Raw genomic sequence first — 65,298 nt, 5'->3', positions numbered from 1 at the left:
CTTCCCGGCGTTGGCCATGGTCTCGCTGAACTCCACGATGTCAGGGAACTGGAGAGCGGGCGGAGGAGAGAGTGAGCTTCCACCTGGAGCAGCACGGCCGCCCTCCACTCCGGGACAGGTCAGGACACAGGCCCTCGCACACCAGGGTCTCTGGACACTAGGAGGGTCCTCGGTCGCCCACTCTCGACACTGATGCCCAGAAGGAGCAGGTTCTTCTACCCCGGAGGCTTTGTCCTGTTCACATGCCACGCCCACCCGGAGAACCCTGGGCCCCTGCAGGGCTTCCTGAGTCATCAGAGGTAAGGACAGAGTCGCCCAGGTTATCTGCTGCATTTCAAACGTCCACTGGTAACTAGTTGCTGGTATTTATTGCCATTAGTATTTTAGGTGATGTTTTGGGTTGAATCGTGTCCCCGCCCGCCCCCCCAAATTCATACGTTAAAATCCTAACCCCCACCACCTCAGAACGTGACCTTATCTGGAGACAGGGTCCCTGCAGAGGTCCTCCAGCTAAACTGAGGTCAGCAGGGTGGGCCCCGATCAATGACTGGGGTCCCTATGAGAAGGGGTATGTGGACAGAGACACCACACGCACAGAGGTACCAAGGTGTGAAGACAGGCAGGGAGGAGACAGCCGTCCACAGGCCAAGGGGAGAGGCCTGGAACAAAAACCCCTCCCCGCCTCAGACCAAGCCAGCCCCGCCCACGTGACCAGGCTCCCAGAACTGTCAGAAAATAGATTTCAGTTGTCCAGGCGTCCCAGGCTGAGGCGCTCCTTATGGCAGCTGGAGCACTAATTAATACAGGTGATGTTTACAACGGGACCCCAAAGTACTTAGTAACTGTGGAGCTTCCTTGGTAAACAGAAAACTGCAGTATGGGGTCCAGGTAGCAGAGGAAGACTGTGATGAGTTTGCCCACTGGGGCTCCTGGGCCCCTCTGCACCCCCGGGGACCTGCAGCGAGCCACTTCCGGAACAGGGTCTGATGGGGGCGAGAAGCCAAAGGCGAGACCAGGGGGCCTGGAGGTGGGTCTGCACCCCCGTCATCGTGTTCCCGAGAGCTGGCCGGCTCAGGTGGCAGCCGAACGACCTCTGGCTCCGCTTCCTGGCAGCCACGCTGGCATTGAGGGCACACAGGCCACCAAGGACAGGAATGAAGGAGGTGGCAGTAAAACATTCAACGGCGAATGGTGAAAGGCTAAAGGGAAGGCCAGACAGCACCCAACGGCAGATGAACAGGGAAGAAATATTTCTAGCACATGACCGAGCGGCACTGGGTATGGCACGTCCACTAGATAAAGGACAAACCAAGAGAGAAATGGGGGCAAGCCCTTAACAGGTCACTGACCACGGAGAAACGAATGCAAGTGGCTAAGAAGCGTGGAGAAGGATGTCAGCCACAGTAGGAATCAGAGAGAAACGCAGTCCGAACAGGATGCGTGTAGACCAGCATCCATTAAAAAAACAAAACAGCGCCTGGCCGGCGTGGCTCAGCGGTTGAGCGTCGACCTAGGATCCAGGAGATCTTGGTTCGATTCCCGGTCAGGGCACAGGCCCGGGTTGCGGGCTCGATCCCCACTGGGAGGCGTGCAGGAGGCAGCCCATCAGTTACTCTCTCATCATTGATGTTTCTTTCTCTCTCTCTTTCTCTCTCTGAAATCAATAGATATATTTAAAAAAATAAAAAAGCAAATTGTTATATACAGATGAGTGGCAGATATAAAAACGGAGCTAACCAGAAATCCCCAAATTGGAAAATGGCCCTCAAAACCCCCCACGCTGGTACGCCGTGCCTGGAGCACAGAAACCAAGCCGCAAGCGCTCACGATTAGAAGGTGCCCGGAACACGGAACAGGAGAAATTAAAACAAAACATCTGGGACACGCTGTTCTGAGAGCAGAGGGCTGATCCGCTCAGACAGTAAGCTACAGGGTGACAGTGACCACCTCATCCCTACAGCAGGGCCGATGCATTTCCCAAGAAACAAGGAAAACGGTCAGCCTACCATTTGCCGCCCAGCTTAACCCAGAGAACAAAATAAAGATGAGAAAGGGGAACAGCCGGGGGGCCTCCCAGGAAGACCGAGGCCAGGACAAGCCAACTTACAAACTGCCCCTCGTCGATGCCTATGACGGTCACGGCCATGGCCTCCTGGACCACGTCCTGCAGCAGGCAGGCAGGCAGCGCCTCCATGGTGTTCCTGGGGGAGAAGGCCAGAGCATGAGCAGGCCGGGGGCACCCAGGAGCCCGGAGCCGGAAGGCAGGGGCCGGGGCCAGCGCTGGCGACCACCTCTGCTGGCAGGACAGGCTGCCATGTCTGCCTGGAGGGGGGCGACCTCAGCACCCAGGCCAGGCATCTGGGGAGATGAAGGGCCCTCGTGTGGGAAACTGGTTCTTCTACACAAACTATTTCACCGCAGCTCAGGACTAGAAATGGGCGATGCCGCTGACGTATGGCCCTCCTCCGCTTCTGCTCAGGGCCCAGGGCAGGCAAGGGGACCTCCTTAGGCAGTGTCCAGGCCCATGGTAATTTTAGGGGCCAACAAAAATGTTTTTTCATTTCATTTAAAAATCAGAAGAATATGCCCTGGCTGGTTTGGCTCAGTGGTTAGAGAGTCAGCCAGCAAACTGAAGAAGGGTCCCGGGTTCAATTCTGGCCAAAGGCATGCACCTTGGTTGCAGGCTGGATACCTGGTTGGAGGCGCATGCGGGAGGCAACCAATCGATGTCTCTCTCACATTCGATGTCTCTCTCTCTCTCTCCTCTCTCTCTCCCACTCTCTCTGAAAAGCAATGGAAAAAATATATTTCTTAAATAAGTAAAAATCAGGAGAATAAATAGAACTCAGCTTTGTATTACATTTGTCTTCATATCAGTGCAGTCGTAAAATATTTTGTATTTTTTTTCCTTTGGTTGAAGGGACTCACGAGGCAAACACCCAAGGCCCAGGAAGGCTGTGAGGCGGCCGCGGGCAGACCACTGGCCCTGGCTCTGGGCGAATCCTACATGCCCGGGCAGAGCTAAGCCCGGATTCCAACAGCAATGAGCTCGGTGACCTAGGGGATTTTCCTCCCCTTGGCGGCTCAGGCCAATGAAGGGATTTCTCCTCGATCACAGTGATTCACTGGCAGAGCCAGGACTCAACCTGCTGTCTCTCGGGTCCCGGGGGCAGTCCTACCCAGCAGTTTGAAAAGGCCAAGGGGTGGGAATGACACCCTGGCCCCCACAGCCAGAGAGCCTTTGGAAGAGGAATGCTGTTCTTTGGCCTCTCCCCTTTTAAACAGTTTCTTTGTGTTTCTACAATGTTGATTCCTTCTGTTTCCACTTTTGCCTGCTCCTGAGCTGGCCCTCAGGGGAGCTGGCAGTCTCCCCAAGGCTCAGCAGCTTGCAGCTGCATTTATAAAAACATAAAGCGCTTCACAGCTTAGTTATTACCTTACTATCTTGCCATCTTCCTACTATTTTGCGCATTTTAAATCACCCCTCCCACCAGGAGATAGAGAAAAGCAGAGGGCGAAAAGCAGAGGGCGGGCAGGGAGCAATCCTGTTCCAGCGGCAGGCAGGAACTGGGAGCTTCTGGGAGCTCCGTCACGCCTGCCAAGCACTCAGTCACCGCCCCTGCAGGACTGTGACACTCAGCCAGAGCTCAATTTAACCCTGATCTGACTGACTCCAGAACGGAACCTCTAATCACTGCAGGGTTGCCTGCTCTGCTTTTACGGTCCTCCCTGGATGCACCCGGTCCTGTGCGGGGGACACGTTTTAGGAACCGGGAAGCAAACTGGGAGGCATGAGTGGACCCGCGTCAGACAGCACAGCTCGGAACGTCACTCTAACTCCAGACACTTAACTCCAAGTCCCTGGCACTCTCTGCCCCACTACCCATCTGGCCTCAGAAACCCCAGGCTCCCACGGCATGGCTTGGCTGCCTGCCGGGGGCTCAGGTGGACAAGTCTGGGGGACCGAGAAGCTCAGAAACACCAGGCCCCAGTCTGCTGCCAAGGAGGGGGCAGGAGGGAACGAAATTGAACCCGGGCCTCAGGTTGCAGACCGATAAACATAAAACAGGGACGCGTGAAGGCCACAAGACCACAGGAGTCGGGGAGGACCAGCCAACCGAACAGTTAAATAAAAACCAACGTGAAGGCCAAACAAAACCAGCCTGCAACGTCTGCATAAGCATCAGCTCCAGAGCAGGGCTCTCAACCCCGGCAGGCGCCACTGACCACCGTGCGGGTCACCGTGTCGTGGGGCCGCCCTGCCCATTGCAGGATGCCCAGCAGCATCCCTAGCCCCTCCACCAGTTGTGAAAACTGAAAACATCTCCAGATGTTGCCAAATGGACTCTGGGGGACAGAATCGCCCCTGGTTAAGAACCACTGGGCTAGAGCCCTGTGAAAGGCAAAATCCCCAGCTACCACTGGGCCAAGCAGCCTGCAAAGTTTGCCGACTGGGACATTCAGTGCCAGGCACTTGTGTTCTTCCCCAGCCCACTAAAGCGCTCTGACAGCAGGTCTGTGCTCTGTGAATTTTCACCGGCCGCTCAGATGGGGTGTCAGGACAGGAGGGAAGGGGCAGGGACTGACCGGTCATGCGTGGAGAACTTGCTGCTGTACCGCGTGTCTTTGGCGTATTTGATCACCAAGCACTTGTACTGGGCAATCTGGAAGCGCTGGACCCGTCTCATCAGCTCAGTGCTGCAGAGGCAGAGCGGCAGGTGAGGCCCAGGGCAGGAGGACAGGCGAGGAGGACCATCAGCCCAGGCCAGGCTCCCCACCACCTTCTAGGGGCTTACAGACACGCGCTGACGGACAGAAAGACCGCAGGGCGGAGCATGGGAGAGGCCAGTGAGGAGGGGAGTCTAGACCAGAGAGGGATGTTAGCAAGTGTGCCTGGGGGCCTGGGGTGGGGGGAGGAATGGAGGGGTAAGTTTCTCAGGACTCTGGGAACAGGGCACAGGTAATCTCCTCCCAGAGCTCTTCACAGTCCGAGCTGACTTCACAAAAGCTTTCTGCTGGGTCCAAGAGCCCACCCTGAGCCTCACCCTTGTGGGCCAGGGATTGGGGCTGGAGTGTTCCCCAGGGTCACATACAAAAGGGCCAGGGAGTTTCCGAGGGGCTCCCTAGCCCCAGCTCCTCCGGTTCTATCCCATGGGAGGAGCGTCTGGGAAGCAAAGACGCGCGGCTGAGCTCAGCGTGGACAGGACGTTGGGGGGCCACCTAAGGAGGGTCTCCTCTTAAGGAGGCGCAGATCCTGCGGGAGGCACAGGGCCTGCCCCCAGCGGCCCGATTCTCAGAAGACTCGGACCCGGGCGGGCAGAGATGCCTCCTCCGGGACCAGGCAGCGGGAAGGCGCGGCGCCCCGGGGGCGCGCGGAGGGTGTCCCGGCGGGAAGGCGGCCGGGCGGGGACGCAGGGCCTGGCAGTGGGGGCTACACTAGAGGAGGGGGCTCTGACCAGGACCCCGGGTGGGTGGTCCCGGACCCTCCCCCCCGCCCCGCGAGGCCTTTACCTTTTTCCTGAGAACATAGGTCCGAGGATCACCTAGGAGAGAAGGAGAGGTCAGTTCGGGACCCCCGCTGCGCACAGATGCGGGGGGAGGGGGGGACCGGCGACGACCCCGACCCGGACCCCGAGCCCGCGCACCTGGATCTGCCCCCGGGCCTTGCTGGGGGAGCCGGGCAGCACGGCGGGCAGGTTCACGCAGCTCATGGCGCTCGGGGGGCGGGGGGGTTCCCGCGCGTCCGCCTTTATCCGCCGCGAGCGCGCCAATCGCTGCGCGCGCGGGCCAATCGCTGCGCTCCCGCGGCGCTGGCGGGAGAATTATTACGATCTTTTAACTATATCATTATTGGTTTCAGAGAGAGGAAGGGAGAGGGAGAGAGAGAGAGAGAGAAACACCAATGACACGGGAGTCATGAGTCGGCTGCAGCCCGCAGCCCGGGCACGTGCCCCGGCCGGGAACCGAGCCCTGACCGCCCGGATCCCAGGTCCGCGCGCAACCGCCGAGCCGCGCTGGCGGGAAATTCAAACGCAGCCAGTCGGGGCCTTCGTGGGCGGACCCCGGAAAAGCTCAGGTCACCGGGCGGGGCTGGGGGCGGGGCTCGGGGGCGGGGCTCGGGGCTCGGGGCGGGGCCTGGCCTGAGCATCTCCTCTTGGGTCTGTCCAGGACAAGCAGTGCTCATGGCGCAAGCTGATCTGCATGGATGCGCCCCGAAGGGCCGCGGGGGCGAGGCTCCCGGGAAGCTGATGTCTAAAGAGGTAGGTGGTTTGCAGGGGGAGGCCGGGGCTGAGGCGTGTAGCTCAGAGCTGATTCGGTGCAAGTTCTAAATAGGAAGCTCAGAAGCCCTGCGAGACCACGCCTGCGCCTAAGAAGCCCCACTGTCTGTCTCTCTCATAGTCGCAGGCACACCCTCCCCCCCACACACCCCTACAATATCAGAGGGCCATCAGAAATCCATTGCAATATCACTGTCATAAATAATAGCCATGAAGATGAATAGGTCAATTCGGGGCACCAGCTGGAATCCCAAGCCCGAGCCCGCAGGCCGGGACCCTGTCCTGGTGTGCGCACCTGGATCTGCCCCCCAGGCCTTGCTTGGGGGTGCCAGGCACAGCTTCCAACTCCCTGTAGGCAATCACATCTACAGGCATAGACGGTCCAAAGACCCCAGGCCAGGAGACCTGTTCAACAGGAAGAGCAGCTAACCCACATCTGAGCGGTTGGCGTTACTTGGTTTACAAGCCTTACGTCTTCTAACCTTGTGAGGCTGCTGTTATTAAGTCTCTTATATGGACGGGAGAACTGAGACCCCGAGACTGTAAGTGGTCCAGGGTAAAACAACCTATAAGCGACGGAACCCACCTGACTCCAGAGCCCAAGACCTTTCCATGAGGCCGCCCCGTTACCGACGTCCCAGTCCAGCCATTACCCATCCTCCTTTGTGCCCTTGCTCCAATTCCCGGAACTTTGTTATTTTCTTTATTAAGTCTGGACATCTTCGCCTGGCATCCAAGACCTGCTGTCCTCCGGCCCCAGCTCCCCAGCCTCACCTCTGTATTTTAGCAATCTGGCCGGCCAGCATTTCCAAACTGACCTTCAATTCCTGCCTTATCACCTCTGCACTTTCGACTGCGCTGTGTCCTCTTGCAGCCAGAATCGAACCCTCTCGGGGAAGATGGGCTCCACCTCACTTTCTCTGCAGCGGCCACCCCAGCTCCATGGCCACTCCTGGTCTGAGCTGCTGGCGTTCATCGGGACACATTTATGGGAACCCATCTTCCCTTTAAGGCTGTTTGCTGGTTACAGGCATGATTGTCTCTCTAGACCACGGATCTGAGGGCGTCTGTGATGTTGTATCTGAAGCACCTAGTTAATTGGTGGGAGAGAGTGGGGAGGGGTTGCCAGGTTGCAGAATGGAAGGGCTTGGCGGAAGCTGAGGGCACCTGTGAGAGCCTGAGATGTTGGGGAGGGGGCTTCTCAAGGCAGAGGAGCATCCAGGCCTGTGGAGGGTGGGCCACCCTGGGTGGAGAACCAAGGTCTCACGGAGCCCGTGTCTGTGTCCCGCAGGAGCTGGAGAAGCAGTACAGCCCCAGCAGATGGGTCGTCCGACGGGGAGCGGAGGAAGCCATGAGGACCTACTCACAGATAGGAAAAGAGGGTAGCGGGGACCTCTCCGTGGCCACTTTGGTTGGACTTTAGCAGTTGGCTGTGGTTTGGAATGCACAGGGTGGGGGGAGGAGCCGAGGCACAGCCCAGGCTTCAGGGCGGTTCCCAAAGCCCAGGCACTGCGGGAGCCGCCTCACAGGCTCAGGTCCGGCGCCAGGGAGCCCTGGCTCCCCCATTGCCCTCCCACTCAACCAACCGTGCCCAGGCCTTAAGGCCACATGACACAGTGGCACTGGGAGGGGAAGTGAAAAAAGAAAGGCCTCCTTTTTTCTCCAAAGAAATCAGGGCTTTGGGGACCTGCAAGCTGGCGAAGTGTCCAGGTTCATTCCCATCCCTGTCCCGTGTTTGCAGAGCTCTGCCCCATCGTTTTAACGCTGGTGGAGCACTGGGCTGGGCTGGGAAGCAGGCTTCAGGGGGAGATGTGAGCAAGGAAGCAGCCAGCCTCTCGCTTGGTCGGTTGGGAAAATCAGATGTTGGCAAATCTGCTTCGTTTGAGCGGACCGATCGGAGTTCCCGGGGCTGGTGGCTTCTCCAACGTGAGATAACCCAGCGGGAGGCACAGGCTTTGGGGGCCTGTTTTAGCACCTGCCCTGTCCCCTCTTGGGCTCTTCAGAGCTCCCTGCCATGCCCAGCTCTGTGCCAAATGCACCTCTGTTTGCTCAGTAAATATTTGAGTGGGCAGAGGCACCTGCATGAGTTTGGAGAAAATCTGTTTGTCTCTCTCCCTCGTCTTGGGGAAGAGCTAACCCTGTTGAGAAAGGGAGTCGTAAGCAGCAAGAGCCGAGACCAGGGTGCTGCCGTCACCCGCAGAGACTCTCTCTAAGGAGCCGCTCTCCATAGCCCTGTAGTCAGCTTTCAGTTCTTCCTCCCGCCTCCCTTTCCCGATGCCCCGGCTGGCCCCGAGGTGCCGCGGGTGCAGCAGACCCGTCTCATCCACGAGCAGCATCTTCGTTAGGGCCAGGCGAGTGAGCAGAGCCAGGCCTGGGAGGGTGGAGCCTGTCTCTACTTCAAATGCTGACATTTTGTCCATCGGGGACTTTTTGTGGCATTAATTTTGATTTTAAAAATATAGCTCTAGCCCGGCCGGGCGTGGCTCAGTAGTTAAGCATCGACCTCGGATCCAGGCGATCAGGGTTTGATTCCCGGTCGGGGCACATGCCCGGGTTGTGGGCTCCATCAATGACTCTCTCAGCATTGATGTTTCTATCTCTCTCCCTCTCCTTTCCTCTCTGAAATCAATAAAGATATATTTAAAAATAAGAATAATAAAAAAATAAGAATAAAAATTAAAATATAGCTCTAGCCCAGCTGGCGTGGCTCAGCATCAACCTATGAACCAGGAGGTCACGCTTCAATTCCCAGTCAGGGCACAGGCCCCAGCTGCGGGGTTGGATCCCCAGCAGAGGGCATGCAGGAGGCAGCCGATCAGTGACTCATCATTGATGCTTCTATCTCTCTTTCCAACTCCATTCCTCTCTCTGAAATCTATTAAAAAATTTTTTAAAAAAGGAAAAAAAAGACGTGTAGGGTCCTCCTGATCCTGGAGGACTGTTAGAAGAGACACCAGCGAGCCTGCCTCCCCAGGGAGGGAGAGGGCTCAGAGCTCGAGCAGTGAATGTCTGTGGCCCAAGCCCCCCGCTCTATGGTATTTGTTACAGCGGCAGGAGCCGACTAAGGCTGGAGCCCCGGGTGGATTTGAGCTGAGCACCTACAGGACGTGGTGACTGTCACACATGTGGCCGGCGGGCATGCTGGTGGAAGCCGGAGGACAGTGAGGGGCTGTTGCTGCCGTCCAGGGGAGAAGCCAGGGCGTCCAGGGTGGTCTCGGTGGGGTCAGGAGGAGACTCGGGATTTAGGATCAGCTTGGGGATGGGGGTGGGGGCAAGAGAATTCCTTGAGGATCGATCAGTTTGTGGTCTGTTTGTCCTAAGCAAGTGGTGTGACTGGTTTAAATAAATTAATATGCAGCCTGTCCTAAGCAAGTGGCCTGACTGGTTTAAATAAATTAATATGCAGCCATGGGATGAAATACTAATGAACTGTTTTTAAAAAAGGAAAGGCTGAAGAAGCTGTCTGTGTACTGACTGGGAGAGCTCTCCAAAAAGCCTTTTTTGGTTAATCCTCACTGGAGGATATTTTTTTTTTAGAGCTGTTATGTCCGAGAATCAGATCCCCTATGCGGCGGAAAGACAATCACTCCAGAGCTGATAATGTAACAGCAAAAGGGACTTTTATTCCAGCTAGCTGGGGTTCGGTTGTATCCAACGCAGTGGAATTCTGAGTCGAACCCCGATCTAAATTTCCCACAAGCTTATATAGGGCTACAGTGAGCAAGCGATCATTGTCAGTTACAAAATTACATGGGTTATAAATTCTTTAGGAAGGGTGGGCTCAGGACGTTTCTCAACTACAGGTGCCTGAAGCTGGAGTGCACCTGGTATTCGTCAAACCCACCAATTTAATTCCTGGAACTGCCTCCACCCTCTGCAGTTTACTGAGTCACTCATGTATGCCTTTTGTCCGGCCCCGGGGCCTGGGGGCCTGCCTCTGTCTTGGTGGGTCCTCACAGAGCAAAAGGGAGAGGGAGAGACAGAAACATCTACGTCCCGCCGATGGGGGCCAGGGATCGCACCTGCGCAACTGAGGTACCTGCCCTTGGCTGGAATCAAACCCCAGACCCTTCGGCCGGAGGGCCGACGCTCTAACCGCTGAGCCAAACCGACCAGGGCTTGCACACGGTTTTTTAAAGTCTCTACCATGTATCGGGTCCTGGGTGTACAGGGAAGGAAGCCAAGCCCTTGTCTTCACAGAGCTTATGTTCCAGGGAGGGCGACAGGCAGGCCACGAGCCAGAGGAAACGTGTATCGAGCATGAAAAGTGAGGGGACGAATAGAGCAGGGGTAGGAGACATACCCCAATGTAGTAACCAGTATAACCCGCCCTCCCCCAGCTTCGCTGTGGTGTTGTACCCAGACCTACAATTCCCTTAGTTCCCTTCAAACCCTTCCTCTTTCTCCAGTGCCAGCTGACTTTCACAGCCCTCTGACCTCTCCCATCTGGATGCCCAATTACACACACACACACATACACACACACACACACACACACACACACACATCTATACATTGTTTCATTCTCTGTTTATTTCAAGTGAGTTTGTATCACGTTTCCCTAGAAGACTGCTTTTCTAAATACTTGGAAAAGTTTCTACTTCCCAGAGCGTGTAACAAAGTGTAACACACAGAATAAGCATGTTCTAAAGTTGTGATCAAACTGGTGCCTCTGACCCTGGCCAGTTTGCTCAGTGGTTAGAGCCTTGACCCCCAGGCTGAAGGGTCTCAGGTTCAATCCCAGCCAAGGGCATGCACCTTGGTGGGGGGCTCAATCCCCGGCCCTGTTGGGGCTCGTGGGGGAGGCAGCCAGTCGATGTGTCGCTCTCACATCGCTGTATCTCTCTCTCTCACACTCCCCTTTCCATTCTCTGAAAAAGCAATTCAGAAGCTCACTCACAGGCAGACGTCCACAGATAGTGTCGGTCCCATGGGCCAGTCTGGTCCCTTTGTGACCACACACACACGTGGTGCTCAGAGCCCACAGGCCCATGAGGACCCAGGGAAGCATTGGCAGCTGGTCAACCCAAAGGGGCTTTTAGCAGAAAGCTTTCTACCTGAAATAAAATAGGAATTGTGTTCCCCAAGCTCACGCTGACAGTTACTTGTCCGTTTCCCGAGACAGCCACCAACAGGGCCTGGGCCACCCGGAGGAGCCTGCTGGATGTCCCCTATGGAGACGGTGAAGGGGAGAAACTGGACATCTACTTCCCCGAAGCAGCGTGTGAAGGTGAGCAGAGGGGCTAGGGTGCCTCGCAGAGCTCGGCTGGGTGCCAGGCCTCAGCCCACACCCCGTGTTTTGTCTTACAGCCTTGCCTTTCTTTATGTTCATCCACGGAGGATACTGGCAGACTGGAAGGTGCGTCAGCAGGTTTGGATGAGTAGAGACAAAGAGAGACTCATCTTTACCTGGCCCATCAGTTTCCTGGGGCTGCTGCAGCAAAGACCACAAACTGGAGGAGCTTGCGACAACGGGAATGTATCCTCTCACAGTTCTGGGGCCAGAGCCCTGAGATGGAGGCATCAGCAGGGCCACGCTTCCTCCCAAGGCCCTAGGGGAGGACCTGTCCTTGCCTCTCCCTGCTTCTGGTGGCTCCAGGCATTCCTTGGCTTGTGGCAACCCGTTGGTTGCCAGGTGACATTCTCTACATGTCTGATCTCCTTCAGTTCTCAAAACCAGCACCTGAGAGGAAGAGCCTAATTACACAGATGAGGAAACCAGGCTTAGGGGTTAAATGAAGACCCCCTGGTCCTGTAGCTCTCACGTCATGTGGCTAGGACAGAGCCTACCTTCTTAAGCACACTACACGGGGTCACAGAGGGGTGGTGCTCCAGGTGGACAAGGCACAGGAGCAGTGTGGTGGCTGAGTTGCCACCGGTTGTTGCATTTTTGTCTTTCTGCAGTAAAGATGAATCGGCCTACATGGTCGACTCGCTGACAGCACAGGGAGTGGCCGTGGTGATAGTGGGTTATGACATTGCCCCCAAAGGTAAGGAGAGTGGTCTTGCAGGTTCGGGGGCTGGTAGGCTTTGGAGGGGAGCGGGCCCCTGACGGAACCGGACCTGGTGCATGCCCTCTGCAGGTACTCTGGACCGGATGGTGGACCAGGTGACCTGGAGCACCATGTTTGTGCAGAAGCGGTATCCATGCAATGAGTGGGTATCGCTGCAGGGTTTCCTTCCATCGGGAGATGCTGGGGGCAGGGGGAGGACACTGGGTTCAGCCCCTTCAATGCAACCCAGCTGCCCTTCTGGCCTGTGGAGCAGGGGACAAACTGGGACTCCTTGATGCTGGCCCGATGTTTGGGGAAGCTGAATGCAAACCCAGCTCCCTTCTCTGACCCACACCAGGGGGATCTACCTGTGCGGACACTCAGCCGGGGCCCACCTAGCCAGCTGGATGCTCCTGGTTAACTGGACTGAGCGAGGAGTCACGCCCAACTTCAAAGGTTTCCGTGGGGACTGCAGCCTGGCTGGGCAGACTGCACCTCCCCCACTGGGCCTGGGGTCTGCACCAGCTGCTTGAGATCCCAACAGCGAGCTCGGCTTGACCTGGGGCCTTCGAGGCTGTGAGCAGGGCCTGTTTGCTGCTTCTCTGCCCCTATTCTGGTCTCGCCCCCCTGGCCCTGGAGCCTGGGCTGGCCCTGTCTTGCCCATTTGGTGCCTGCAGGAGACCTAGTCTGGGCAGAGTGATGGCCCCACTTGTCTCAGGGTCTCTGACTGTTTCTCCTTCCCAGGTTTTTTCCTGGTGAGTGGGGTCTATGACCTGGAGCCCGTTGTGTACACCTCTGTGAACGACCCTCTCCACATGACCCCGTGAGTCCCTCCGTCCCCCCACTGGCCGGAACCTGGAAGGGGTGCAAGGGTGAGGCCCAGTCTCCTCGCCTTCTGACCCGCCCCGCCCCCTGCACCAGGGAGGATGCTCAGAGGAACAGCCCACAGCGGTACCTGGAGACAACGGTCACGCGGCCCGCGGATCCAGCCTGCCCCGTGCTGGTGATCGTGGGCCAACACGACAGCCCCGAGTTCCACCGACAGTCCAGGGAGTTTTATCAGGTACCCAGGGCACCCAGCTTTGGGCTGGAGGTTGAGGGGCATGCGGTCTCAGGATCCTTCCCTTTGCTTCCCCTGAATGGCCCAGCCCATCAGCCACCCGTTGGGCAGATGCTCAGGGTGAGCGCCCTCCCTGCTCTCCTGTGGCCTCAGGCTCCCCCTTCCTCCCGTCTCCCACCCAGACGCTGTGCCGAGGAGGGTGGAGAGCCTCATTCGAAGAACTCCACGACGTGGATCACTTCGAGATTGTCTGGAAACTAACCCAGCGGGACTATGTGCTCACGCAGGTGGGGCATGTCCCCTACTGAAGAGGACACGGGTCCTGCCGTGTCCCCTGCGTGTGAGAGGCAGGGAAGCGGGAGCACAGAGGAGCCCCGGCTGGTTTTGGTCATCCAGGAGGTTGGGGGACCCCATGGTAGGAATCGAGGTGCCATGCTTCCCATCCTATGCTTCACCTCCCCTGAAACAGCCCCAGGCGATGTGCAGAACCTGGTCCCGGGCACACAGGTGGGGTCTGCATGGGGCTGTGGATGGGAGAGAGGCAGGTACCAGATGGTATTAGCCTGTCTGGGGCTCAGCATAAAAACAAAGCCAACTCCACATGAGAAGGGATGGGTAGATTTGTGTATAAATGTTTATTACAATTTTAAAACATATTTAAAAAAATTTTAAATATGTTTTTATTTGATTTCTGAGAGAGAAAGGGAGAGGGCTGGGGATCGAACCACAACCTTTCGGTGCAGGAGCCAACACCCAACCCAGCCACACCGGCCACGGCTGTATTACTCTTTTTAACTGGGAAAAACAAACAACCCTAAAAGACATCTCTGGAAAAAACTCAGAAATAAATATTTTAGGATTTGGAGGCCGTCGGTCTCCTACACAACTATCCAACTCTGCTGTTGTAGCTCAAAGGTGGCCACAAACAATTCATAAATGAGTGAACATGGCTGGGCTCCAGGAAACCTTTATTTACAGACGCTGAAATCTGGATTTTATATTATTTATTTTTAATTTTATTTTTCAATGATAGTTGCATTCAGTATTATTTTATATGAGTTTCAAATATAGAGCATAGTGGTTAGATAATTATATAATTTACAAAGTAACAACACACGCACACACACCCCTGTGAAATTTGAATTTTATATAATTTTGACATATCCCAAAATATTTTTTGGGATTTCTTTTCAACTGTTTAAAAACATAAAGCCTTGCCCGGCCGGTGTGGCTCAGTGGTTGAGCATCCACCTATGAACCAGGAGGTTGCCTGTTTGATTCCTGATCAGGGCATGTGCCCAGGTTGGGGGCTTGATCCCCAGTAGGGGGTGTGTAGGAGGCAGCCAACCAATGATTCTCTCTCATCATTGATGTTTCTATCTCTCTCTCGCCCTTCCTCTCTCTGAAATAAATTTTTAAAAAACATATTAAAAAGCAAATAAATAAAAAACATAAAGCCTTTCTTGCCTCTTGGGTCCTACACGGACCAGGAGGTAAGTCTGCATAAGGTTGGGAACTGCATTAGAACATTCCTGAGGGGAGGGGGAACAGACTCATAAGTTGCATTTCTATGATCACAAATGCAGCCTGTTTCTTTAATCAAACTCCTCCTGGGAGAGCCTCCCCAATTCTGGGGCTTGTGTCTTTTCTTCCTGCTGCAGATTATTTTGAAAACAATCTTCCAGGAGTTCTGATGGCCCCTGAACCCCAGCCGGCGTGCACTCAACTTGCAAGGCTTCTGCAAAGGGCCTGGCCTATCCACCCTCCCAGAGGCCTCCGCTTCCCGTTTGCCCACCCGCCCTGGCCAGAGCCTGTTCTTCCCAGTGCTCCGGGCAGGAATTCAGGTCTCCACGGAGAGCCCTGGTCTGGACTGAGCAGCTCCAGGGATGGTCCAGCCCAGGGCAACGCTGTGTGATGCCTGGGGCCACCTCTTGCCAAGTCTGACGCCTCTGCCTGCTGAGAAAGGTGACAAAAACGACAGCGCCTGACCTTTCACACACTTACCTCCAGCTCGCCGCCCACAACCCCTTTAAAACAAATCAGAAATGAATAGTCTTTCGCAACAAGTAAAAATTATATGAAATTCAAATTTCAGCATCCGTAAATAAGGTTTACGAACTGTCTGTGTCAGCTTTTGAGCTACAAAGGCTGGGTAGCTGTGTCAGAAACCGGATGGCCCCCAAAGCTAAAATAATCACAATCTGGCTCTTAGAAAAGTTTGCTGGCTCTTTTGCAAGAGCTTCCCAAACCACTCCTGCCTTTTGCGCCTCTCCTTTGTCCACTTTGTCCTGGGCTCCACCCGACATGTGGGTCTGTCCCTGAAAATCCCGGACTAACAACTTGACCGTGACAGGACAAGGACACCACAGGTGGACAAGCTTCCTCTGCCCCCCGCCCCCAGGGGAGTGTGCAGTCCCCAAGGAGCCAGCGGTGTCTGTCACCCACCACAACCACCACCTCTCTGCCCCACTCTGAAGAGCTCACAGTTCAAGAATGATTGATCCGGCCCATCCGACGGGCTCAGTGGTTCAGCGTTGACCCTCCAGCTGAACTGTCCCTGGCCCGGTCGGTCGGGGCGCATGCAGGAGTCAACCGATCCATGTGTCTCTTTCACATTTAGGTTTCTCTCTCTCCCCGTCCCTTCCACTCTCTCTAAAAAACATAAATCTGAATCCTTTCCCCGCACCCTCCATTGACATATGTCCGGAGGGGCCCAGACATCAACATGAAAACCAAAGCCAGAAGAAATCATCGATGAATATCTGCCATAAATCATCTCACAGGGGAACGGGCCTTTCTCAGCATGGCAAACACTAAACAAGGGAAAACAAGAGCCAGAAAGAAAATGCGTGATGACCGGACTGCATACAAATGTAAACATCCTACAAGGTCCAAAGACAAACAACAAACGGTTCGGGGGCGGGGGACACGACGCATGAGGTTAAGTCCCTTCTGCACACTCTCACCAGCCATGGGAAAAACATCTCAGTCACATAAAAGTGGGCAAAGACATGCACAGGCAATTGGCAGGGGGAAAAACACACACACATCAGGACATCACGAGGATTTTCGCACGCCTTTAGCTCCACGCCTCACCGCTCTTTGCTGCGCGTGGGAAGAGGCGAACGCGGGACCCAGGTGGCTGGGTGCACAGGGCACAGAGGCCGAGCCACATTGCGGGAGGACTACAACTCCCAGCATGCCCCACGCCTTCCCAGCAGGCCGCGGCGCCCTCCCGCCCGAGAGCCGGAAGTTCCCGACGTGCCTCGCGGCGGCGGCCAACCGCCGGATTTGAATCGCGGCTCCGCTCGGGGCGGCGGCGGCGGTGGCGGCGGTGGCGGGATGGGTGCCCCGTCGTTGCCCGCGGCCTGGCAGCTCTACCTCAAGGACCACCGCGTCTCCACGTTCAAGAACTGGCCCTTCCTGGAGGGCTGCGCCTGCACCCCGGAGCGGGTGAGACCGCGAGGCCTCGGGGCCCAGGCCTCCCCCCCGAGCCCCCCGGCCCTGGGGACCCCTCCCGCGGGGCTCGGGGGACCCGCGACGCGCCCCGCCGGGGTCTGAGCCGCGCCTTCCCTTGCAGATGGCCGCGGCCGGCTTCATCCACTGCCCCACCGAGAACGAGCCCGACTTGGCCCAGTGCTTCTTCTGCTTCAAGGAGCTGGAGGGCTGGGAGCCGGACGACGACCCCGTGTGAGTGCCCGGGGACTGGTCGCAGGAACAATAATAATAATAATAATAATAACAGCAATGATAATAAAGAAGGAGAGAGGCTCCTTCTTACAGGTACTGGGTGCCTCTCGGGTCGCGCAGAGGAGAGGAGCAGATCCTGTTGTGACCCAGGGGGGGTCCGGGTCCTTTTCTTGTTTCAGAGTTTTATGTATTTATTTTTTAAAAATAGATCTTTATTGATTTCAGAGAGAGGAGGAGGGGAGGGAGAGAGAGAAACGTCAGGATGAGAGTCCCTGACCGGCCGCCTCCCGCGCGCCCCCTGCTGGGGGTGGAGGAGCCGCAGCCCCGCCCGCCCGACCGGGAAGCGAACCCGCATCTCCCGGATCCTAGGCCGAGGCTCAGCCGCCGAGCCACGCCGGCCGGGCTGTTTGAGAGTTTTAAAGCTGACGCCTTCCTGACCTGTAATTCACACATCAGCCAAACCGCTCTTTTGAAAGGCGTTAGCTCCGCTGTTGTTGGGGCTGTGCCCTGCGAGGGACAGAAGCCTGGGGGGGGGTGTTGGGAGAACCGCAGAGAGACGGCTTTTCTCGCCTTTTCCTCCCCTCCCGCGTCAGAATCGGTTACTTCCAAGGACTTAAAGCGTTTTCCCAAGAGAGCGCTTCCCCCCAGATGCTTCTCTTCTTGGCCAGGAACCGTGTTTGCTCTCATGACCCAGTGTGGAGCCAATGGCGTGGCGAGCGCACCGGGAATCGTTGGGCAAGGGGTGTTGTGTTTTGGGAGTGGATTTCTAAGCGCTGTGATATGTTCAGGTTCCAGTTGCTGTCCCTCGGGACTTGGCGCGGGCTGTTCAGGTTCGGTGCTGTGCACTCGCTGGGCTAAGTCCCAGGCGGAAAGTAAAACGATGGTGCGAGGCAGAGGCCTTCCCTGGGGAAGCCTGGCCCGTGCTGTCCCTATTCCAGACCCGTAGATCCTGTAACACTTCCTGCGATTGCTTCAGCTCCCTGAGGGCGTTAAGAGGGATTTGACATGGGAGAGCTCTGGACGTATCACGCGTAACATTTTTCGTAACTGCTAAAGGGCTCCAGGTAACATACATGAGCACGGGGGTGAGGGAGTGTGGCCTGGGACCTGGCATTGGTTCCGGCCACTTCCGTCATCACTGTGCTCTTGCAGCTGAGCAGCGTGTCTGGGAGACGCAGCGGGTGGGTGGCGGGAAGGGGCTGTGATGATGAACTGTCGCCTTCCTCCCCTTACCGCCTTCTCAGTTGACACACCCCTGTGTTGATTTTTTTTAGAGAGGAGCATAAAAAGCACTCGTCTGGTTGTGCTTTCCTTTCTGTCAAGAAGCAGTTTGAAGACTTAACCCTCGGTGAATTTTTGAAACTGGACAAAGAAAGAGCCAAGAACAAAATTGTATGTATGATTGGGAGTAACCGCAGAGCCAGCCCCGCTCCGGTTCTGTACTACTAAACTCCAGCCTCTCACAAGCCTGGGGCACGGCTGTCCTCCGTCAGCGTTTTCTAAGACCCCAAGTGTGTGTGTGTGAGGATCTAGGAGGACAGGAAAGCATCTGTGATGGACTGTGGTCTTGGGCTGTGCAGTCCGAGAAATACATGTTCCCTTGTGAAAGGTGTCGCCAGTGTGAGGTTCCCTGTGGTGGTGGGTTGATCAGGGTGGGAGGTCATTTATATAGTGGGTTTCATGTGTTAATGGTAAGAACAAAGGGTTGGGGGACGTGAAGTAGAGTGTGTATTGGGGAAGGGGCATGACATGTATTGGGGGAAAGGGGCTGGACCTTGGAGGGGTTTCTGCAGTGAACTTTGACTCTTTACTCTTGGATGTGCAGACTGGGTAACTGGGAGATTATGGGTGAAGCTGTGAGTACCCCAAGAGGAAGCTCCGAGCAGTCAGGACTGCAGAGAATGAGGGAGCCAGGGCTCCGGGTTAAATCTGAATTTCAGCTACGCAAGGATTAACTTTGTTAGTACCTCACATTTTGTATGGGTGTTTACTAAAAAATTATAATTTATATGAAGGTGGGCATCCTCTGTCTTTATTTGCCCAATCTGGCAACCCTACAGAGAATAAATATGTAGGTGTTATAACGTCCTTGCGGCAAAGCACTGGGCAGGGGGTGACGTGGTCCTGCTTGTTTCTGCCACTTGCAGACTTTGTGGGTTTTGGCCAGTTTGGGGCACACTTTCCATGCTGCCAAATAGAGGATAGATACCCCCCCCCCCGCCCAGGTTTTAGAGATCAGTGTGACACAATTCTGTCCAATACAGCAGCTTTGAAATGTGAAGCACAAAATTGTGTTATGTCAGGAAGGGGGAGGAGTCGGTGGTCAGAAAGCGAGCTGGGGGAGAGCCATTAACTCGATGGTGGTCTAGGGAGTGGCAGTGTTGGAACAGAAGTGGGCCAGGGAGGTCGTGCACTCTGCACCGTGAACCAGCTTTGCGGGCCACACAGTTTCTGTGAAAGAGTATTCTTTGTCATTTTTGTTTTTCACAACTGTTTACAAATGTGAAGGCCATTTTTAGCCCAGAGGCTGTACAGAAACAGGCCATGGGTTGGTGGCCAACCCGCTCCAGGTGAAAGACCATCTTTGTCTGTATAGTTAGGGAACAGTGGAGAGAAAGCTGCCTGAGCAAACAGGAGGAAGATTGGGGTGTAGCCAGTGAGGATGAAGCGGAGAAAGACAAAGGAGTTTAGGTAGTTGCAACAAATAGGAAGACACTACGTTGTGACAGTCCATCCAAAATGTTGCCTGAGTGCTGGTGGACCCTGAGTCTGGGAGAGGAAGTGGGTGACTGCGCCACGGAGCAGGAAGCCCATCAGGGGGCGATGTCTGCATCACCTGGGTGGACAGCATTCTGTTAGCAACTGGTTTTTCTCCCCCAGTCATTATACAGGATACTTCCAGTGATGCATGAGGTTTATTTCTTTGTTTATTACAAACACCACTGCTAGGCAAGGGCAAAATTAAATATTCTTTTGATTTTAAAATAAGCCTTATATGTGGGGCAAAATTTAAGGTACAAAAAAAGTAGCCCTGGCCGATATGGCCCAGTTTGGAGTGTTGCCCAGTGCGCCAAGAGGTGGGGGTTCGTTCAGTTCCCAGTCAGGGTAGCCAAGCAGTGTTTCTCTCTGTTGCTCTCGCTCGCTCTCTCCCTCCGCCTCCCTCCTCCTCCTCTTCCTCTGCCCCCTCTAAAATCAATAATTTTTAAAGTACATATTGGAAGTAATTTTTAAGTGTTAGCCTTTATTGTTTTTCTTATTAGAAAACATTTAGCCCAGTAGAGTTCTTGTTTTTTAATGGGACAGAAGTCAAGGAGTATAAAGATCAGTGTCAGGAAGGTGTCCCTGGCTTTGCCCATGTGGTTCCCATTTGTTCTCTGGAGAGGAGAGCGCGCTTAGCTGAATGAAGGTTGGAAGCTCAACCTAGGGGCACCTGGCACAGCGGTGTTTATGCTCCAGCAGAAGGCTAATGTTCAACAGGGTCTCTGCCCGGACAGGTGGGGCAGCTCTGGCCTTTCCCTGGAGGAGCTTCAGACGCCGGTTGGGGCGGGCAGGGCGGGGGTCTGCCAGCCTTGCTGGGTGACCCCGCGCTGGCGGCTGCTCTGGACCCCTGTCTCCCTGGTCTTAGCGGCAGGCTGCGGTTTGGAAGTAGCTATTCGGGTTCAGGAGCCTGTTCTTTATTTCCAGGCAAAGGAAGCCCACAGTAAGCAGAAGGAGTTTGAAGAGACTGCAAAGGAGGCGCGCTGTGCCATTGAGCAGCTGGCGGCCGCCGAGTGACGCGCCCCGGGTCCCTGCGTGGAGCCCCCGGATCCCAGCTGTTCTGAGGGCCGGGGCGGTGCCTTAGGAAACAAGAACACCCACATTTTAAAATGAGGCTATTTTAACTGTCTTTTTGTTTTCTCTTGAAAGTGACGCCACGGCCACTTCTGCCGTTGCTCCTGGTGGTGTTGCTGGGCACAGTCCCTCTCTCTTTCTCTTTGGTCGTTTTTTTGCTTTATGGATCCTGGACTTGCCAGGAGGGAAACAGGAGTTTGGTCACGTGGGCAGAGCCCTTCCATAGGGCAGTGTCTGGGCGAAATGTCGACTGGCTGTGGAGCCCCAGGTTTGCTGTGAATGCGATCAGAGGTCCCCTGTTACTGGACAAATAGAGAATTAAGGATACCAATTAAGTTTTATTTGCATAACCTAACGTTACAGTGTGCGTTTCTTGTGTTCCCAATACTCTGTTACCTCACTTTAACAAGTCCTGCGGCCATCCTCTTAGGGGCCAGGCCTCTGACTGCTGAGTGATTAAGGGTTTCCTCACCTGGTTCATTTGTCATCTTCAAGGCCGCAGAGGGGCTTTAGGTAGAGCCCTCCAGTGACAGGCTCGAGTGGCTGGGAGGGACGGAGGAGGACTGACCTCTTGAGTAAAGCTGGCCTCTTGCTTTGAGGTCGGTTGGAGATCCTTCCCCTCCAGTGGGCACATGGCAAGGTGACAGCATTTCCCTAAAACAGTCAAGGAAAAGGCCCCTAATGCCTGACACAGCCTTTTCCAGGGCCCGGCTCTGCGCTTCATCCTTTCTAGTCAGAAGAGCGCAGAGCAGATTCTCCTGCGAGCCCTGCCCTGGACGGGCTGCCATCCCCCCTGGGCGGGCAGGGGCGGGGGGAACCCAGGAAGGAGCTCCTGGGCTCACATTTCCGGTATTCTGCAGGCAGCTACTTCCCATTAAGGATGTGGGTTAGGCGGCTGATAATTCACCTGTCTTTCTAATATGAATCTTCCTAAAGTAGGACATGGAATAAATTAATTAAAAAATTGTACTGGAAAACCTTTTGGGAAAAATTTTTTAAATAACTTTCTCTCTTATTTGCAATCTTACAAGATCATAAATCCAGTGATGGTTGAGTTTCAACCCTAGTGTGGACTGAGCAAAAGGACTTGAGCGATCCCAGTGAAGAAAGCGGGTCTGGCACCCATGCTGGGCCTGGCCCTGGGCCTCGCCTCGCGGGCTTGGGCCCAGCCCTGGTTAAATCTCAGCTGCAGTTGCATCATCTGTCACACGGGGCTCATAAAACCTGTGCTGCCTCTGTTCCTTTTTTTGTTGTAGGCACGTTTTTTTTTTTTTTTTAATATATCTTTATTGATTTCAGAGAGAGAGGAAGGGAGAGGGAGAGAGGGAGATAGAAACATCAATGGGGAGAGACTCATGGATCAGCTGCCTCCTGCACGCCCCCAACCGGGGATCAAACCCACAACCTGGGCATGTGCCCTGATCAGGAATCCAACTGCGATCTCCTGGATCCTAGGTCAATGCTCAGCTGCTGAGCCACACCCGACCGGGCGGTACATGGCTTTTCTATGATGAGGCGGGGAATTGAGACAGCCGCAGCCCCTCCTAAGGTTCTCCAGTGTTGTTGGAATTATTATTTCACAGCTCAGCACAAACTAGGGTTGTAAAGTGAGCGCACAGCCATTCTCAGCGACTGGGGAGACCGAAGTGAACCTGAGGTGGGTTCAGAGAGAAAGGGAGGTAGCAGGACATAGCACCTGGCAGAAGCTGTCATTTATGAAATTGCTGTGATTAGCCCAGTGAGCTGCAGGGCACAGACTGGTCGCTCCCTCCCCAGAACAATGCAGTGGCCTGAATCCTTTTTAAATGACTTGGCTCAGAGCTGTGGGGGACTCAGTGGGCTGCTGCGGGTGAGCTGTCAGCCTGATTGGCCCTGTCTCCCTTGCTGCGACACCCTCTCCACTTACCCGGCTCCACTCCAGTCCCAGCTGCCCTCCCCCGGCCAGCTCCCGCAGGGCTGCAGCCTGAGGATAAGATGATAGATTTGATGTCACCCCCTCCGTGAAGTTAAGCTGCCTGGTGGATGCTACTGTCCTATCGGAAACCTCCGGAGGTCATCTTGGAAAAATAAAAACCATTTCATTTTAAACAGCTGAGAACCCTACTGGGTTTTCAAAATATTGTCAGCTTTTCATGGTGTTTTTTTTCTTAGCCTGCCAACTGAATTTTCCTGCCCAAACAGTTGCGGGGGTGGGATGCTTCCTGGCAGCAACAGAGCAGCCTCGGGCTCCTCTGCAAGAGCCACTTGAGCCCCAGGCCCATTCACTTGTGTCCTCTGGACTCGCTCAGTGTGTAAACCAGCTGTGGAAAATCACCTCCAGCTTGTTTTCCTGCCGCCTCTCAGGCGGAGAGAGATGTTTCCCTCAGCTTGGAGAATGTCGCAGTGGTGTTGTTGGGGGAAAGCACTTCAGCCCCTTCTCTGTCTCAGCTGCAGGTGGACACTTCACCTTAATAACTGGTCCTCAAGCGGCTTTGTCGAGAAGCTGAACACCATGCTTATCACTGGCCTTTAGTGACTGCCAGTGTTGGGGAGCTTAACAGACATCTGCTGATCAGGCCTTAGGTCCTTACTTCACCTGTGTGCTGGTCACTGCGTCCAGCAGTTGAAGCCCAGAGAGGACAGTGACCCGCTGTGAGCTCACAGCCTTGTTTTCTGAGTGGTGGGAGACAGAGGCCAACAACAGTCCTGTGAGTGTGGCACGTGTCCATAGGACACAAGGCAGCAGTGCACTCTGCCCTGAGTGGCGACGGGAGAGCTGAGTGTCTGTGTCCAGGATGGAGGAAGAGACTCGCGATGGACCCTGAAGGGGAAGGTGGACAGGCAGAGGGACTGGAGTGCACTCCAGGGTACGGGTGCATCTCTGCCGTGGGGGAGGCCGGGTGGCATCAGGCACCCTCCGTTTCCCTGTCAGCAAAGCCCCGTCAGAGAGTGCCGGCCCGCTGGACAGATGCCGGTGAGGCCAAGGTGGCTGTGAGGAGCCTTCCCAGACCGAGTTCCTGGGGGTGAGACCAGCCAGCTCGGTGGCTGCATCCTGGTCAGGCCACATCTCACAAAGGACGTCGGCTGTGCCGCCTCAGTGTGGAAGGCACATGCTTCCAGCCCATGACCGCAGCCTTGAGGACCCTGAGGATGGTGGGTTTTGACTAGAGCAGTGTCTCCAGGCTACTGGGATGGCCAGCTTCCCAATTCACCTTGTGGTTGAGGGGCTTGTTGGGAGTAAACGTGTGTGTCCTGTCGCAGGCTCTTTGCCCAGTGCCGTGAGGTCAGTCGCCGTGTCGCTGAGGCTGAGCTCCGACCATCCTTTCGACAGCCCTGCTTAGGGGCGGTGCGCCACGTTATACATGCCTCGTTGTATATTCCACATTACATATACCACATCCTCAGCCTGGGGCGGGAGGCCAGCCAGCCTCCTGTTGCCAGGTCCAGCATTCTGTCCTTCAAGCTGCTGTCCAGCTGGTTGAACGTAAGTGTAAAGAGGCTGTGCAGTCCTGTTTTTATCACTTATCATTGGAATTTCTTCCGTCAGAAGCTGATGCCGGCCCCTGATTTCGGCAGCAGTGTCTGCTGCTGGCTTTGACATGGCCCCAGTGGCCTGGAGATGGGCATGGTGCTCGCCGAGAGGCCTGCCGAGGGCACTGATTCTGGGCTACAAGTGCAGGAAAGGGGGATGAATCGTGAAAGAATGGGTTGTTCTAACGGCACCTTTCAGAGCTGGGCTGAGTGTAATTTGGGTCCATCTCAAGGGAAGGAGACTGAGAATTCATCACAGGTCCCTTGAGGGCCGGCGCCTGCAGCCAAGCAGACGTCCAATAATGGCTCTAACTGCACTTCTGACCCAGGGCTTTAAGCAAAGGGGTGCAGGCTGCTCATCTGGACGTCTCCATGCAAGCACGAGGGGGAGACACATCACACATCTACTCCTCTACAGAGACCCTGGCCACTGAGTCCTGTGCTGTTTAAGCTTTACAGAGGGTGGGGGTGGGGTGCAGAGGAGCCCCTTTCAACCCAGCTCAGGCCAAGATGGGGGTCACTGGGAGCAAGCATGTGAGCACCTACCAAAGGGGCTCTCCCTAGACAGAGCCTCTGGGCTCTTTCCTTAGACACGAAGGGTGGTTTTGACCCAACTAGGACCTGGGTAGGCCTCCCCCGACCCAAGACAGAACCGCAGACAGCTCTGACAGCCTGGGGGCCCTCCCATGCATGTCACCGCCCACTCCAGGTTTGGGCCCTCTGTGGTCCCCCTGCCTCCCACCGGGAGAGCCTGACACCTTCCTCCTGTCCTCCAAGGTGCTTCCTACACGCTTGCTGAGAGGGAGAGACAGGCAGAGGCTGGCTTTCGCGTGTAGCATTGGTAACGAGGGGCTAAGCGAGACTTCCTTCTGTAGCCCCTTGCCCCCCCACCCTCTGCCCACCCACCCACTTTACTGTGTCCCTCTGACAGGACCAGGCAGGGGCTCAGGGCCCCAGCCAGGGTCCTGCTTTCTGCCTTTCAGGCTGCGGGCTCCCAGGGTAGGGAGGGGCTGTGCCTGCTGAGCCCCCTCTGGGCATGTCCAGGCCCCACCCTTCCTCCTCCCCAGCAAGGCCATTTGGTGGCTGAAGAGCCCCCAGATTTAATGATTAAGAAATTTGCTGAAGGACCCATGGCCAGCAGCCGGCTAGGCAGGGGAGCGGGGCCATGAACCGGGGTGGGCAGCACGTCCACCTGCAGCTCCCAGATTTCTTCCTTCCCCGAGGCCAAGCCGGCCACCGCGGAGAGGGGACCCATTCCCTGCAAACCTGAGGGGCCTTGCAGGCGGGCACGCAGGCAGGCCCCGGGCGCTGTGCCCAGAAGAGCCTCCGGAGCTGCCGCGCCGCCTTCTCCCTGCAGCTCCCGCTGCCCGCCAGAACCCCCACTCGCCGGTGCCCCCCCTTCCCGCTCACCCCACTCCCCAGAGCCCCTCCTCCGCCCGCGGCTCTCCCCACTCCCTAAATCCTGCCTCCTGCACTCCCGGACCACCCGTCTTCTCAGCTCCCCTTACTCCCGGCTCCCCGCGCCTGGCTCCCCCCGCTCCCGGACCTCCTCGTGGCCCAGCTGGGCGCGCTGCTCCTGGCTGCCGCCCTGGGCGCGCTGCTGAGCTTTGCGCTGCTGGTGGCTGCGGTAGCCAGTGACCACTGGTACCTCCCGGAGGCGGCAGCCGCCGGCAGCCACACGGAGCTTGGGCCACTCCCCTCGCACCGGTGAAGGCGCTGCTGTGGGCAGCGTGGGACAGGCACAGCACGGTGGGGACAGCCCACCCCTGCCTCTGGACCCCTTTCCCGGGGTCCCCTCCCACACTCCTTCCTCCAGAGCAGTGCCTAGAGCCCCCACCGGCTGTTGCCCTCAGACGGCCTCTGGTCCCCTCCCGTCCCCCCTTCCCAAACTGGGTGCGACAGGCTGGAGGGGGAAGGGACTCAGAGCCAGGCTGGGGTGGGAAACGAGGGGGAGGAGTGGCTTCTTGATTCCCCCGGGGGTCAGGGGGTCCGCCCCGGCCCCCAGCTGGCACGGCCAAGGCCAGGGGCCAAGGCAAGGCCCTGTTCCCCCCGCACCACCCGATGCCACGTGTGATCCACACCTGTGCAGTGGCTGCCAGGCCCGGGAGAGCAGGAGAGCCCCTCAGCGAGGCTGTGCGTGCCTCTGCTTTGCAGGGTGGGACAGCTGCATCCCCCTGATGGACCCCTTCGCCGCCGAGAGCCTGGACGTCTCCGCCTCAGTGCAGTGCCTCCTCTGTGAGTCCTGGCACCGTCGCCTAGTCCTTTAGTCCTGGGGCGAGGCTGGGCCCGTGACTGCCCTCGTCCTGGCCCCACAGACCTGCAGCCAGCAGACCCTGCCTCGCCCTGAAGACATTTCCGTACAGATTTGAAAGCTCCCCTCCACCAGCCGCGGCCCCATGCTCTTGCGGTGGTTCCTGACCACAGATGCCCAACTCCCAGCCTGTCCTGTGCCCCTTTGGGATCTCCTTTATGTTCCAAACGGGTCTACCTGGTGGGCATCTCCCATGTGGTGGGTTAGAGAGCGCCTGTCTGCTGCCCAGAGAAGCCAGGGAGGTGGGGGAGGGTGCTGGGAAGCCTCTTCACCCTGGGCCTCGGGAAGCCTGTGCCAGGACAAGGGATGGCCCCTGGGAGGGTCGAGTGGTTACCATGGAGATGGGCATCAGGAGGCAGATGGCCCAGCTCCTCCTCCACCCAAGGCCACGGTGGCCTGTGTGTCCTGTGAAGGTGACCTCCAGGCAGACAGGGCTCTGAAGGCAGGTCTGGGTGCCCTGGGTGCCCCGGCACCCTCTCCTGCAGCACTGCACCGAGCTGTCGTGGTGGTCCTGCCCCTGAGCCTCATCCTTGTGGTGTGCGGCTGGGTCTGCGGCCTCCTCAGCTCCCTGGCCCAGAGCGTCCCTCTGCTACTTTTTGCGGGCTGCTACTTCTTGCTGGGGGGTGAGTCTGGTGGCCGTGGGCGCTGCAGGTCCTGGGAGCGGGGTACCAACTCTCCTGTAGCCTGTGCCCTGCTCCCCTCTGTGCTGTGCCAAGCCTGAACCCACCCAGGGGTTGAGCTGCAGCAGGCAAAGTCAGCCTGGGTGGCGGGGTGGGGGTGTCCCAGGGTTGAGCTTTGACGGCGGAGGCACGAGGCTCTCCCAGGGGAGTCCAGTACCCGTCTGCCCTGCTAGGCCTGTGCCTGGAACCAAGAAACCGCAACAGTTCGCTCGCTCACGACAAAGGTGCCAGCCAGCGGCGGGGGAGTGTTCTGGAGGCACCAATAGGGACAGGACCCTGCTCTGAGGAACCCAAGGCAGGCCACGGGCCTGGCTGGAAGCCCCCAGCCCTCCCCACACTCAGGGTCTGGTCCAGCTGCCCACTGCTCTCCTCGCGTGGGGGGTTATCCATGAAGTCTTACTGACATCAGAGCCTGCGCAGGTGGCCGGATGAAACCGGGGCTGGAAGACACCCAACTCTGGGGCTCTGAGACAGGAGCATCCCACCACGGGGACCTACTGGAGGCCACTGGCCCCATGTCTCCCCATCAGCACTGCAAGAAGGGGGGGGACAGATTGTTCTGGGGTGACACTGGGTCAATGGCTGTCCTTTCCTGAGATGGGAGCGTGGGTGGCCCAGGCTGGAGTGACAAGTTCTACTGTGATTGCCTAGCTCCAGGCTCTGGTATCAGCCAGGGGACCTGGGTGTGAGGTCCAGCGTGGGAGCCTCCCCTGAGCAGCAGGTTCTGTGCTCAGCTCAGCTGGACAGAGCAGCCGGCTGCTGGGAGACAGCTCGGCAGGGGTGGGACGGGGGTGTGGGTGGGGGTGGGGTGGGGGGCAGCCTGAAGGGGAGGAGGCCCGACTGCTGCAGGCTGAGACGCACCTGTTTCTGGAGCCCCAGCCCTGTGAGAGCACCTGTCTGCCAGCCCCACTGCTGGGCACTGATGTCCCAGGGCCACTGAAATCCACTGGCTTCACATCCTCCCCCAGATTAAATCCCTAACTTCTGCCCACCCAGCCCTGGCTCAGTCCCCTTCCCATCTTCAGTCATGTGGGGAATCACAGAGGCTCAGGATCAGGCAATTAGAGGACCCTGGGGCTCTGCAGGTCAGCTCTGGCCAGCCTCCTGCCCTCAGTGGGGCAGTGTCCAAGGGAACAATGTGTCCCCAGGAAAGTGCCAGGAGGCTCAGCCCACCCGTCCCGCCCAGATTTCCCACAGTTGGCACCGGGGTGGGCTGTGACGTCAGCCTGCATCTGTGTGTGGGGGGTGGCTCTCAGGGCTGGTCCTTCTGAGACCAAATGGACAGGAAAATGTCCCAGTGCCCTGCTCTTTGATTGCCTCTGGATGGCTGGATGAAGGGCCACGTAGCACGTGTGCCCCTAATCTTACTGTCTTGAAGAAAGCTGACTGCCGAGGCACAGGGAGGGGGAGTCCTCAGGGCAAGGGCAGAGAAGCAGGGCCTGAAACTTGGCCCTGGGGCCCGGAGAGGGCTTCTGGGGGCACTCAGGCTCCGGCCAGAGGAGGTGAGGTGGCACACTGAGTGGTCACCCTGCCTCCTCCCCAGGCGCCCTGACCCTGGCAGGGGTCATCGTCTACATCAGCTACTCGCACCTGGCCTTCGCCGAGACAGCCCGCCAGTATGGCCTGGGGCATGTGCAGGACGCAAGCATCCACTTTGGCTGGTCCGTGGCCCTGGCCTGGGGCTCCTGTGCCTGCGAGGCACTCGGTGGTGTCCTCCTGCTGGTGGCAGCCCGGGCCCTCAGCCTGAGCAGGCAGCCGGGTGTCCCCCACTCTGTGATCATCTGAGTCCCAGGCAGGCAGGGGCAGGGAAAGGGGCTCAGTTTCCCTTTGCATCTTGGGCACCCTGTTCCGCAGGCTTGACTGGAGTCCTGGCTGGGAGGGGGCCTGAGGGTGGGCAGGAGCTGGGGGCCAGAATCCAGGCTGCTCTTGCTAGCAAAGGCAGATGTTTGGGGGTCCCCATGAGCTTTGTGATACCCAAAACCCCAAGCAGCCCCATTTTGGGGCCTTCCTGAGCCTGGGGTGTGTGCTGGGAGGGATGGTGGCCTCTCTTGCCTTGGTCTTCCCCCTTCCCTATCTCCCCTTATTGTTTTAAAGGTTACAGGAAGCTCCTGGGGGCACAGGGGCTGGCACCATCTTGGGGGTCCCACTGGGGACTAAGCTGGGGGTTGTGTGGGGGCTTCCCTTCCTGTTGGTGAGTTAGCATTTCCATTCCATGTCACTCCAACACTGTGCCAGTGGCCCTGAAATAAATCAGCTTCTGCTGGGTGAGGTGTAAGCCTTTCCTTCTCAAAAGTTTTCACCATAGACCGTAAGCACCCACGGCTCAGACAGTGCAGGGCCGGAGCTCTGTCCCAGCTCCATGTGGACATGTGTCCCCACCCATCTAGGTCCAGGGCGCCCTTGGGCAGGTCTGGGAGGGGGTGGGAGTGCACGCTATCTGCAGGGGGGTGGGGGGGAATGGAGGATCAGGCCCAGGGGTCCTGGGGCGCTTCTTACCTCTGTCCCGTTGCTCCTTCCCAGCTCTGCGTCGTGGAGCTTTCCCTCTGTGCCAGGGCCGCGGGCACAGACATCCCAGCTAGGGAGAGGGTGCTCGCTGTCCCTCCCGCCCGAGCGCCCAGTGCTCCGGGTGCCCGCTAGGGGGCAGCAGAGCGCAGGGTTCGGCAGGTGTCGGGAGGCTGGCCTGAGCCTCGGCTGCCCCCGCGCGGTCAGTCTGGGAAGGGCTCTCCTCCCCCGCCTGGGGAGCCGTCCCGGGTCCCAGCCTAGTGCTTGGGAAGCAGGTTCCCGCCGGAAGTGCCGAGCGCCCTGCACTGGCCCCCGGGCAGGGGTGCCGGGTCTTTAGCTGAGCCACCCCTCCCTGCTCACTGGCGCGGAGGTGGCATTCCTGCCCAAGGAAGAGTTGGGAGCCCCAGTGCCTGAAGTGACAGGTGGGGGGCAGTGTTGTCACAGAGTCCCAAGGTGCTCATCTGCCCCACCTAGCTAGGCCAGCCCGCTCCAGGGCCACAGCTGACTCCCATGGGCCTCATGCCATTAGGGAACAGCACCCTTTCAGGACACCTCACTGCCATGTGCTGGAAACCTGTCCCATTAAATAACTGCACACGGCTAGGACCATCCTGTGAATCGCAGGGCCCTGCATAGCTGGCACCCCTGTGCCCTGAGGCCACCTGCAGAGCATCACCTGCACCCTTGGGGACCAGTAGCCAGGGAACAGGCATTAATTGGGCCCCAGCAGGAAACAGAGGGCACAGGTAAACTGGAAAACCAGAGAGTTTAATAAAGGGACAGCCTACAAAGGTGTGGCAGTGTAGGGAAGTCAGCAGGGGTGGGCACAGGACCCCCAGGCCGAGAGAGGTGAGAGGGCGGTTACGGGAAACTGGAGACAGAAGTGTGGAGAGGGCTGCCTGCGTGGCTCGGGGACACCCTTCCAGGACGGAGCTGGCGAGGGGCAGGGGCACACTGGCCTCTCCTCCTCTCCTGCCAGGGGTCTCACTAGTTGACCCCAGCAAACATCCAGAAGGCTCGGGACCCCACTGATGTCACCACAGCCCCCAGCGCAAAGGGGAGAAGCATGGAGGGAGGACCTGGAGGGCAAACAGAAGTTACCCCTCGCTCACCAGAGATGAGGTTGGCCATGGTGCTGGTGGGCACAGCTGAGGTCTGCCCCAGCCCCAGCAGCTCTGAGGGAAGGGGTGGGGGGCAGGGAGGCTCCATCGACAGTGGCCCAGAGCCACTTTTCTAAGTGTTCCCCTTGAGTCACTTACAACCCTGAGCCCAAGTGTCTGGCTGACACCTCGCTGAGACTGTGCTGAGTGGCCGAGCAGGACTGAGCCCTGGCCTGCCGGCCACACAATCTGTTGTCTTAGTGACCAAGTATCCGGGTCCAGAGGCCCCTCATCTACTCTCTGCCTCTCACCTCCTCCTGGGCCGTGGTCCCCCACATTGAAACTCTGTGGTTTGAACCCCCCCTGACCCATCCAGACCTCGCACCTGTCTCACTTCCTTTCCCAGCAGCCCCTTGCAGGTGGGGCCCTGCGGTTTCTCTGCTGACTTCCTCTCCCAGAACCGGAGGACTGGAGCCCGCAGGAGGGGAGACTCTGGGGGGCTGGGGGAGGGGGGCTCCTGGCTCCTGCTTTAGAGCTCACTGTGGCTCCCCTCTCCTGTGGCATCCAGTCTGAAGCCTTTAGCATAGCAGTCAAAGCTGGTGGGACCTGGCCTGCTTTTCCGTCCAGGGACAGGGTGTCCCCTGCGCCCCAGTCCAGCCACACTCCCTGTCCTGTCCTGAACTCTGTGCTCACCCCTATGCTTCTGCTTCTGCAGCTTCCTACCCGTGAGCCAGCGCTTCCTGCCCTGCTGTCCCAGGCCTCCCCTCACCCCCAGTCCCAAGGCATCCTGTGGACACCCTTCCAGCCCCGCACCCCCAGGCGATGGCTGGCAGGGACTGTGACGCATCAGGCCGCCTGCTGAGCAGTGGGCTCAGCATCTTTGAAGTTCCAGGCAGCAGTGGGTGTAGGCTGGGTGCGTGACCTGCCCATCACCGCCTGGCCCCACAGGCAGCGCTCGGGGCTCCAGCGTCCACTCTGTGGCCTGTCCCTGGGAGGGCTGAGGGTCGCACACAGCCTGGCAAGGGCGATGGTCCACGGTGGCAGCAACTGCCAACCCAGGGTGTCGGTCACTGTGCCTTGAACACACTCCCGAGGTGGTTAGAACTTTGTCCTTTGGAGGTGGAGCCCGCGGAGACCCCCCTTTTCTGGATCAGTTTCCTGTTTGTCTTCGTCTGGGAAGGCGGTGGGGGCAGGGTAGCGACAGGTTTTAGAGTGAGAAGACTGGGTTCGAATCCCGCCTGGCCGTTTATTGGCATGGGTCCTTGAGCGCCCCCCGCCGCAAAGCGGGGTAACGCCCACCTCGGGCAGCTGGGCAACACTAAGGTGCCCACAGATCACCTGGTGATGCTGCTGAGGCGCGGGCTCTGGCTCAGCGGGTCCAGTGGGGCCCGAGAATCTGAATTTCTACCAGGACGTCGGGTGACCGGCCGGCCGAGCGGCGGGGACGGAGCCGCCCGTGCGCCCCAGGCCACCTCTCCCGCCAGCACCACGGACAGCGCCCTGGGGTCGCGATGCCCCCGGGACCCGCCTGGCCGGCCTCTGCGCGCAGGCGCTCCTCGCCCCGGCTGCCTGCTTACGCCGCCTGGACTCCGCGTGCCCCGCGCCGGCCGGGCTGGGTCACCGCGTCGCCCCGCAGGTGACCGCGCGCCGGGACCCCCGCCCGGCTGCTAGGTCCCCGCGCCCCGCGGGCCCCTCGCCGCTGGGCCCCGCCCGGGCAGCCCACGGAGCGCGGCGGGGGCCCCCCGGCCCCTCCCTGAGCCCCCCGGGCGAGGGCGCCCCGGAGCTGCGGGGTCCGCGCCGCAGGACTCCCCAGGCTTCCGACCCCACCGACCCCGCCAGAGCCGGGCCCCGCGGCATGCTGGGAGTTGTAGTTTGGGCTCCCTCGCGGCAAGTATCGCGCGAGCGGGGCGTGCTGGGAGTTGTAGTTCGAACAGGTTTGTTGAGCACCTGCTGCGTGCCCGGCGTTGTCCAGGTGCCAGGCAGAGGGACACAGGGATGGCGCAGCCAGGCAGAGCGCCTGGCTTCATGGGCATAATGGGAGGCAGAGTTAGAGGAATGCACAGAGAGCCCCTCCTCCTTACCCCTGCCCTGGAGGGGCAGTGACGGGCACCACTCACGATGGGGGGACAGGCCTCCCTCCCAGAGCCCAGTCCCACTTGGCCGCTCCTTTTCCTGGGGTGCGAGCCACAGATGTCCCCCATGGGAGAAAGTCAGCCCCGGAGGGCCGCAGCTCCGGGCAAGGCACCCCTCGCAAAGAGGACACTCATCCTTAGGCACCAGCCTTCGTCAGAGCTCTGCCATGTGCCTGCTCCAGGTCAGCCTGGGACAAAGGAGAGCCAGAGCAGCCTGCCCTCTGAGCTCAGGTCCTTGGGGTGGGACCAGGGTGCTGCCCAAGAGAGGGTCACCTAGAGGAAGGATGTCAGCCCTGGGGGAAGCTGCAAGGGGCCTGGCCAAGGCATCAGGACAGGCTTCCTGGGCTGAGTGCGGAAGACAAAGCAGAGCCTTAATCACACGAAGCATGGGGAACAGTGCTCCAGGCTGAGGGAACAGCATGGGGAAAGGCTCGGGGTAGCTGGAGCATTGGAGGCCCTGAAAAGCTGGCCCTGGATGGAGAAATGAGCCGGGGTGGAGATGGAGCCCAACAGCTACTTCCAGGGACTGGCAGCCTCCCTGGAGCTCCCCACCTCTCCCGCGCCTGGCAAGGTTATTGTGAAAGGGGGGAAATCCACGTCCCTGTGGGGTCTGTGGTCCCAAGGACCCCCATCTAAAGGAAAGGCTCTTTGTTCCCTCCCCCAACCCAGTGCCCCTCTGGCCCTGACCTGAAACCTCCATGGAATTACAGGCCCTTAGAAAACAAGCCCCTTATCTCAGTCTGGCTCCAGGCCTTCTGCTGGGAAGTGGGGGGTGGGGAGCAGAGGCCTCTGTGGGAAGGAAGGGAGGGGCTGGGGCAGTGATGGTGGCTCTCAGGGGAGAAAGGGGACAGATAGCTGGGTCCACAGGCACCTCTCAGCCACGGCAGAACCACAGAATGCCTTCTGCTTGCAGGCACATCACAGTTTGCACAGCCCCCTGTTACTCCTGGGGCAGCCTGGGGGAGGTGGAGGGGCGGGGGGGTTGGGCATTCTGGGACCGCCACCAAAGTAACACAGCCTGTCGCCAATCCAGGCCTTTCTCCTCCCACAGCCAAGCTGTCTCCCCAGAGAGCTGACCCCTCCTGAGGGAAGCTGGGGCCCCACAGAGATTCCTTCTGCCCCTGTGGCTGCTTGTCACCTCCTACCTGGTCCAGGACACCTGGGCCAGCCCAGCCTTGCCCCAGTGCGGGTGTGGAGGGAGCACAAAGGGTGGGAGAAAGGCGGGGGCCCTCCCCCTGGGGCAATGAGGCACGTTTCTGAGGCCTTGTGATGAGGGAAGACCCTCTGACCATGGCTTGGTCTTGGGGGTTGTCTAGGCTTGTGCGTCTGCATGTGTGTGAATATGTGACTGTGTGTCTGTGTGTACTCGTGGACTGTGTATGTGTGCCCGTGCATGTCAGCTCATTTACGTGTGCACAAGTGCATATAACTCGTTTACCTGTGTGCACATGTATATACATGTATGTTTGAGGGTTGCTGTGTACATGTGCTTGTGGGGGTGGGGGTGTGGGCTGTGTGGGCTGTGTGCATGTGCCCATGTCTGTATATATATGTATGTATGTGTGCATGGGTTCGTATGTGTCCCTGGCTATGTCAGACCTGAGTCATCCTGTTGGTAAGCTGGGGACAGTCCCCAGCTCCCAGCTGGAAGGAGACGCCAGAGTCCCTTGTGCAGCGCATGGAACTTGTCCCTTCCCCACTCCCCTGGTCACTGGGCTGACCCCTTCCCTCCTCCTCTTCTCAGGAGAGTGCGGCTCCCTCACCAGCGCCCATCCCTGGAGGTCGTGGGGTCATCTGCTTCCACAAAGTCCTGCCCCAACCCACACATCGGGTGCCCCTATTCCCCCATGGCCGCTGCGCTCGGCCAGGCCACCTTGGGCTCCTGACCCGGCCCAGGGATGCAGCGCCTCCGACCTCTGCACCTTCACCCTCGCAGCTGCCTGCCTCTCACCACACTGTACCCCACTTGAGACATTTCTGCTCCCCAGGATCACTGACCTCTCTCTCACCCCCAGACCTTTGCACCTGCCGGTTCCTCTGCCAGTAAACCTCCCAACCATGGGCAGGTGTCTCTGGTTACCACCTCAGTCTTCAGGTCTCAGCTGAGACACCCCTTTTCCAGGAAGCGCCCCTGAACCCAGCCCAGCAGGAGAGGGCGGTGGCCCCCTCTGTGGTTGCCTAACATCCCACTGCCCGCAAGGGTTCCGGGCAGGGGCTAGGATGCCCTCGGCCCATGGGGTGTTCTGCGTGCCCAGCCCACAGTGCTCGGTGATTCCAGCTGAATGACTGAAGGGCCCAATCTCCCTGACCCCGGGATCCCAGGGCAGCAGGGACGCTGCTGTGGGCGTCAGGGAGCAAGGGAGCGATGTGGGGCTCAGGCGGTGGAGGGCCTGTGTCCCCGTGCAGGGGGAGGCCAGGAGCAGGTGAGGGACAGGTGCCGGTCCTGCCTCGGCTTTTCCAGATTTTCCGTGGGGGAAGGTCTGGGGTCCCCAGGATATCCCCTTCCCTGGCCTGTTTGAGTCACCTATTTGCCGCTTCCCAAAGCAGCGGAGGACACTGGGCAGGTTTGCGGTGGGGGCGGCTGCCTCGCCGTACCCCAGCCTCGCTGGCCCCCTCCGGGTGCAGGCCGGGGTGTGGGCTCCTCGCACACGCGCCCCGAGCTCCGCCGATTCCTGTAACGCGGGCCCCTGGCAGGAAGTGCGCAGCGGGAGGCGCTGCTGGGAACCCTGCCGGCGAGATAAAGCGGGGCAGCAGATTGGCGCTGCAGATAGCGCCGGCCTGGAAACGGGCGGGGGGAAATGTCTTTCCCAGCCCATCCTCTTGGCCCGGCGCCCGCACGACCTATAGGGCGCTGGCCCTGGTCCCGGCCGCCAGCCTGGGAGTCGGGCGAGGGCTGTTTGCACCTCGCCTCCCCGGACTGGGGGCTGCCGGGGAGAGCGCAGGGCCCGGAGCCCTGGCTGGGCACTGTGGTGGGCACACGCCTGGCCCCCGCCGGGGCTGCTCCACTCAAGGCTGCGGATGCTGTTGGGAGGGAAGGAGGGGGTAGGAGGAAGGCTCCCCCAGGCCCTCTGCCCCTCTCAGGGGTGACAGAAGCATGACAGGGCATCAGAGGGGTCACCTTCAGAGCCATGTAAGGAAATCCAAACAGGGTGGGAGGCAGACTCTGCTCTGTGGACAGCCCACGGCGGCCTTGAGGCCACGGCTGCTGGGAGACCCTGTGCTGGTTCAGCCGAGGGAGAGCCACGGAGCTTCCCACTCCCTCCCTGAGCTCCTGGACTGTGCGTGCCAGGGGCAGGGCTGCGGGAGTCGCAGAGCCCGCGCCGTGGGTGCTCAGGTACACTTGGGTGGTGGTGGTTTTGTTTTTTAAAAAATATTTCTTTATCGATTTCAGAGAGAGGAAGGGAGCGGGACAGAGAGATAGAAACATTAATGATGAGAGAGCCATTGATCGGCCGCCTCCTGCCCACCCCCCCTCGACTGGGGAACAAGCCCGCAACCCGGGCATGTGCCCTGACCGGGAATCAAACCGCAGTCTCCTGGATCCTAGGTCGATCGATGCTCATCCCCTGAGCCACGCCCGGCCGGGCTGTTGTTGTGTTTTTTAAGTTATGAGATAGCAGACAACATATATAGAGAAGCACAGAAGCATATTTTTAGTTTTACAAATAAATATAAAGTGAACTTCCATGTCCTTGCCACTCCAGTAAAGAAACAGACCAGGGCCCAGCCGGCGTGGCTCAGGGGTTGAGCATCGACCTGGGATCCAGGAGGTCACGGTTCGATTCCCGGTCAGGGCACAGGCCCGGGTTGGGGGCTTGACCCTCAGCAGGGGGCGTGCGGGAGGCAGCCCATCAGTGACTCTCATCATTGATGTTTCTCTCTCTCCCCCTCTCCCTTCCTCTCTCTGAAATCAATAAAGACATATTTAAAAACAAGAAAGAAAAATAAACAGAACACAGCCAGGACTCCAGAAGGTTCTCGCCATTCACACCGCCCCTCGCCCCCCGCAGTTACTGTTGCCGTCTGACGTTATGATGGTGACCTGCTGCTTTTCTTTACGGCCTTGCCACCAGGGCCGGACCCCTCAGTAACCGCCGAGTGCTGCCAGGCTTTGAACTCGAATGCGCGCCGTACGCCTGGCCCCTCCGGGGGGACCTCGTGCCGCGGGACTCACACGTGTTGATCCAGCTCACACTGTCACGGCCGAGTGCTTTTCCATGCTGTGCCCCGGCCCCGGCTGATCTGAACACCTGCTGGGGACGTTGGGTGGCTTTCAGACTGGCTTACAAATGTGCTGCTCCCCGGGCACCTGTGCGCACATGGCCAACAGGTGCCCAGGTGGCCTAGAGGCTGAAGTGACCTCCGCCCTGGCTTCCCAGCACCTGTCGCGGCCCCCGCCACAGCCTTATCAGGCTCCATGACTCCAGCATTCTGGCGGGCGCGTGGCAGTTACCTTTCGATTTTAATCTGCTCTTTCCGACAGCTGGGGAAGGGAAGCACCTGGCAGGTTTCAGCCACTCAGGCGTCTTCTCTGGGTGGCACCTGCGTGAGCCCCTTCTCGGGGACTCGGGGACCGCGCACGGATCCTTGTGGTTACAGGTGCTGCAGAAAAAGGCCCCTTTCACTTGTATGGGATTCTTGATAGATGACACGTTCTTCCCTTTATGTAGTTAAATTTCCTTGCCCCCCCCCTTTATCTTTAGAAGAATCCTCAAGGTCACAATGACATTCTCCTAACGACCTTCTAAAGCGTGGAAGCTCTGCCTTTGCCAGGAAGTTACACTTGTTGACGGGCGATTTCCTTGGCACCACTCGCTCGTCCCACAGCTCCGGGAGGAGTCGCCCATCAGACGCCATGGCTGGTTCCCTCCACCCTTGGGCTTTTTGCTCTGCAGGCCATGGCTGCCCCCGGATGGCCATTGCAGCCTGGCCCAGGCTGGCAGGGCGGCGGTCAGGGTCAGGATGGGAATCAGAGCCCTGACTTGGGACAGGGGCAGTTAAGGGGGACAGGGTCTTGGTCAGAAGCAAAAGGGAGGGTGGGAGGTAAGAATAAAAGGTGGCCTTGGGCAGGCCTTTTAGCCCTGCGGACCTCAGAGTGCCCGGTGCATGCAGGCACAGCCCTGTCCCCTGCCTCTTCTCTCAGCGAGGCTGGGGGCCCCTCTCTCCTCCCAGGCTGCCCCTCCATCCCGAAGCCCCCACCCATACGGATGGGAGGCCTCTGCTTCCTCTCGGGGCCCCTCCCGCTCTGTGCAAGGCTGGGGCTCAGCCTCTGGAGATTGGAGGTGTTGGGGGTCCCATCCCTTCACAGAGACACCCACAATTTGGGGAGGGGCCATGGGGAGCTCCAGATCTTAAGGGCTCCTCAGGGGCCTCAGGGGGCCTGCGGACAGAAGTGCCCAGTGGGCAGGCCTGGCAGCCCAGTGGCGGGGCGGCTGGAATCCTGGGAAGTCCTCTGGGACAGTCGCCCCAGGGCTCCCTCTGCTCTGCTGGGAAGCCGCCAGCCTTCCAGGAATCAGCTGCAGGGTGGGGGCAGGGAGGGCTGTGGGGGAGCCAAGTGAGCCCAGGATCGGGCCTCACTTCAGGGGCCTCCTTGGGGGCTGGGCTGAGGTGTGCGTGGAGGCAGGGGAACCAGGCCGGGGGACCCCCTGCAGAGCTTTGGAGACCCTTGCATTTCAGGTTCGTCCAGCTGGACCCCTGCCTTCCCAGGCTCACCCCCACCCCGCCCCATCCCCGTGCATTCTGGCCCCGGGCAGAGCTCAGGGGGGATCCTGGCCCCCGCCCCGGGGCCCAGCCCCCTGCCCAGCTGGGCCGGTCACTGGAGACGAGGTCGGTCTGGCAGCATTTACTGTGGCGGCTTCCTCCTTCCAGTAACTTGTCCCCGACTCCAGGCGGCTTCTGAGCAGGCGGCAGCCCTCTAATCTCCGCATCGCTGGCTTACTGGCATCTTCTCGCTTCCTGTCACTCGCGGGAGCCGGAGCTGGGTCAGCTGGGCACAGGCCCGGCCCTCGCCCGCTCCGGGGCCTCGGCTGGCCCTGGGGCCCGCTGGGCAGGATGGGGGGTCAGACGGAGGCACGGACACTGCGGCCCGTTGGGGGTGGCGCCAGTTCCACAGACGCCGACCCCGTGCTGGGTGCAGAGGACTCAGGGATGAGGGGCCACCAGCTCGGAGCCTGCGGCTCACAGTCCTGCAAAGTCGGGGACTGGGCTCCTCCCGGTGCCCCTCCAGCTGGGCAGAGTGCCCCAGACCTGCCTGTCTCCCACCCCTGCAGCCACCAGGGCCAGAGCCTGTGTGGGAAGGAAGGCCAAAGAAAGTTCTAGAAAGCAGACCTGGACGGAAGAAGTCAGGCTTTGGGGTCTGCTGCCCTAGAGACTCCCTTGGCTCTTACCTCCAGGAGGCAAAGGTGGGAAAGGGCTTCTTCTGCAGAATGCCAGGGCTTGCCCACCTGCCTGCCCTCGGTGGTCTCCCCAGCTGCCCCAAAGGCCCCACAAGGTCACGAGGGTGTGGGGACCGTGGCTGCTCAGCCTCACTCGGTCTGCTGAGTCCAGGAACAGACGTCGGTGCCCCAGGCGCGGATCCTACGTTGTTTGTGAACAACATTCCCGATGACAGCTTTGTGTCAGGCACCTGCTGTGTGCCCTGGATACAGCCTCTCGATCTGTCATTTTCCCCAGAGATGGGCTCTGGACCTGGGGTGTCTAGCGCCAAAGGGCACCTTCCTTCTGAGCCCTGACTGTGTGGGAAGTTTGTCTTACACGGAACCCTGAGCCTCCTGTTATCTTGTCCCTAGCTGGCCTGTTTCTGTCCCCTGTGCCACAGACAAAATCCAGTCCCTCTCCCCCCGCAGCCCTGCAGAGGGTGAATGGTGGCCCTTGTTGGGGGGCACCCCGGGCACCCACATAAGGCTCCCCAGCTGCTAACCAGATGGCTTTGGGAAGAAGGAAAGTTGGAACTTGGGGCTGGGGAATGGGCTGAAGTAGGGGAGGTGCCGGGGACCCCGTCCTGCTGGGGAGCCCAAGGGGTCTCCAAAGGGAGTTTCATGCATGGCCCACAGGGGCGGGCAGGAGGATTTTATGCTTTGTATCTAAATTTCATCCTTTCAGAATGTCTGTCTTCTGTGAATATTTTATAATGCAGGCAATAGATTCTAGTCGTGGGAACTTGTAACCTATAAATAGCTTTACATACAGGGTTATGAGCTCCAACGTGCCTCACTGCAGATGGCGTGATCCCAGCAGCTGCGAGTTTGAAGGTCACTGTCTCTTGGTCTTACCGTGTCTTATCCCGTCTACCTGCCTGCGGAGCCCGAAGTCCGTGAGGGCAGGAGGAAGGAAGGTCCTGTGTTCAAGGGCCTAGAGGGCTGGCTGCCAGGAAAAGCCTGGAGCAGGCTGGATGGGGGTGACGGGGGTGGGGGGCTCTTAGGAGCAGGAGGTGCCGTGGGCACGGTTGGGACTCGGGCCTCTCTCAGGCGGCGGGCGGTGGGCTTGCTCCCAACAGGAGCAGAAACAAGACTGAGTTTTCCAGGCCCCAGGCGTGGGAGAGGCAGCCACAGCTGGGCCCCCTGCTCAGGAACCAGGAACCAGGAACCCTTCCTCTGCGAGGGCACCCACACCTGTCTCCCCAGCCCTGGGTCCCTGGGAGGAGCTTTGTCACTGGAGAGATTAATTCCACAAACAAATATTTGTTATGCTCCTGCAGGGCCCAGGGCAAAGCAGGACACAGCTTGTGGGTCACGTGGGTTCCCGGTCGGGTGGGCGGTGGACCATGCACGATGCCAGGGATCCCACGCGTGAGGTGCGCTCCCAGAGTCCTGGGTGAGCAGAGGCTGGCGCTCCTGCTGGGAGTGGTTGTCACTGAGGAAGGAAGCTCAGAAAGAAAACTCCAAGGTCTCAATCCATCCGCCAGTCAGTATCTACTGGGCGCCCATTAGGCCTGCCAGCCTGTGCTGGGGGTAGGGCGCTTTGTCTCCAGCTGAGGACAGGGGACTGAGGATGGGTGGCCAGGAGCTCTGCGTGGCCGGGACCATGATCCCCATTTTACAGGTGAGGAAACTGAGGTCTGGAAGTTAGAGTAACTTGCTGCTAAGTGGAGTCAGGAGTGGAACCCAGGCCTCAGTGGTCTGACTGTGAGCGCCACAGTGTGTGTAGAGCCAGCAGGGGGCAGTGCTGGGAGGGCCCAGAGGCACTGTCCAGCCTTCCTCCCCTTCTGCACTCAGGGGAATCCCATGTCTTCCCGCCTCCTCTGCCAGGAGGGCCTCTAGGATTGCCTTCAGCCCTCTGCCAAGAAACACACCCTTTTCTCCCTGTTTCCACCTGACTTACCTCTGAGCAGCCCTTGTCATTGGTCACTTGTTCGTGTCCCTCACAGGGCTGAGGGCTCCTGGAGGGCACCACCTGCACCTTTTGTTCTCGTGACCCCTAGCCCAGAGCTTGGAGCCTGATGGGCCTTAAGAAAAGACCTGAATAGATGTGGATGACAATAGGGAATAGAGGGGTGTGAGGGGCTCCCTCCCCAGATGGGGAGCACACCCAGAGAGGAGCAGGATTGACACAAGTAGGCAGGGAGGGGGCAGGCCACCTGGGGACATTTCCAGCCAGGCTTTGGAGTAGGGTGGGTCAAGAGCCCTGCCTGACAAGGCTCTTGGCAGATGGCCCAGTGGGAGAGAGGACCTTGAACGCCAGCCGGAGGGATGGGATTGGGCGCTGTGGTCAGTAGGGAGCCCTGGCAGGTCCTTGAGCAGGGGCATGCCTGAGCTCAGGACGGACAGTCCCCTGGAACCTGGGATCAGTCAGTTCATTTATTCAGTCAGTGCTTGTTGGGCACCACCTGGGCCCAGAGACCCCGCCTGGCATTGGGGCTGGAGACCCTGCCTAAGGGCTGGGCCTCTGGGGGTGCGTGAGGGCCACCCCCACCCCACCCTGGGCTCAGCGCCCCTCCCCGCCCTCTCCCCGCGCATCTGGACCGAGCGGGGAGCCAACCCCCCCCACCCCGACCCCGGGCTTGGGGGCGGGGCTTGTGGGGGAGGGGCGAGTGTCGTGGGGGGCGGGCCCCAGCAGCCCCGCGCGGACCCCACGCCCGCGGCTGTTCCCGGAATGGGGGTTTTAAACTTTTCTTCAGTTGGCGAATGTACATGTGGCCTTAATTATTTATACGCAGCACTTATCTCCCCCAAATGTTTCATCGGGATTCGGCAGGTCCGGGAGCGCGAGACGGCGGCCCGGCGGCGCGGGGGCGGGGCGGGCCTGCAGGGGCGCAGGGGCGAGCGGGGAGCTGATTTCAGCGGCCCCTTGGCCGACTCGGGGTGCGGGAGGGAAGGATCCCGCCCCGCCGTCGGTTTAACTCTTTCGGGTGCTGATGGCCTGGGGAAGCCGCGGCGGGCGTGGGCCTGCGGGACACACCTGCGCCGGGTTCGCTTAACCTCAGGCCTGCGCGGACCCGCCCGCGGGAACGCCACGCGCGACCCGGGTCCCCCGTGGACAGGAAGCGCGGGGAGCCACGTCTCCCAGCACTAGCGACCCAGGAGGCCTTCGGGGGGCCCCAGGTCTCCCCTGGCGGGCGTGGGGAGAGGCGAGAAGAGGCGGGACCTTGGGACCCCGCACCTCTCCGCGCGCGGGCTCTGCGGTCCCCCGAGCGCCCGCCGCCCCCGGCGGGCTCATCCTGCCCCTTACAGCTGCGGGTCAGAGGGGTCCCCGCCTGCGGACCTCTGGCGGAGCAGGGGTGGTGCCCACGTGCACCTGAGCGGCGTCTTTCCTGGGCACGGGGCGGGCGGTGGGCGAGCCCCGTCCTGGGGCCCCTCCCCCGGGTTCCCCGGCCGTTCGCTCTCCGCCGCCCTCCCTTCCTGCCGTCGGGGCAGCGCCCCTGCAGATTCCTGGAAGTGCCTCCCGGGCCCCCCCGTCCCCCCCGCCCCGCACTCGCCCCCCCCGCCCCGCAGGGTTTGCAAGGGGGCTCCGAGGCCAGTCCCCCTGCCCCGCGGAGCCCCAGGAGCCTGAGCCCCGAGCGCCCGGGAGCCCCAGCGCCCTCCCAGCCGCAGTGCGCGGGACGCCCTGGCCGGACCCCCCCCCGTCCCCCCGGGTTCTGCCGGCTCCGTGGGGGCCCAGCCCGGCCGGGGCGCCCCGCAGGGTCTGTCCAGAGGCCGGGAGCGCGGGGTGCGCGCTGGGCAGGGGCGACCCAGCCGCCCGGAATCCCCCGGGGGGGCGAGCGGGCGGGGGCGTCGGGATTCGGAGGCGCACCCTGGGGCCTCCTGCGCCTAGGGGCTGCACCCCCACCCATCTCCGGCTCCCTGGGGTCCCTGGCCGCGGGGTGGTGCGGAGGATTCCTTGACCTCGCCGCTTTGGCCGGAATCCTCCAGGTGGGGGCTGGGTGGGTGGGTGTGGGGGGGCCCTTGAGGCCCCCTTTGATCCTAGACTCCCCGGCCGGGTGGGCCGGGAGGGCCTCATTCACGGCCTTCCCTGAATTTCGCGCAGGCCGCGGGGGTAAAGCTCCTCGCGGGGGCGATTCCCGCGAGCTCCCTGGCGGCCGCCGGGTCGGCGGTTCCTCGATCCGCAGCCCGAGCGCCTGGGGCGCGGGCGCCGCAGGGGGGGCGCGGCGGGGGGGGGCAGCCCCGGGGAGCAGATGCTGGAGGGGGCGGGGAGGCGGTGATTCGGGGCCGGGGAGGGGGGGTCTCCGCGCTCCCCCGGAGGGCGAGGGCTCCCGGAGGCAGCGGGGCCCCTGGGTCCCGAGCGCGCGCCGGGTCCCCTGGGGCCCCTGGAAGAATGGGTTCCCACCGGCGACCTGTTCCCAGAGCCGGAGTTGCCATGGTGACCCCCTCCCACCTTCAGCTGCAGCTTTTCCAGTAAAACCACTGCAGAAATCCATACTTCCCGACAGGCACGCCCCCGGCCCCCCACCCCCACGCGCGCCCGGAGCCCGGGAGTTAACCCTGCGCTTGCCGGGGACGCTGTTTGGGGGAGTCGGAGGAGCGAGAGCCCGCGGCGGGGCCTGGGCCCCGGAGGAGGAAGCGGGCAGGGGGTGGGCCTGCTGCCCCCCCCCCCAGGCCCCGCTGGAGGACTTGGGCAACTCGAGGAAGTTGGAGGGGAGAAGGGGGGCCGGCTGGGGACCTAAGGCCCCACCCCAGGGGAACCTCGCTGGGGCCAGGGCTGCGCCGGGTGCGCCCCCCAGGGCCCTCGCTGGGCTCCAGCCCTCCAGGGGGTCCCATGGACATAGCCTGGCCTGCAGCTGCTGGGGGGATTAGCCCCCCACTCCTCCCCTGCCCCTGTCTCCTAGAGGCTGCGGGCTCAGCTCAGGTTCAGGGACCCCACTGCCGGGCCCTTGAAGCCCCCTAAGGGAGGCTGCAGGCCCAGAGCCTGGCTGTGTGGCCGCCAGGTCGCTGTGATGGGCTGTCGGACAAAAGTCACTGACCACTCGGGGTCTGAGAAGTTTAGATGATGGTCTCCACTTGCTTGCAGGTCTGAGGAACAGGAGGGGTTCTGCAGGGCCCCAGGGACAAGCCTGCCCGGCTTCCTGGGGGAGGGGCCCCTGGGGACCCCTGAGGCTGTGCAGGCCCTGGGCTCCGCTCAGCCGCCCAGGCCCAGCCCCAGCCCCACCTCCACTTCCAGGGCCGGAGCGGGAGGGAGGTGCTGTAATTGCTCCTCTAGCCCGGGATGAATAATTGAGAGGTCTTTGAAGAGAATTAATTAGCCCGTTTATTGACTGTAAATGCTCGGCTGCAGATGATAAAGCAGGGCTGCTGCTTGTGCTGGGGGCCTGCCTGCTGGGCTGACAGCTGGACATTCAGTTTGCACCCAGGGTTCCCTCGGCATGACCTGAGCCCAGCCTTTCCCGGGTACCCCCTTCTCAGGGAGAAGGGGGCTGGTGGCTGAGCCCCAACCTCCTGGCGTCCTGCTGCAGGGCTCTGCCCCTGAGCCACAGCTCTGCCCGTTTCTCCCCCAGAAGGCAGAGTCGGGACTCCTCCCCCAAGGAGTGGGGACAGGGTGTGTCCCACTGCAGGCTGGGCTCCTGTCCCGTGGGCCAGGCCCTGAGCAGGGTCCCATGACCCTCCGGGGAGAGGCACCCACTGAACCTGTGGGGCTGCTCTGGGCTCCGGGGGTCTCTCTTCATTTTGTTCAGCGCTCCTACTCTCCCCAACCCCTGTGCAGCCCCAGGAAGGGACAGGGAAATAAAGGCAGCCCCTGCGCTCCAGGCTGAGTGGGGGCTCAGCCTTGTAAGCATCCCTGGGCGGTGAGACCCAGGAGACAGGCTCTGGCTGCGTGGGCAGGGCTGGCCTGCTCGGTGGGTACCAGTCATAATGGTGGCAAACAGTTCTGTGGCCTTTGCTCCAGGCCAGGCCCTGCTCAAGCACATCTCATGGACTTGTTTTATCCCCGTGCAGACCCCATGAAGGCCGGGCGTGGGCTTGCTCTGGGGGGGGGGGTGCAGAGCCTCAGTGCAGGATCTCACGCAGATGAGGGCGTGTTTGGTGAACGGATGGATGGACCAATGTGAGGAAACTGAGCATTAAAGCTGGGCTCACACCCCCTCTTATCTGAGTTGAGGATCTACGCTTGCCTGTGTGTGCCAGCCCCAGGGAACAACGTGGGGGACCTGAGCACCGTGCCAGGGATCAGCCCCCGCCCCCGGCCTCTGGGCATCAGTGAATGTGACAGCAGGCCGCCCGAGTGGGCACGTGGAGACCTGGCTTAGAAACCCAGCCCTGCCGCTGTGTGGCCTGTGGGCTGCGGAGAGGAGACCTAGCTGGGGAGCCAGGGGGAGACCATAGCACCCGGTCCAAATGAGCCATGGCAGGGCCTGGGCTGGGACCACAGTGGGGCATGGAGAGGCTGTGCCAGCTCTGGTGTGTGGAGAGGCGGGGGGAGGGCATGGAACTGAGTGACCGGGAGCTGGGGATGAGGGGACAGGAGAGGAGATGACCCCAGGGTTAGGCGGCCAGTGAGGGCAATGCTCAGGAAGCTCAGTGAGGACAGCCAGCCCTCCAGGGCACAGCAGACATCCCTGGCACCCTTCCCAGTGCCAGGGCAGGCTGCTGTGGGGTCTTCCTCTGCCGGCAGAAGTCAGGGGATGGAGGAGAGTGCGGGTGGGCGTGCGTCTCCCTCCACCGCCCAGCCCACAGCCCTCTCCATCCGTTCAGCTCTCCTGCCAGGGCTGCTGGCAGCTCCACTGCCTGTTTTTCCTGAGCATCTGCTCTGTGCAGGACTTTGCCACATCCCAAGGGTCCTGTGCGATGAAATTGTTGCACAGGTGACTCTCATGCCACATCTGACTTAGACAACCACCCCATGCCATCAAGTCAGTGAACATCAGAGCCAAGGCTTGAACTGCGGGTGCCGGACTCCACGCGGCAGTGCCACCTTTCTTCCCCCGACTCTTCCTCCCCCTCGCCCCTAGGAACTGTCCCTCCCCCCCTCGGCGTGGCTATGTTGGGAGCTCATGGACACCTAGTCTAAGGGCTTCTGCAGCTGAGGAAGACAAGCTGGTCTCCCTCGAGGTGGCTGAAGCTAGGCACATGGGACCTGGGATGGTTGGCAGTCACGCAGAAAGCACACAGTGTAGGAGGAGAGAGGAGCCCTGTCTGAAGCCCTCTGCATCCCAGGCAGGGGGCCTAGGCACAGAGGAGAGCCCAGGCCCGCCGTTAGCCCCTCCCTGCATTCCTGCCGGTGGTGGGCAGGGAGGTATCATTTGTCTGTGTATCAGTCAGCTCTCGCCATGAGAGGCCGTGTAACAAACAGCCCCACTGTTGGCGGTGTTCAACAGGAAGGATTTTTTTTTTGCTCTCATCCCTGTGGGCGTGCATTCCCACCAGCAATGCACCAGCAGTTTTTCCACCAACACTTGTTATTTTCTGGGTTTTGGGGTTTATTTTATAGTAGCCACCTTAATGAGTGTGAAGTGGTATCTCACATTGGTTTCGATTTGCATTTCAGTCTCCTTTTCACTTCAGCTGGTTTGAGATAGGTTTCTGTTTCTTTCGACTGGTACTAGTTGGGGTGTTAGTGACTGTGCCTTGTAGGATGGACTTGCTGGGTGCATCTCATGGCCGGAGGGGGCACGAGGACAGCCTGCCCAGGGCCTGGGTATTCAGAGACTTCATACCGAGCTCAGACGGAGGCAGGGCCTCTCACCTGCTCAGTCCACAGAGTGCCCACCCACCTACCTTTCAAGAGGGGCCCCTATGTGGCCCCTAAGTCCGGGCATTGGCACCCTGCTTCCAGTAAGCCAAGGGTTGAACCTGGGGGAGGCCTCTGCAGAAGGAGGGGCAGAGCCAGCTGGGCACGGGTACCTCCCTGCCCACCCCCAGGGCCTCGGGGCCACAGGAAACCGCCTGGCGCGGGGGCCAGGCTGTGGCAGTGGCACAGCTGGGCCTGGGGGAGGGGCCGAGGGGCCGCTCGGGAAGGGACTTACCAGCAAGCAGCTCTGCTGAGACCCCAGGAGGCCCTCAGGTTCTGCGGAGGACAGCACATGGGGTGGGGTGCCAGCCTCTGCTCCCCTGAGCCCGGAGCCCAGTCCCCCCCACAGCTGTCTCCCGCCTGCCCCCACCCTGCGATTCGTTCCTTCCCCCTCCTCCCTGCAGCTGGGCCCCTCTGGAGGTGGGACCACCTCACCCCCAGGCAGGTACAGCAGGGCCCTTCTGCGTGACAGCTGGGAAGGGAAGTTGGGGCTACAGAGGGCTCTTGCCAAGGGGTCGGGGGACACCCAATGCCCTCTTCTGCTACCTGGCTATCAGCTTCCCAACCAGGCCCGAAGTGAGTGCCTGTCAACATGCTGGGGGTGCAGGAGCGGGTCCCTGCCTGCCCTGGGGCGCATGGAAGGGAGAGGGCATTTCCCAGGCAGGTGGACCGGGATCTTTAGAGCTCCCTATGACCTCGTGACCCTGCTCGGGGGGACCCAGGGCTCTCGCAGCCACTCTTCAGCAAGGGGGACGTGGCAGAGGAGGCAGGGCTGCACCATGACATCCCTCCCCCCTCCCCCATCTTTGCCCTCCTGGGATCTGGGGCTCACCCTGAGGGGTGGGTGGTACTTGCCCTGCCCACCCCCAGTCACCCAGGTGCAGGGAGCCCTGTGGTCTCTGGGGAGGCCTCTGGGCATGTTCCCAGGGCCTGCAGGGTGGCCCCTCCTCTTCCAGAAAAAAGAAGATGCAGCATCTGGGGAGCTCGGAAGCCACCGTCCTGGCCTGTCTGTGGCCAGAAGCTCCACCCTGTGACCTGGCCTCTGGGACACAGGCCAGCCGGGGAGTGAAGAAAGTCCCCAAAGAGCCCCCCGCAGGGAGGACCTCTGCCCTCTTTGCTTCGGGGTCCAATGCTCTCTGCGCCCACCTTCCCAGGGCCCAGTGTGGTCAGGGACAGGGTCCTGACTCTCCCACTTCCTCAGGACCCCTGGTGGCCCTCTGCCCTCTGGCTGGCATTGCAAGCCTTGCCTGGTCCCAGGAGCAGGCTGCTCTGAGGACCCTGGTCTGGGTGCCAGCCCCACCCTGCCCCCACCTGGGAGGCTTCTGCAGGGAGAGAGAGGGGGCTCTGGCCAAAGCACATGTAATGAGGCCCAGCCCCAGCCAGGCACCCCCAAGCCCCAGCTGTCACTGCGCGCGGGGTCTTCCCTGGGGCTGTGGGAGGAAGGTCCACGGCGGCCTTTAGAGAATTTAGTCTGATAGGGAGACAATGTCTAGACAGACGAAGGGGCACACCAGCTACAGGTGAGTGTGTCAGTGAGTGCCGGCCCCAGGAGAAGTGCAGGCATGCGCCGCGTCAGGGATCTGGTGTCAAACCAGCCTCTTCCTCGCTCCCCCCACTCATTCATTTATTGGGCGACGTTGCTCGGCCGCTATTGTGAGCCAGGTGCTGCTGAGGGGCCAGGGAGGCACAGCGGACAGTGGTCCTCGCCCCGGCTGACGCGGCTCCGTTGGCCGGAGGTCCTGGTGGGGATGCGGGGCTCTGCTCGGGAGGTGTGAGCAGCGGTTGGCTCCTGGGTCTATTTTGGGAATGCTAGTATATTTTCACCTTGTTTGCAAAAGTAGAAACATAGAGCTGTGTGTCTGGGGACTCGGGGTCTGTGGAAGCACAGGAGCCTGTGGGTGCTCCTGAGACGGGAGGTGGGGAGGGTGTCTTCCTGGGTCTCCTTCAGTGCCCCCGTCCATGTACTGCTGGTGTCCACCCATGACCACCACCCAAGTGGGACCAGGACAGGGAGCTCACCCATGGAGCCCCCTTGGGATGGAGCCTGTTCGGGGTCCCTGGGGTGCACCCCTCCTAATGTACTCTTGTTGGAAGGAAGGGAGGACGCTGCTCGCCTCTGCAGGTGGATTTGGGCAGCAGCCGAGGCGTTTGCTGCGAGGCTTGGCAAGTGAGCGGCTGATCAAAACTGGCTCATGTAACTTGTGGTCCAAAACAATCCTTCATTCTTCGAGTCCTCGGCTGATTTTCTCAGGTGGCTCCAAGGCCTGGCGCCCAGCGGTTAGGGACTGAAGGTGAGCCCCCGGGGGGAGAGGCTCTGCCGGGCTAACCTAGAAATGCCCCCTGCAGACCCTCACAGTGCCCTCGCCTCTCACTGGAGCCTGGGGACGCTGTTAAGCCAACTGAGACCAAGGACGCCCTGCTGGGCCAAGCGTGAGCATCCGCACCTGTGACTGTCCCCTTGAGGCCCCCAATTCTTCCTTTTACGAATTCACTTCTGGGGGTGGAGTTCGTTCTTGGTCTTTAGCCCCACCTGAGGCCGCCAAATTTAATACAATAAACGAACAAAAGACCAGGTGCCAAGGAGTTCAATTTGAATGTCAGATAAACACTTCATTTTAATATAAGTCTGTCCTGCCCGGCTGGGCGGGGCTCAGGGGTTGAGCGTTGACCTAGGATCCAGGAGATCGGGGTTTGATTCCCAGTCGGGGCACAGGCCCAGGTTGCGGGCTCGCAGCTGATCAATGACTCTCTCATTGATGTTTCTCTCTCTCTCCCCCTCCTTTCCTCTCTCTGAAATCAATAAAGATATGTTTAAAAAAAACTAATAATAATATAAGTCTGCCCTAAGCAATGTGCAGGATAGACTTATACTAAACATGACTGGCTGTTTATCTGACATTCAAGCTGAACTGGGCATCTTGCCCTTTATTTGGCAGCTCTCATCCCACCCACCCCATAGATTTCTTGCAGCTGCATTTTTATCCCGGAGCTGAAATGGCTTTTTTTTTTTTTTTTCATTTTATAGCTTTAAAATTGCAGAAGTAAAAATTTCTTGTCAGCAGGATGATTGAAATGTAACCTCAAAGGGACTCATCCGTCGTATGTGTCCGGCCAGAGGCAGGGCAGGACGGGGCCCAGGAGCCCCTCGGCCGTCGCGGGCAGGCCCGGCGCCTGGGCAGGTGTCCCCCCCCCCCCCCCCCCGGCCCGCGGAGCCGCGTGCGGAGCGGGGCCTGGCGCGCGCGGCGGGACCAGCTTTCTTCCCAGCAGCCTGCTGCAGCGGGCCTCTGGTATTTTACGGTTATTACTGCGGTGAAATTTCTATTCCGCGGGATTCTGACGATGCTCCGCCACTAACAGGGCAATTGTTCGTGTCTGTTTGTGTTTGAGAGCCATGGAAATAAAATTTACTGCCACAATACAGCCGCAATTTTATGTCCTAAAACTGACCGTAAATAATAAACATAATAGCAGAATGCCTGTAAAACACTTAAAACATCCCTTCTCGGAAAAAGCGGACTGCGCCTGAGTCCAGATGGGACCGGGGAGAGGGGCCCGGAGCCTCAGGGGCCCGGGCAGACTTCAAAGCGACGAGGCAGCGGATCCGCAGGCCCGGCCCGGCCCTGCCCAGCCGAGGGGTTCCCAGCAGTGTGGGGCCCGGACCCTGTGAAGCGGGAACAGAAAGGCCAGGGCAGGGCCCGTCGGGAGGGGTCCCTGTGCTGGCTTCCTGGGGCTGCTGGAAGGAAAGACCCCACCGTGGGGGCTCACACAACAGAGCTGACTGTCTCATGGGTGTGGAGGCCGGTGTCAGCAGGGCCAGCTCCCCACCGAGGCTCGAGGGGAGACCCTTACATGCTGCTCCCAGCTGGGGGGACACAGGCACTGCGTGGCTGGTGGCTGGTGGCTGGTGGCTGCTGCACCCCCGCCTCTGCCTCTGTGGTCTCGAGTCTCCGTTTCTCTGTGTCTGTCTTCTCGTCTGTGTCTTCCGAGGACACTTGGCACTGGATTTAGGGGGCACCCTAATGCAGGGTGATCTCAGTTAAGATCTCCAACTGCATCCCCAAAGACCCTTTTCCAAATAAGGTCACAGTCAAAGGTTCTGGGGGATGTATTTTTTAGGGGGGTGTCAATTCAACTCGTTACAGTCATAACTTCATTTTTATTGTTGTTATTGCCCGTTGGAAGGTCAGATGGAAAAATTGAGAAACCTCAGCCCCAGGGGTGGAATCCAACAGGAAATGACCCTGAGGGAATAGGTGGCCCATCCAGACAATGGAATATTACTCAGCCTTGAAAAGGAAAGAAATCCTGACACCTGCTACAACGTGGACGGCTCCTGGGGCTGTTATGCCGAGTGACATACGAAAGGGCAAACTCGGTGTGTTCCCCTTATGTCAGGTCCCTGGAGGAGTCAGGTCATAGGAGGTAGAAGGGAGGCTGCCAGCGGCTGGGGGAGGGGCGGTGGTTGGTTAATGGGGTCAGAGATTTCGTTTAGGGAGATGCAAAAGCTCTGGAGGTGGATGGTGGTGACGGTCACACAGCAATGTGAATGTACCTAATGCCATTCAACTAAAACACTTAAAAATGGTTAAAATGACAAATTTTATGTCATGTGTATTTTACCACAATTTTTTCTTTTAAAGAAGAGAGAAAACAAGCTCACAAGGAACCCGTGCCCAGGCCTGTCCTTCCTCCTGGGTGCCTCTCATCCCTCCCTTTGTCAGGACATCAGGCTGTGGGGCACCTACCCCGCTGTGCTCACCCCTGTCTGCGAGATCCATAAATGGTGTGAGCCCTGGGGTGGCACTCAGTCCCCAGTGGTAACCCGTTTTACCCCACCCCCCAGCCTGAGACTCCCTTGAGGTCCCCAACCCTGTCTGTCGTTCTGCTCTGAGATTCGAGCCTCTGACTTGGGCTGCTGCTGGCAAGAGCTCTGTTCCCACCGCTCAAATGAATGAATGAGCAGAGGGCAGTGCCCAGGCCCGGCTGGGAGCTGGCAGGGAGCTGGGGCCCCTCAGGTGCCCTTGCTCCCCGCAGAGGGTGAGAACCGCGCTGCTGTGGGGCCGCTAGAGGGAGACCTTGGCGGCCCAGCCTCGCACTTGGCCAGAGAGGAAGGAAGAGAGAGAGTGTGCGCGTGTGCGTGTGCGTGTGCGTGTGTGTGTGTGTGTGTGTGTGTGTGTGTGTGTCCTAGCCTGGGCAGGAGTGGCGGTGGGCAGCCCTGCCCCGCAGGTGGAGGTCTGCTTCCTGGAGACCGGGTGAGGCAGAAGCTGGGGGTGGGGGGAGACAGCACCCTGGCAGAGAGGATAGCGCACAGAAGCACAGTGCACCCCTGGAGCACAGGTATCTGGAGCTTTGCCTGTGCCCAGCGCTGTCCTAAGCATTCTGTGTCTATTATGAGAAGTAACCCTACAGAGGGTAGGGTCTATCAGTACACTACCATTTTACAGATAAAGAAATGGAGGCCCGGAGAGGCTGAGTGACTTGCCAGAGCTGGAAGTAAGGCCAGATCCGGGATTAGAAGCCACAGGGGGGGAGCCAGCGCTCAGGCCCCTCAGCACTGAGGAAGCACAGCCAGGGTGGCTCGGACAGCTCTTTGGGGCCCTGCGGGCCTGGCTTTGGATTCCAGCTCTGCTGCCTCCCAGCAAGTCCCTTCCCCTCTCTGGCCCTCAATTCCTCCTCTGTAGAATGGGACTAATGACACCTTTAGAGGTTTAACTGGGCCTCAGGATGTAAAAAGAGTCGGACTCCAGGACGCTTGTTAGGACCCTTGCCGGGTGGCCACAGGGCCTTTGCATATATAGTGAGTGCCATATAGTGTCCTTGCTCCTCTCGCCATAGACTTTTCTTCTCTCCGTTTCAAATAGGCACCCACTTCAAATTGCCAGACCAGCTAAAGAGCCAGGCCAGCTCCCCCTCAGGCTCCTTTGTTTTAGCTCCAGGTGGTTTCAACAGCTGACCGTTGGGCCTCAGAGTGTTTCCTCTGCCTTCCCAGTCCACTCGTATGTTCTACATCCACCAGTAAAGAGTGAGCCCCCACCCTCAACCACGATAAAAGCAGCACCCCTGACCTGCGCACACCCTCCCCGAGACCTCACTGCAAAGCCCAGAGGCCCAGGTGTGTAGTTTCCAGGTCTTGAGAGTAACAAACCTGCATCTTTGCAAAGCTCCCTGATGGTTATTGCTGAAGGGTATCTGGCAGTGACAGTGAGAACTGGTTCAGCCACGACATTGGTCATCCATAGACTGAGAACAACACAAAACAGCACCCACTCTCAGAAGGGCCTGCCTGGGTCTCACCCTCTCCTGCCCCACCGTGAAATTCTCAATACTTCTGGAGCCCGGGGCCCCATGTTTTCATTCTGCACATGTGGCAGCCAGGCCAGCTCTGCCAGTTCTGTCATTGCCCCATCAGCTTCTCCATGTGCAGCCAGCCAGGAACCACCTCCAAGGGGAAAGGGGCACAAGGGACAGCAGAGGGGGCCCCAGAGAGTCTGAGACACCCCTCTCCAAAGGGGCAGCCCCTCCTTTCTTGGGCACACTCTCATTTGGCCTCCGGGTCAGTTGCCCCCTAGAACATGGCTAGGGGTTGAGGACCTGTTTTCGTCAGAGCGGTGGGGTCTCAGCCCACCCACGCCCACCCTGAATTCTTAGCGGGACCCGAGGCAGGGGTCTCACTCGGGCTGGTCAGCCCACGATCTGTTAAGCTTCTTGGGCCTCCCTGCCCCCCTAGTGCCCCTGGGCAGGTGGGAGCTCCCGGGCACTCAGCCTCAGCATCGCAGCATTTAGGGAGCCTCTGTCCCCGCCCCCCTCTCCGCCCTCACCTTCCTGCAGGCATCTCAGGGCACCCAGGGCGTCCCCACCTCGGGCAGCTCCAGCGGGGACTCACGGGACCTTTCAGCTGGCACCTTCCACCCCCCACCCCTCGCTCCTCTGGGGAACTGCCCTCTGGCCCAGCCTGACCAGCGGGTGAATGTCCTTCGGGGCAGGTGGTGTTCTGGGAACAGGCAGTGTCCGGGCCAGCGGGGAGGCTGGAGCTGGAGCTGGAGTCTAGCCTCCGCGTCTCCAGCCTTTCCTTCCCTTACACTCTGCCCTCCCTCCCTCCCTCCCTCCTTCCCCTCCCTCCCTCCTTCCCCCTTCCCTCCTTCCTCTCTCTCTCATGTACCCCCTCGACGATCAGTTATCAGACCCCTCTTGCGTGGACACACTGCTGCTGCAGATGTCCTCCAGGGACCTAGGACCGGTCCCCCTCCGAGGGTTGCTCCCCAAGCCCCACCCAGGACTCACTTTCCCCATTGACCCAACTCCAGCCACAGGGGTGAGCCTCGGCTGGTTTAAGCCAGTTTGAATATCTCACCCCCCTGGTCACATGTTCCCAACTCGGACCAGATGCGCCCCACAAGGGGTAGCTTGGGGACGCTCTGGCCTTCAGCTGGGAGAGACGCGGGGCTGTGGACCTGGAGATACAGGGCCTGGGGATGCTCGAGGTCACCTTGTGGGCACGTGGGGGAGCCTGCTGAAGGGGAGCCTGCCCTGGGGAGCCGGGCGCCTCTCCCTGGCTGCGCCTCCCGCCCGACCCGTCGATGCCCCTCGGTGTCAGCTGGCTCCAACTTCCTTTTGCTGACTTGCCACCCGGAGCATCCGGCAGACGCGGCTCTGCGTTCCCAAGAGTTCAGTCCCTGCTCGAGGCCCAGCCCAGGAACCCCACCACGGGGCGAGGCAGCCCGCTTGGTTTCTGGAACATTCTGTCTCAAGAGAGTGCAACTAATATCAACCCTGGGCCTGCTGTCTCACTTCCCTGACCTTCCTACCCGTGGTCTCTAACTCAACCTGCACAAAGTCCCGACGCCCGGAAGTCCCTGTGTCCCTGCCGGGAACACCCACTTCAGACCCTTGTGCCCGGCCGCCACCCCTTTGTGCCTCCCAGCACCTCTCTCCCTGAGGGTCTTCAGACCCACTCAGGCCGGTCCCGCGTGACCCCGGCCTGGCCCTCCAGGGCAACCTCTTAGGGGGCGAGATGAGCAAGGAAAATGCATCGAGCGAGGGCAGGAGGGCCCCCGGGGTTCTCCAAGGGCTGGAGGCCTTCAAGGGGTCAGTGAGTGACCGTAACAGTGGTGCAGGAGGAGGGGGGGACATGAGCTACGGAGGGAAGCAGACTCCCCCGGAGGCCGGGGAGGAGCGCAGTCAGAAGCGAGATGCTGCTGGGTCCGTGGGAACGCAGGAGACGTGGCTGGAAGCTGGACGGGTCGAGGCTTCGGCATCGCTGGGGGCCTGTGGACATGTGGGCACTGGGTTGTGAAATGTGCGTACCCAAGGCCACAGCTGGGCCCCTGCTGACCCACAGCCTCCAGCCACAGGAACGGGTCTCGCTCGTCAAGTGGAGAGGGCACCCCAGGAGTATATCCAGTCGTGGGCCTGGTGGGGTTCCCATGCTAGCACCCCCAAATCTTAGGCATCGGCTGCCCTGCACAGTGATGCTTGCCCGGGTGAGTGGGAGGCTTATAAGAGACCCCCGGACACCGAGCAGTGAGGAGCTTCCCCTACATCACACTGTGCAACCGTCTGCAGAGAGGAAGCTGCTTCCTGCGACGGTCTCTCCCTTCACGGTGTTTGAAATGGTGTGAAGTACATTGGGCCTGAGCCGCACGGGTTTGAACTGCACGGCCCTCTTATGAGAGGATTTTTTCCTAAAAATCCCTGCACCGTTTCCTGTGGCTGGGAGCCTGGGGATGCAGCAGACTCGCTGTGTGCATTGATCTGTGTCATTTTATACAGGGCAGGAGTCTGGTATTTGAGCGGGGTCCTGAAACAAAGCTCCCGTGGGTACCGAGGGACAACTTATGTTTGGGGGTGACCATGCCACCCAGGACTGCCAGTGAAATGTACGGGGAATGTCTCTGAGGGCTTCTGAGAAGTTCAAGAAGGAATGTGTCTTGCTTGTATCCCATTTCCTCTTGCTCAGTACATGGTCACGGGAGGGTGTGATGCTTAGAGCTGTGGCAGCTCTTTTGTGCCCATGAGGAGCCACCTCTTCAATGCGAGGGTGACCAAAAGTCTGGATTTGATTTCCTGGGGTGTAGGTCTTTGAGCACTAAAACTGGGAAAGTCCTGGGCAACAGGATGATTGGTCACCCTAGATCGGTGGCCAGGAAGGATAGAAAGAACTTGGGTCCCTGAGCTGCCAGCCATCTCTGGAACCCCTAACCTGTGCATTTTTTGTTATGTAAACAACAAATGTCTTTCTGGTTGAAGCCTCTGTTTGTTACTCGCAGCTGAGATCACAGGCCTGACAGTTACACAGCTCCTTTTCCAGCTCCTGTTCTTGTGCCCTTCCAAGCACTGGGCCCCCTGACCCCACAGCCCCCACGTCTGCTGTGGACACAGCGTTCATCCGGTCAGGACGCCTCCTCCCTGACGGCTCCCCCTCCTCCAGCTGCGGACTCGCTCGCCTTTGCCATGCTTTGCTCAGTGCTCCCCTGGACGTTTCCCCTCTCTGCCCTGCCCCGCAGCTAACTGGGCGCTCAGTTTCTGGTCTGCCCGCTCCCCTTCCCACCCCCCACAAACTACCAGGCCTTGAGCCTCTGGGGGGCAGAGAGCCAACTGTCCCAATCTTTCTTGTATCCCAGGCCTGGCTCGAGGAGAGTGGTCCACCATCCCGGCTTAACAATCTGTGCCCAGCATCGTCTCTGGGCCGGGAAATGAGGTCAGGCCCGGCCTGACCAGTTTCATTCCTGGTCCAGGGGCTCGCTGCACCCTCACCCCCTCCCTAGGCCCCAGGCCCCCCGGCCTGTCCTCTCCTGCCCTGGTGCCGACTCAGCTCCTTTTCACCTGTCCTGCCTCAGGCCCTCTTCCTCAGAGAAGCCCCACAGGTGGCTGCACCTTGCACCCCACCTCTCCTCCCCCCTGGGGACACGGGTCCTTCTCTGGCTGCTCCCAGCAGCCCCTCTGCCCCCTCAGACGTGCTCCCCTCTCTTCTGGAGTCGCCTTTCTCAAAGTTGCGTCCCCTACCTGGCACCCAGCAGGTCATTTTCCCAGCAGCCCCCACCCACGTCATTTCACGAACAGCTGCTCAGGTCAGGAGTCACGGTGCCAGGGAAACACGCTGGTGTTGGGGGCAGGCCAGTTTGTAACCTGCTCTGTGTGACCTGTGCCGTTCCCGTCTCCTCTCTGCGTCTCCATCTCCTGCTCCAGCAAAAGGGGCTCACTGCCCCGGCCGGTGGGCTCAGTGGCTGGAGCGAGGGTCGGAGAACTGAAGGGTCTCAGGTTCAATTTCCGGTCAAGGGCACGTGCCAGGTCACAGGCTTGTCCCTGGCCTGCTAAATCAGTGGAAAAAATATCCTGGGGTGAGAATTAAAAAAAAAAAAGAGAGAGACTCACGGGTAGATATGACACAAGGCCCTCAGTTAGTCAAGGGCGGAAATATTTTGGCCAGTGCCCCCTGCGGCAGAAGCCCCTCGGGGGGTGGGAAGGAAGCGGGAAAGAGGGGCTGACAGTCTCATGTCCAGCCCGGGCCCTGGGTGCTAGTCAGGCGGGCACCGAGGGAGCCAAGCCAGCCTTTCTGGGGTGATCTCTCCTCTTCTGGGGACTCGCTGCTGGCGGGGGAGGTGGCCTGGGCTCGCCGGCGATGCTGCTGGGCACGGCGGGCCGGGAGCCAGTGGGCTTCCAGGAAGGGAAGCTAAAGATACCCCCTTCCCGGCAGGGCTGGAGCCCGGAGAGGACAGGGATTCAGTTCCCGCCCTGCTGTCGCCTGGGGCAGGGGTGGTGACCAGGAGGCCCTGCAGCAGCTGGGTCGGGCTGGGTGCTTCTGGGGGCTGGAGCCCAGCAGCGGTCACCCATTGGCTGAGCCCCGGGCTGGTGGGCGAGGGCAGGGCAGGGCTGGCTGTTCCTGGAAGCCCAGCGGCTGTCTGTCTCTCTGCCAAGCTGCCCACTGCATTCTTTGGCCTCCTATTTCCAGGCAGTCTCTGCATCGGCCCGGGCCTGGCTGCCCGAGCCAGGGCGCCGCGGTGCCCGTGTTTGGGGGCGCTTGGGCTTTGTTTGGGGCGGCAGTTGAGAAGGGTGGGTGGGGGATGGGCACGAGGCTAGGAGGGGACTGGGCTCCTGGGGGGGGAGGGGGAGGCAAGGATCACCCCTGCCCTGTGCCCTTCTGGGAGCTCAGGTGATGTGGGTGATAGGACCTGTTGCGTGTGTGTGTGTGCGTGTGTGTGTGTGCGTGTGTGTGCGTGTGTGTGTGTGCATGTGTGCGCACACAGGTGCAGGTGCTGGTGTGTTGAGACCAGGGCTCATAGGTCCGCTTTTGCCCCAGTGCCCCAGCCTGTGTGGGGGTGCCCCGTCTTCCCTGTGGGGGTACCTGAGGGTGGGGGTGCTCCACAGGACCGAGGCGGGGGCCGCGGGGGCCTGGCTGCCGAACCATAACCTCACTGTCCCCGTGGGGCAGCTGCCCGAATTTGTCCAGACCACCTTTAAGGCCCAGTGGCTGGGCTCCTGCAGGCCAGGGAACTGGTGCCCACATCCCCACCCCCTGCCCGCGACTGCGGGGACGGTGGAAAGCAAACGTTTGGGCTTAGTAGCCTGGTGTCATGCGTTTCGGTGGCTGTGTCATAAACATGAATTCAAGAACTGGGATTTTTTGTTTTTACCTAAAATTTTTTACCATTTTATTTGTACATAAAACGTGCCATTTTGACCACGTTTGCGTGCACAGCTCGGTGGCGTTAGGTACATTCACTTTGTGCGGCTTCCACCACCGTCATCTCCCGAATATCACCGTCTTCCCGAACTGAAACTCTGCCCCGTTGAACACTCACGGCCCACCCAGCTCCCCAGCCCTGGCGCCACCACTCCGAGTCCTGTCTCTATGAGTTTGGCTGTTCTGGGTCCCTCGGATAAGTGGACTCTCACAGTATTTGTCTTTTTGTGTCTGGTTGGTTTCACTGAGCACAGCGTCTTCAGGGTTCATCACCCATGCCCTAGCACGTGTCAATGCCATTTCTTTTTTATGGGTAAATAGTATTCCACCGCCTGGATGGACCCCATTGTGTTTGTCCACTCTCTGTGCATAGACATTTGGGTTGCTCCCACCTTTGGGCTGTTTCAAAAAGTCTGGATTTTAACCCTGGCCACGAGCAGTGAAGACCTGACCACAGAACTGGAGCCGTCGGGACTCTAATCTATGAAACGGGGTCTGTTCTAGTTCCAGCCTCCCGGCCCCGGTGTTTGAATGAGGTCACATGTGGACAGCACCAAGCACGGCCCTCCTGGAGGGGGTGAGCTGGGTGCGTGAATCCACCTCTCACAGCCGTAAACGGGGAATGAGAATGACTCCCCGGGTGGGGCCGTGCTGAGGACGCACAGGTGGGGCTCGGCCTAGGCAGGGGAGCTCGGAGGGGTTGGCAGGAGGGACCCTCCCGGGGCTCTGGAGGGGACTCCCCAGCTTTTTCTCACTTCCGTGCGCCTCCTCTATCATTCCCTACCCCCCCCCCCCAATCTGGTCCTCTGGAACCCTCTCCTGGGACACCTTACCTAACCTCCTGACCATCTGCCCTTCCTCTGGAGTTCTGGGTCCTCAGCTCTTCCCGGCTCGCACCTGGCCTCGGTGTTCCCCTCCGACTCTCCTCGTGCAGCACAGAGCACTTTCAGGACCCCGAGCCCAGGCCTCCCAGGTGGCAGGGATCTGCGGGCCCGGCCAGCTCTGCGGGGCCCGTCTCTTCCCACTGGGGAGGCCTCCCCACTGCAGCCAGGGTGGGCAGCCCCAAAGGAGACCGCGGATGGTTCTAGGAAGCCCGTGCCCTGGGATGTGAGTCTGAGCTCCCCGATCGGTGGGGGAGGCTGGCAGCCGTAGTGTAGGAGCCAGGCCTGGTCTCAGACGGCCTCAGTTTCCAGCCTCAGCGCCCCCCCCCCAGCTGCTTCCGGTGCTGACCCCTCTCACCCCAGACGGTTTCCCTTCTTCTTTCCTTGCCCAGGCCCCAGCTCAGCCCCAAGGGGGAGGCCCTGGGTGCAGGACATTAGGGCGGCTTCCTCCCCATTCTCTACCCCACTCGCTGTGGGGCCTCGGAGCCTCGGTTTCCTCTTGGGGACAGTGTGGGCGGGAGGCACCGGCACTCTGGCTGAATGGGATGCTGCTGTGGAGAGAGGTCCTGGCCAAGGGCAGTGCAGAGTGATGGGGGCCGTGCTATTGGCTCACAGGACGACACACAGGGCGAGAGCCGGGCCTCAGGCCCACCTGGCTTGGGCAGCGCTAAGAAAAGTCCGGGCAGGTAGGCTCAGGCCTGCTGGGGTCCGGTCCGAATGGCCAGACAGACAAGGGTGAGCATGCTCTCACTGAGCCACCCTGCGTGGTGTCCGGCTCCAGGAGGTGGGGGAGGTCAGGTCGTCAGTGAGTCACCCAGACCAAGATCCTGGCTAGGCAAAGGCCGCGGATGGCCAGTGTGGGCACAGAACTGGGTTCCAGGCCAGTGCCACCTGATCCCAAGGCCGTGCTGACTCCCTGGGCCGCCCAGGCCACCTGCATGACCAGGAGCAGAACCAAGATTCCAGGTGTGTCTGGGACGTAGTCCTGGGGCCCTGACTCCCAGGCCTCCTGCCCCAAAGGGGAGGGGACCACCAGGTGCCATGGGAAGACCCCCAAGAGCTCAGAACCTTTGCAGGACAGTGTGTCGTGGGTGGAGGGGCAACTTTCCCTCCGTGCTGGGGAGGGTACAGCAGATGGCTTCTGTCACCATCTTTTCCATGTCCAATGTTTGGGGTACATTTAAGATGATTTTTGTTTGGTGCTTGAATCCTCACGACAGCCCTGGGAGGAAAGGAAATGTCCCCATCGCCACCAAACAGGGAAGGACGGGGGCTCTGGAGGTTGAATGTGCTGTCCCCAGTCCCCAGGTCCCCGGCTCTCACCTGCTTGCCTCGCTCGGAAGAGCCACCCCCACCCCCTCACCCCACCCCCCCATCCCCAATGCCTCCGGCTCCACCTCCGGCTCCTTTGTTCTTTTAATTGCTGTTATATTTTTGAATAGGTCATAGAGCCTAGGGTTCAAAATCCAGGTATGAAAAAAGGGTTGGTTGAGAAATGTCACCACCCTCTGCTGTTGGCTGAATAAATAATTGGATCCAAAAGATGTCCCCGTCCCAATCCCCAGACCCGTGACCGCGATGCCTTATTTGGCCAGAGGGACTGTGCAGGTGTGACTAAGTTAAGGACCGTGGTGGGGAGGTTATCCTGGGTCATCCAGGTGAAGCCTAAATGGAATCACAAGGCTCCTTATCAGGGGCGGGCGTGAGGTCAGCGGCCTGCCGGCTTCGCAGGTGAAGGAAGCGAGGCTTAGTCAGCTCGGGCCAGGTGCGAACTTGCCGCGCCAGGGGCGTGCGGGGCGGCGAGAGCTGCTGAAAGGAGCCGTGGCCCGAGGCCCCGAGCGGCCAGGCCCTGGGGGCAGGGGGCTCGGGCTCGGAGACGACGGTGGGGAGGGCCCTGCAGAAGCGAGCTGGCACGGGGGCCGCTAATGGGGCAGGCGCTCTGAGCCCACCTGTATTATTTCCTACAACTGCATGCGGGTCTGCAGTTACCTCAATACCATTTTCAAGTAAAAGAATTTGTTTCTGGTGTCACAGCCGGCTTAGGGGCTTCTCTCTCCCGGGGGCTCACAGCTGCCCCAGCTGGTAACGGGGTTCCCCTGCACCTCATCGGAACCCTTTCATAGCGTCCGGTGTCTGACCGCCGGGGGCACTCAGCGAAGGGAGGCGAGGCCGTGAGTGCGTGAGAGGATGCGTGAGAGGATGCGTGAGTGAACGAGTGATCGATGAGCCCCAGGTGGGGTGAAGACAGCAATGAGGGCCTGAGGCAGGAGGTAGGACAGCCCCTTGGAAAGCCCGGCCACATGACTGGCCTGAGACCTGGGTCCCCCTTGGCCCGGCAGCCAACAATGTGGGGGACGCAAGTCCCAAATCTGCCATTTTCAGACACCCCCCTAAGTGAATTTCCAGTCCACAGGAATGCTTTCTCCTGTTCTGTCCACACCCCCAGCCCAGGGGGGTCTGAGGCAGCTGAGGGGATGGGTGCTCAGGCCCTGGTTTCCTCCCAGGGCCAGGCCTCTCTTCCCCATCGCAGGGATCCCTCTGCTCCAGGGCCATCACGGGGAGGGGGACACTCCAAGCAGGGCCAGTAGCCTTATGGGTCCTACTCTGACTCTGCCCCTGGCCCCCCATGGGGACCCCTCTCAGGCTCCCCAGGGCTCCCAGAGGCAGTGCCTGAGGCAGGGGCTGGGCCCCAAGTTAACCTTTTATCAGACAGGAGCTAAGAAAGACTCAGTCTTCCACTCCCGCTCCCTCTCTCTCCTCTCCCTCCTTCCTTCTCTCCCCTGACTGGCTCCCAAATCCAGAGTGGGGGGCGGCGAGCTGCGATGAAGCCCCTCTGGGCATCTCCCCCAGCCCTGGGCAGGGCCCCTGATCACAGGACCTGGGCCTCCCTCCCAGCCCCTCACTGGGGGGGGGGGGTGATGACATAGCAGACACCTCCCTTCCCCTTTAGGGAGACAAAGCAGCCGCCCCAGCCCTAGGCTAGAGCAAGTCCCTGAACTCGGGCTCATTCCCAGGGAATCCGGGCTGACCACTGAACCCCTTTAAAAGTCGGGGAGGGGCATGGGGAGGGGCGGAGAGCGTGGTTCTGGGGGGGGCATTTGCTGGCTGGTCAGGTGCAGGTCAGCGGGCCTGGCCCGAGAGGCCTCCGCTCGGAGCCACGGCTTCCTGGGGGGTCACGGGCCGGGCCGCGCCCCGCGCCCGCTGCTGCGCCCACAGCGCTCGGGCTGGGCCATGCCCACACAGGCACGGAGCGCCCTGTCCCCCGAGGGCCTCGGGGAGCGGCGGACACGAGCCGGGCCGCGCGGGGGCGGCGGGCCCCGCTCCATTAGGCGCGGAGCGCCGGGCGCGCATCGATTGCTGGTGGAGACGCAGCCGCGGCGGCTGCTCCGCGCCCGCGCCCGGCCGCTGTCGGGAATCGGCGGCTCCGCGCGCTTACGGGAAACGGGCTCCCGAGCGACGAGAGGCTCGATGGACCGAGCCCGGGCGGGCGCCGTGTCCGAGGGCCGGGCGGGCCCCGGGGCGCCCTGGGCGCGGGCCAGCCCCGGGGGATCCGGCCGGTCCCGGGGCGCACGGGCCTCCGGGGTGGGCGGGAGGTGGAGGGAGCTGGCGCTCCGCCGGGGCTGGGGACCCATCGGGGAAGCCGCGGGGGGAGGGGGGGTGTCAGCAGCTGCAAAACGCAGCCGCCTCCCTTCCCGGTATCCTCGTGGCCGCCCCAGGAAGGTGGCGAGGCGCCAGGCGGGGCCGAGCCCCGCGCCCTGCCGAGGGTGCAGGTGGGCCTGGGCGCAGGGTGCGCTGGGGATCTGCCTCCTGACGCGGGAAGGCCCCTCCCTGCTGCCCAGGAGGCCGGGCCGGCGAGCTGCGGTCACCTGTCGCCTGGGCACCCACCCTGCGGTGCCGGAGTCCCTGGGCGCAGCCGGCAGGGGTGGGTGCAGTTTTCTGCCTCTCAGAAAAATGTTACAGAGCGTGTTGCTTTATTTATTTAAAACCATGGACACATTGTTGCTAAGTTTATCTATTATGTACCCACAAAAGTTGAAACTTTTAAAGGATGAGATAAAACATAGTTGTGTTTCTTGCCACCTGCCAATGGCTGTGTTACACCCCGCGGGCCCACTGCGAGACCTAGGTCAGGTGGCTTCACCAGGGCTGGCCCAGCTGGAGAAAACACCCTGGCCTCACCCCAGCTTCACTCCCACCCTCCCACTGGGGTTCATATCACCCTGCCTTCTGACCTCTGGCTCCTACTTCATAGGTCTCGGCAGAGGGCTGGGGTGCTGGAGGGTGCCCTGGGGTCTGGGTTTAAACCTTGCACTTGCTACATACTGGCTCAGGGACCTCGGGCCTCTCTGAACCCGTTTCCTTCCTGTAAAGCTGGTGCAGTATCTCCCTCCTGCCTAGTAGAGCGCCCGGGGGCTTGTGGGCTCCTCCCCTCCGCACCCCACCCCGGCTCTGCTGCCAGATGGGCACCTGCAGGCTGTGGGATAGAAGGCCCGAGCCACCCGGAGAGCCTGGCAGGGTTCTGTGAAGGTCACATAGATAAGCCAGAAAGACTTTATCTTGTGTCTGGTTAGGATATGGTTCCGGTGAAGGGTAACTGTCTGTGAAATCCGGGTCAGGGAACTGAGGGGCTGCGGGAGAGGCAGGGTTCATGGAGGAGCTGGCGGGAGAGACCAGTGAAGACCAAAGAGTCAGTCAGTCAGTCAATCAACAAACGTGAACTGAGTGTGGGCTCTGTGCCAGGCACTGTTCCAGGCAGGAGGCAGCTGGAGCTCACTCAGCAGCCTGGGATCCCCAGGGTGTCCCTGTCAGGGAGCAGGGCTTCTCTGAAGAGCTTCAGAGGCACCTTCAGGCGGGGGCTGAGGGCCCCCGGGAGCTGGGGAAGGCCAGGCCTGGAGCTGAGGTGTGGTCCTCCTGGGTGGGGAGTGACTCAGGTCCCGCCAAACCAAGCCTCCCCATTGCCTGGGTTTGGTTTGTTTAAGAACAAATTAGTCACGGAACAGGCAGCTTTCCCGAAAATAAAATGAGAATCCCCAGGAAGCAGGGAAAATTGAAGGCAGGCGGGTGAGTCAGCACGTGCTGCCCCCGGGGCCTCCACTTTCCAAAAAGGCTGCGTGCGGGCGCCTCGGCCCTCCCCCCTCCCCGACCCCACCCTGGGCACCGGCTCCCACCTCCCCTCGTATATCCTCCACCAGATGCTCCCTCCTTTCTTCCCCTTCCCCTGGTCTTCTGTCCTCTCCTAACTGTTCCTTCTGCCCCATCACGTGGGCTCGGGCCCCGGGCTTCGCGCATGTGCGCTCGCTCCCGATCCCTCCCCTGGGCCCATGTCCACCCGTCCCTCACATGCTCCATTTGGATTAAGGAACCCCCACCAGGGGAAAGGAGGCTCCGGGGTAGGAGACCAGAGAGGGGAGCCACAGCCAGCGTCCTGGGCCCGACCCCCTCCTCCCCCTGTCCCCCTGGTCACTCCCTCCCCTGGGACAGGCAGAGTTGGGC

The 65,298-nt window shown here is 60.1% G+C and overlaps 3 protein-coding genes across 3 annotated transcripts; all 3 read left to right on the top strand.

Annotated features, from left to right (window-relative positions):
- Window positions 1-4,588: 4,588 nt before the first annotated feature.
- On the top strand, window positions 4,589-15,433 carry AFMID (arylformamidase). The gene is given in 13 exon segments (XM_081161499.1): window positions 4,589-4,718; window positions 6,169-6,217; window positions 6,220-6,260; window positions 7,570-7,660; window positions 11,404-11,508; window positions 11,589-11,637; window positions 12,183-12,268; window positions 12,362-12,434; window positions 12,630-12,727; window positions 13,016-13,094; window positions 13,193-13,334; window positions 13,514-13,618; window positions 14,993-15,433. Coding segments are annotated over 13 exon segments (1,077 nt in total). The 5' UTR covers window positions 4,589-4,592; the 3' UTR covers window positions 15,026-15,433.
- A 1,172-nt stretch (window positions 15,434-16,605) lies between these two features.
- Window positions 16,606-20,902, top strand: BIRC5 (baculoviral IAP repeat containing 5). The gene is made up of 4 exons (XM_081160870.1): window positions 16,606-16,784; window positions 16,912-17,021; window positions 18,296-18,413; window positions 20,706-20,902. Exons 1-4 carry the CDS (start codon window positions 16,674-16,676, stop codon window positions 20,793-20,795), a joined length of 429 nt encoding a protein of 142 aa, XP_081016996.1. The 5' UTR covers window positions 16,606-16,673; the 3' UTR covers window positions 20,796-20,902.
- Window positions 20,903-23,645: 2,743 nt separating this feature from the next.
- Window positions 23,646-29,138, top strand: TMEM235 (transmembrane protein 235; the record flags this gene model as incomplete). Its single annotated transcript, XM_081161986.1, has 6 exons — window positions 23,646-23,698; window positions 24,093-24,315; window positions 25,861-26,069; window positions 26,452-26,597; window positions 27,159-27,296; window positions 28,897-29,138. 6 exons carry the CDS (start codon window positions 23,646-23,648, stop codon window positions 29,136-29,138), a joined length of 1,011 nt encoding a protein of 336 aa, XP_081018112.1.
- Window positions 29,139-65,298: the final 36,160 nt, after the last annotated feature.

This window comes from Miniopterus schreibersii, assembly GCF_964146895.1.
Source record: "Miniopterus schreibersii genome assembly, chromosome: 16".
NCBI classification, from domain to species: Eukaryota; Metazoa; Chordata; class Mammalia; order Chiroptera; family Miniopteridae; genus Miniopterus; species Miniopterus schreibersii.
The sequence above is the reverse complement of the archived record's forward strand: the minus strand, read 5'-3'. Positions and strand labels throughout refer to the sequence as shown.

Bases quoted from the DNA above. Each gene is read 5' to 3' on its own strand.
- BIRC5 (XM_081160870.1), top strand. From the start codon at position 16,674: ATGGGTGCCCCGTCGTTGCCCGCGGCCTGGCAGCTCTACCTCAAGGAC. The intron at 17,022-18,295 runs GTGAGTGCCCGG...GATTTTTTTTAG, and splicing joins GAGCCGGACGACGACCCCGT to AGAGGAGCATAAAAAGCACT. The intron at 18,414-20,705 runs GTATGTATGATT...CTTTATTTCCAG, and splicing joins AAAGAGCCAAGAACAAAATT to GCAAAGGAAGCCCACAGTAA.